This window comes from Heteronotia binoei, chromosome 21 (assembly GCF_032191835.1).
Source record: "Heteronotia binoei isolate CCM8104 ecotype False Entrance Well chromosome 21, APGP_CSIRO_Hbin_v1, whole genome shotgun sequence".
Classification (NCBI taxonomy): domain Eukaryota; kingdom Metazoa; phylum Chordata; class Lepidosauria; order Squamata; family Gekkonidae; genus Heteronotia; species Heteronotia binoei.
Window position 1 is genome coordinate 180875240 of NC_083243.1, and position 60948 is coordinate 180936187.

General features: G+C 45.3%; 1 protein-coding gene across 1 annotated transcript; it reads left to right on the top strand.

Annotated features, from left to right (window-relative positions):
• Positions 1 to 6129: 6129 nt before the first annotated feature.
• On the top strand, positions 6130 to 59063 carry LOC132589721 (cytochrome P450 27C1). The gene is made up of 9 exons (XM_060262447.1): positions 6130 to 6786; positions 15611 to 15801; positions 30042 to 30241; positions 40737 to 40946; positions 44330 to 44493; positions 48561 to 48727; positions 53537 to 53615; positions 55200 to 55403; positions 58857 to 59063. Exons 1-9 carry the CDS (start codon positions 6130 to 6132, stop codon positions 58971 to 58973), a joined length of 1989 nt encoding a protein of 662 aa, XP_060118430.1. The 3' UTR covers positions 58974 to 59063.
• The last annotated feature ends 1885 nt before the right edge of the window (positions 59064 to 60948 follow it).

Consider the following 60948-nt stretch of genomic DNA (forward strand, 5'->3'; position numbering starts at 1 on the left):
ATCCAACCGCCGCCTACAGTGCCGCCGCCTCCTGTCCTGGTCGATGACGAGGAGGAATATGAGGTCCACTAGCTCCTGGACTCCCGAATCCACTGTGGGGACCTCCAGTACCTTGTGGACTGGGAAGGCTATGGCCCCGAGGACCGTTCATGGGAACCCGCGGACAACCTACATGCCCTTGACCTTGTGCAGCAATTCCACACAGCCTACCCTGACTGGCCTGGTCCGTCTGTGGGGGGGTCCTGCGGGGGGGGGGGGATAGTGTCATGAGCCTTGATGAGGAGGAGCTGGAAGGGTTAACAGACTTGGAAGAGTTGCCAGCCAGTGGCCCATCAATCACTCTCCAGGCACCAGTGTCAGCTGTTGACGATCAATCTCCTCCAAGCTCTCCTCCTCCCATCTCAAGAGTTCGAAGCAGGCTCTGGAAAGAACTTTCAGAGCGAAGACATGAGGCACGCCAATGCTTCAGGTCTCTTTGCCCTGAGTTTTAGCAAAATCACTGCCACCCAGGGAGCAGGCTGATTGAGACTCCCATACAGCTCGCACCCAGGACCTGGTAACCTTGTGGAAGCAACAAGTCTATTCTCCGGCTTGCATCCACGCTCCTTCCTGATCCTGACCTGCTTGATTTCCTTGGCACCCTGACTTTTTGGCTTTTGGACATTGACTTCTGATTCCAGTTTGTGGTTCTGTATTGGTGACTTGGCTCCTTCTTGACTTCCTGGACTTTGACCTTGGACTAGCTTTGGACTCCTGCCTGCCTGCACCCTGAGAACGTGACAAACTCACAAGTTTGAAACAAATCCTTGTCAGGGACTTTTACGTGACACCCGCATATGCAAGCACAGCTCCAACGTGTGTCTGCACAATATCTTTGCTCATCTTCCTTACAACTGCGACCAAATTTATAGCTCAGAACTGAAAATCCCCACATACTTTAACCATTGATAGTTGGCTTATGAAACTATGGGACTTTTTTACAATGGATAAAATCACAGCCGATGTAGACGTTATCGATGCCTTAAAAGCAGCTCAGAATTTTATCACTAAACGGTATCCCATTCTAGACTAAATTGATTCTGACCCCGTTCTTTCTTTTTCAATCGACCAGCGTGCTATTCATAAACAAATTACTCCACCTTGACCAAGGTTCACTGAATGCCTTTTAATCCCCCCTATTATTTCCAAGTTAAATTATTTTATTTCTTTACTTATTTTGTATTGTATTAAGGCTCTCTGTTATTTCAGTATAACAATGTTCTATTTGTACAAATAGCCTTTTGAAATGAGAACAGAATGTTAATATATAATTCTCCTTTTCATTTTATATTAAAATAAAATAAAATTGTTTGTGGGGGAAAAAAATGTGTGTCTGCGCAGAAGATATAAGTGAATAATAGTTACATGCAAGAGCAGCCCTGTTTTCTTCTCTATAACCATTCTTGCAGAAAGACGCCAGTCATAACCTTCTGACCTTTTCAACCAATCACTGGGCAGTATCCATGGAACTTACCAGTGCAGAGAGTGAGTTTTCCCTTCCATACCAGATTCAAAGCGGAACTGTGTGAGTAATTAACAGGCCTAAGTGGATGGCCTTGATGAGAAACTGTGAATGTGCGTGCGTGGGTGGGTGGCAGTTAACACCTACAGAGAATCAGAGAACAGTGAACCTAGTTGAAAAGGACTGGAAAGTTCCTTTACAATGGCTTCTCTCTTGACAGGGATCAGCTTGACTGAGCACAATATTTGACCATCTTCTACTTGCTCGGACCATTTCCCCATCTTTGCTCTAGTCAAGTAGCATTGACAAGAGGGTAGCGCTCTTCTGGAATGTTTTGTTGGCATAGTGTTACGTCTTTTTGGCACAAGGAGATTTGGCGACTGTTGTATACCAGCCAGTCATCCGTGGGAATAATTCAAGGACAAGATGATAAGCAGACATAATTCAAGAATCAAGGATAGGTTTACGATTGTTTTTAAACCTAAGTTTACGATTGTTTTTAAACCTAAATCATTTGGACCTAAGTAGGTTGCTGATGAAATTCTGCTGAAAGGATTTACTTTAGAGGTGGTCTAATAATGTAATTTATTATGGAATCATCTATTATTAACTGGATAATCAGTTGAAGAAAAGATGTGAAAGCAATGTATTATGTTGAAATATAATTTATATTCCAGAATCCAAATCTAACATGCATGTTTTGTAGTAAGTTTATTATAGACATTGAAAGATGAGGGGTTATTTACAAGCCATTATGAATCACTTGCCTGATAAGTCACTTATACCCACTCTAAAGGTATAAAGCAATTCCCAAAGAAGAACTGTAAATCTCTTTATGATTTGTTAGCTCACTTTCAACTGAGACCTGTGGATAATTACCAGGACTTAATTAAACAATAATAATGTGTATGTCTGGGCGAGCAATAAATCATGCTAAACCATTGAGGGTTTAAAAAAAAAAAACTTCCCATGGATTTGTACCAGGAGAAACTTCTGGAAGGAAAGCTGCTTTCTTTCTAGCCACATGATACTACCTAATTTTAGGCCTACATTCACTGTTCAGCAAGAGTCTTTGAAATCAATAGGAGTTGTGGTTGAGTGATGACTTCTGGACAGCAGCTTTAGTGATTATTTTCTCACTCTTTGAACTTGCCAGATAGCAAAATATTTTTTTTAAGTTTCGCAGTTGTCATTACAAACTGTTAAGACAGGTTTTCACCCAGTCTCTCGCGATTTGTGAGTACAATTTGTTTTACTTTGCAAGCTATACAGTTTTGCTTCACAATGACAGCCATTCATGTTTGACGTTGTGGCTTTTTAAAAGAATAGTTGTGTCATTTTCAGTTTAATTAGATGTGCTGCATACAGATTTATCAACTACCACCTAGAGGGCATGTGCCAAATGAACTCAGCAGTTATGTCAGGATGATATCTGGTCTTCGGACATATTTTAAGTAAGAGTAAAAAAACATACAGTTTTAACAATATAAGATCATGGGAACTACTTGTAGTATAACAACGGTAGAATTTATGTTCTTAAAATTAAACCTGAATGTCTGAAACACATATAGGGGGTAGTCCACAGAGGAAAGAAACTTAAAATAATTAGATATTCCCACCTACTCATTAGCAAAATAAGGGAAACCAAAGCCTTTCAAAATACCTCTACAGTGGCCTCCACATGTGCTAAGCTGAAATCTGTACGTGTTCAAGAATCTCAACACAGGTTTTCTTCATCCCTTGTCTTCCTTAATATCCTCCCACAAATTCTCCCATCACCACCCCTCTCAATTGTCTCCGTAAGCCCCACGGCCACAATCCTCTCTCTCTCAGTCAACAACAACAACAACAAATTTTATTTGTATCCCACCCTCCCCGCCGGAGCAGGCTCAGGGCGGCTAACAACATAGTTCAGGGTTAAATTATACAAATGAATAAAATTGCATTAAACATTATAAGCATTTAATTAAAATCTGGTTAAGTTTTAAAATTAAATTGATTAATTTTTAAAAGTGCTAATGCTATGTCCCTTAAGCCAAACCACAGCACTGTCCCTTCTGGTGCTATGTGTTACAAGAGTCAGAAGGTACTGATAGTAAGTTACTCAGAGTTTGGTTAGTACAAAGTTTCTGACATATGCTGTGAAATTTAAAAGAACAACAGATCTGGGTGATTTCAAACTCCTGCTATGCACGACATACTCACCTGTCATCTCCACTTCATGTTATGTATTGTAAAAATTGCCATAAAATAATAACATACTCTAAAGCAGCTGAAGGTACAGAAGACAAAACATGAAGTGGTGATGATGTACAAGATCTTTTATGCAACCATAATACTAGGAGTTGAAGAGCAACCCCACTATGTCAGATCCAATGGCTTCTTGGTCCCAGTGTAATGCGGGAAGCCACTGCAATCATGTGCAAAATGCCCTGCTTTTCAGCTTCCAGGCCTAGCTAGTCATTGGAACACGTTGATGGATTCTCATCTGGCATTTCTTAAATTATGAGACTGGAGTTGTCTGAAAACAAGGCAGTAAAAGATAAATCCATTGTCCTTGAAGGTCATTTGGCTTCACTTGCACAAGCTACTGAATATCTCAACATGGCTCAAGCACAGAAAGAGGACTATACTGTCCAATTTCAGCATTCGATGAAATTGCTGAGCAGACAGGTTAAAACGGATAAAAGGAAGTACTTCTTCACCCAAAGGGTGATTAACATGTGGAATTCACTGCCACAGGAGGTGGTGGCGGCCACAAGTATAGCCACCTTCAAGACGGGGTTTAGATAAAAATATGGAGCACAGGTCCATCAGTGGATATTAGCCACAGTGTGTTTGTATATATAATTTTTTTTTTGCCACTGTGTGACACAGAGTGTTGGACTGGATGGGCCGTTGGCCTGATCCAACATGGCTTCTCTTATGTTCTTAATTTCCAATTTATTATGGTCAATTGACCAGCAATAACAATATACAAAATCTCATAGTCACAGATCACCATTTCTGACTACATAAAAGCATTCTCATATTCAAATTCCACCAATGTTAAACCTTAAAAATGGCATTATTAACCATCTCTACTGTTAGATACTTACCAAGTTCTAAAAAGGAGAGATGAATTCTAGGGAGCACTATTCCCAGTCCAATAAATCCCCAGCCCAATTCCCAGACCTGACTCAATAAAAGCAGCACTACATTATAAGATTATACTGTCCATCCTAAGAGCTGCATTATATCTCCTGCTTCATGCTTTCCCACCAACGAATCAAGTATTAATTTTAAGCAAACTTATTCTGCATACCTAGGTCATGGCCATGCCATTGCAGTTTCTGCATCAGTAATCTTAGTGACACACCTATATTGGTTAGAATTGAATTAACATGGTTATTTGTTTTCTATTTTGTATTGGCAGACTATTGTGTGCGACAGTTAAATGAACTGGAAATCACTGCTGGAAAATATCTTTATTAGCAATGCTAATTTTAATTGAAGGCTAAAACGTTAGCACGTATACTATAGAAAAAGAAAAAAAGCGTTTCACTGAAAAGTTACAGAGCAGTAATGTTGAGGGGAAAATACTGGGCAGAATTTTTTTTTTTTTTTTAAAGAACACATATAAGTGAGCCAAGAACAAAAGTTGCGTTTGGGCAAGCCTGGGAGAACAAAAATAACTGGGAGAGATGAATTCTAGGGAGATGAATTCTAGCCTGGATTCTAGATGAATTCTAGCCTGGGAGAACAACAAACAATAGCAGTCATTCATGTTTGACATTGTGGCTTTTTTAAAATAACAGTCGTGTCATTTTCAGTTTTGGGAGAACAAAAATCACTCTCTGAGAACGGAGTTGCAACATCTAAAGCTCTCAAACCGACCAGCTCCTTGTGGTAAGTCTTTTGTTGACTAGAGTTTTTCAAAAAACTCCAGATTTCTAGCCTGAACTTTAATTGGGGGAAAGCAGAGCAAAATGCTGCGGCGAAAAAACATTGTTCTCCAGATTTGAGTCTAAAATAACGGAGGATTAAGTTGCCTTACGCCGGGTGTCAGCCTCGGTGCAGCTTAGCGGTAGCATTGAGTGTTTGCGGTAGGGTTGCCAATCCCCAGGTGGGGCAGGGGATCCCCCGGTTTGGAGGCCACACACCCCCCTTCAGGGTCGTCAGAAAGTGGGGGGAGGGGAGAGAAATGTCTGCTGGGAACTCTGTTATTCCCTATGGAGATTTATTCCCTTAGAAAATCATGGAGAATTGATCCGGAGGTATCTGAGGCTCTGGGGGGGGGGTGCTGTGTTTTGGGGTAGAGGCACCAAATTTTCAGTATAGCATCTAGTGCCTCTCCCCAAAATACCCCCCAAGTTTCAAAAAGATTGGACCAGGGGCTCCAATTCTATGAGCCCCAAAAGAAGGCGCCCCTATCCTTCATTACCTCCTATGGAAGGAAGGCATTGAAAAGGTGCGCCGTCCCTTTAAATGTGAGGGCCAGAACTCCCTTTGGAGTTCAATGAGGCTTGTCACAGCCTTGATCTTGGCTCCACTCCTAATATCTCCAGGCCCCACCCCCCAAAGTCTCCTGGCCCCACCCCCAAAGTCCCCAGATATTTCTTGAATCGGACTCCCTAGTTCGCGGACGCATGGAACCAGAAAGGGACACATCAGCGCGCAGTTCCCTGTGCCAAGGCAGTTGGGAAGGAAGGCTGCCACCAAAAAAAGTGGGCACGCTTGGCTATTTCTCTGCCCCAAACGACGGATTCTATTTAAGTCTCGGCTCGGAACATCTCCCCTCCCATTGCAGCCTCGGGGAGGGAGGGAGACCTTTCATCGCGGGCTCTGTAAACCGATGCTCGGGCCATCAGAGCGCGGAGAAGCGCCCTTCGCTGAGACCCATCGGAGGCGCGCGTCGTGGCACGCTGGCTCGCAGCAGCGATTCGCTCAGCCTTTGGCGTCGTTGCTTTTCCCCAAAAGCCATGCCTCTCCTCGCCAAGATCTTGCAAGCCGGCGGCAAGCAGGTGCCCCAGCCGCCGAGGAATTGCGTCCCTGGGGCGCTTTGGCGCCGGAGGTCTCCCCAGCTGCCCAAACTTGCAGGCGACGCGTCCCCGGAGGCGCACGAGAAGGACAAAGGAAAGGAGATGGTGGCAGATGCCGAAGCAGCCCGGGCTCTCCCCGAAGCCTCCCGGCATCCCAGGCACCAACTGGTGAAGAGCCTCAAGGAAATGCCCGGACCCAAGTTCTTCTCCAATCTGCTCGAGTTTTTCTGGAAGGATGGATTTGGACGCGTGCATGAAATCCAGGTACGCTTGTCGTTCGGGGGAGGGATTTTGGGGGGGACGTGCGCCTCTTTTTTTTTTTTTTTTTAACAAAAAATCCTGCAGCTGAAAGTCCAAAAGAAACTTCCCAGGTTCTGCTGTCTCGGGTGGCTTCCTGGGTCCTCTGAAAAGGAAAGAGCCTTTCTTTTTGCAGAGTCGCAGCAGTGGGGAACGGCGAGGGTTTCAAAGGAAAGAGCATCTCGAGGACTTGGACATGCCCTGCCTTTTCTGGGCTTCCCTCTTCTCGCTTCTGGCGTCCCTAGGTGCTTTCACGCCTTTGCTTCTTCGGGCACTACGTTATAAGTGCTTATACAATCCAAGGGGCTTATACAATCCCAGCGTGCTTATACAATCCAAGGAGAAACTGCGTGCGTTGGGCGGGCGGTGGGTGGGAGTTTTCCTGCAAACCTTTTAAAAACCGCCACCGCCCGGTTTTCTGTCGTTTTGTTGACAAACCAGAAGCCTAACTGAAAATAAATATCGAAGGGGCACAATGGGGGAGTATCACTATAGACAGACAGCATCCTTATGGTTTTAAACATTGGAGGAACGTGCCCTTAAAAAAAAAGTGTTCTTTAGGATATTGTATGACATTAGTTAGGGTATAGACCCCAGGACTGAAACCCGCATCTTTCTCCTCCTTGCTAGTTTTGCTCCCTTCTCTTTCCACTCTGGAGGAAGGAAGGGCTGTGTTGTCACGGTTATATCACTCTTAGTTGTGTCTCTGGGCTTCCTTAACTTCAATGGTTACCGAGGAGGAGCCGCAGCAGCTGAACATACTTGAACATATGAAGCTGCCTTATACTGAATCAGACCCTTGGTCCTTCAAAATCAGTATTGTCTGCTCAGACTGGCAGCGGCTCTCCAGGGTCTCAAACTGAGGTTTTTCACACCTATTTTTGCCTGGACCCTTTTTAGTTGGAGATGCCAGGGACTGAACCTGGGACCTTCTGCTTCCCAAGCAGATGCTCTACCACTGAGCCACCATCCCTCCCCTGCCGGCTAAAAGTTACACGGTCGTCTCTTCGGCGGGAGGCGGGCCCTTCGAAAGGCTCCTAGTTTCTCCTTGGTCCCCACGGAGAGGGAGAAAAGATGAGGACCGCAGCTCCTGACGCTGCCTCAGATTTCTGAAGGTGACCCAATAACTAACACTAAATTGTTCAGGGTGGTGAGAACCAGAGAGGATTGTGAGGCACTCCAAAGGGATCTGTTGAGGCTGGGTGAGTGGGCGTCAACGTGGCAGATGCGGTTCAATGTGGCCAAGTGCAAAGTAATGCACATTGGGGCCAAAAATCCCAGCTACAAATACAGGTTGATGGGGTGTGAACTGGCAGAGACTGACCAAGAGAGAGATTTTGGGGTCGTGGTAGATAACTCACTGAAAATGTCAAGACAGTGTGCGATTGCAATAAAAAAGGCCAACGCCATGTTGGGAATTATTAGGCAGGGAATTGAAAACAAATCAGCCAGTATTATAATGCCCCTGTATAAATCGATGGTGCGGTCTCATTTGGAATACTGTGTGCAATTCTGGTCACCGCACCTCAAAAAGGATATTATAGCATTGGAAAAAGTCCAGAAAAGGGCAACTAGAATGATTAAGGGATTGGAACACTTTCCCTATGAAGAAAGGTTAAAACGCTTGGGGCTCTTTAGCTTGGAGAAACGTCAGCTGCGGGGTGACATGATAGAGGTTTACAAGATAATGCATGGGATGGAGAAAGTAGAGAAAGAAGTGCTTTTCTCCCTTTCTCACAAAACAAGAACTTGTGGGCATTGAATGAAGTTGCTGAGCAGTCGGGTTAAAATGGATAAAAGGAAGTACTTCTTCACCCAAAGAATGATTAACATGTGGAATTCACTGCCACAGGAGGTGGTGGCAGCTACAAGCATAGCCACCTCCAGGAGGGGGTTAGAAAAAAATATGGAGCAGAGGTCCATCAGTGGCTATTAGCCACAGTGTGTGTATATATGTGTGGATATAAATATATATATATATATATAATTTTTTTGGCCACTGTGTGACACAGAGTGTTGGACTGGATGGGCCATTGGCCTGATCCAACATGGCTTCTCTTATGTTCTTATGTGACACAGAGTGTTGGACTGGATGGGCCATTGGCCTGATCCAACATGGCTTCTCTTATGTTCTTATGTGACACAGAGTGTTGGACTGGATGGGCCATTGGCCTGATCCAGCATGGCTTCTCTTATGTTCTTAACAAGACAATCGAACACTTGAGTGCTGCTTCTGGCATCTACTCCTTTTCTCCAAGGCTTCATAGCACAGCTCTCCCTTCCTCCTCTTTATTCTCACAGTAACCCTGCCAAGAAGATTAGTCTGCAAGAGGCTGACAGGCCCAAAGGTAGGACTGAGTGAGGATTTGCACTCAGATATCCCCCATTTCCTCGACCAGCCCTCTAGCCACTACACTGGCTCCACTCTAATCACACCACACTGACTCCTCCTGTCGCCTTTCTCCATTCTTTCTTCATTTCCCTTTAGCTAGTAGCTGCTGAGTTCCAAGGGTTGCCATCATACCAGGTGATGTCATTACTTCCTTGTTGTGAAATGCTTCAGCTGCCCATTCCTAAATCTATATTAAAGCAGTAGAACAATTTTCTTCAGAGCTGTTGGCAACTCTCTGACTTCTCTCAGCCCTTTTGATGGTGGAGTGGGCAGGGTGAGCTTTAAGGAATGGAACTGAGATCCCTTCCAGATGGCTCTTGATCACTAATTTTTCAACATCTGGGTTTTTTGGTCTGCCTTTCCCCTAACACATAAGACAATGGTTGCCATGGAACAAGAGTGCTTCCACACTACATATGCACACCGCCCAAGGGCTTGGTGCATTTATTGCTTACACTTACAGCACTAATGTCTGACATCCTTTTGCCAAGATGATCAAAGGATCTATTGTTACCAAAGTACATAAGGGACTCTATATTTACTAACATATTTATTTTACCTCAGGGTGAGGGCAAATATACATGAGTCCTGGAAAGGTGAAGTAGGTGATGGCTGATTTGGCCTGTCCAAGTCCTGAAGAGGGAGGTGGCACTTGGTTTGGCCTGCCCAGCCCTTTATGAGGCACAGGAGGCAGTAAAAGAGGAAGGAATAAACTGTGGGAGAGGGAGAATGAAGCAGCCTTTACAAGTCCTTGTGCCTGTAGCTACCTATCCTATAATAGGAGATCTGAGAACCAAGGGAAGATATCCAAACGTCTTGAGCAGCAAATAATCCAGAAGGGACATGGAATATATACCAGCTGCGTAGACATTGGCACAAGGTGGATCTTCAAGGCTGTAACCTGAATGCACAAAGAATGTTTCAGGATTCAGGGAAAACTTCCAAAATGCTAAGAGAGGTATACAGATGAGGAGGAGTATGTGCTCTGGCAGTTTTGGTCTGAACGGATAGGTATGTCTTTGGTCGACAAATTCCAAATAGTTTAAATTAGATTGGTCTCACGAGGAAAGGGATTTCTTTGAGAAATATGGACATAGCAAGTATAAGAAGTTGCTGGTGTGGTGACTAAGGGATTTCAGTTGCATAAGCTTAATAGTTTGCATTAGCTCAAACGATACTCATTACTGTAGACTGAATCATATTTGCGTTTTAATGCTTCCCACAGCTTTTCAGTTACTTGTTTAAAACATTCGGTGTGTCAAACAGCATCATTTATGTGGCTAAAGGCAAACTGCACCCCTGTCTGACCACCAGATCCTTAATCATGGTCATTTTCAGTCTCAAAAGGCTGCGATTAAGAATCTGATGCCCAGATACTAGGCGTAGTACTGTTTATTCTTAATACATGAGGTATCATACATCTGTTTGGTTTCAGTTAAGGTGATGAGATTAGGTATCTTCCACTTATGAACTGGAATCTTTGGGCCTAAGTTTCTGTGTGCCTCTTCAGAAGCACTGTGAACATGAAAGAATCTATCAGAAACATCTTCGTCACAACAGCAGCCGCTTCTTAAACTGTGCAGTGTGACACACAGAATGTTTTATGCATCGTGCCATATGTGAAAGGGGGAGGGAATTGAGCAGTTTTACAATGAAGGTTCTGTTTGTCAGTAACTTGACTCCATCATTAAGCCAGGCCTTGCCGTCTATGCTTAGCACTGTGTAAGTTAAAGGGAAACAATTTTGTTGCAAAGAGCTGTAGTTATGTTCTCTGCAGTGTTGAACAGGAAAGTTGAGTCTGATTTTTCCACCTAAAAAAAAAATGCATGTCTATAAGCAAAATCTTATAAAATAGAAAAATAGAACAAAAACAGTGACTGAACCAAAGATCAGGAATGGCTGGTGCAAAATTTTAAGCACATCCTGCCAAACAGAGCTGGTACACAAAATGCCATTCTGTAGCCATAAGTCAGTGCTGGAAGCTCTACAGACAAAGATGTCAACACACCCTGCATCTTATACACCCCATAGGCTGGAAAGAATATAGAATTTGCTTTCTTGGGCAGGGGGTGGGGTAAAGTAACAGAACTTCTGGTTGAATACCATCAAGAAAAGTCTAACTGTGTTTTTAAAAACCAAAACAGAAAGCTGTTACATAGAAAAACACAAAAGGGAATAGCATTCTAAGAATGGTTGTTACATTGTGTGCGTTAGGGTATTCTGCTTATTAATTGGAGTTACCATTTAAATATTAGGTACATCAAACAATTAAATTGTTTACTGAAATTTTTTTTGGTCCCTGTAAAATCACAGTGCCTGATTACCTAGCATTAAGTGGTTAACAATTCAGTCTTCTTGTCAGAACTTAATTGTTAGATAGTGTAGAATCTGGCTTCTGTGTCCTGATGCTGGCGCAACAATTGAGAGGGTGCTAGCATTGGGGACCAGTCTTACAGCTAGCTAAACAGTGAATGTTGGAGCTGCTGCAATGAAAGTTGCCTACCGCTGTGACATAAAATTGATGAGCAAATACGATTGATTTCTATGGTAAGGAGATTGTGCTGGTAGAACTGTAAAGCATAACATCTCACAGATTTTTGTGTGTGTGAATACTTTTCTTTTGTATCATGATGTGCGCTATTTAGGAAGTTGCATTGGTGGTAGGGTTGCCAAGTCCAATTCAAGAAATATCTGGGGGACTTTGGGGGTGGAGCCAGGAGACATTGGGGATGGAGTCAGGAACAAGGGCGTGACAAGCATAATTGAACTCCAAAGGGAGTTCTGGCCATCACATTTAAAGGGACAGCACACCTTTTTAAATGTCTTCCTTCCATAGGAAATAATGAAGGATAGGGGCACCTTCTTTTGGGACACATAGAATTGGACCCCCTTGTCCAATCTTTTTGAAACTTGGAGGGTATTTTGGGGAGAGGAACCAGATGCTACGCTGCAAATTCGGGGCCTCTACCTCAAAAAACAGCCCCCCCAGAGCCTCAGATACCCGCGGATCCATTCTCCATTTTTTTCCTATGGGAATACATCTCCATAGGGAATAATAAAGTTCCCAGCAGACATTTCCCTCCCCTCCCCCCACTTTCTGATGACCCTGAAGCGGGAGGAGGGCCTCCAAACCGGGGGATCCCCTGCCCCCACCTGGGGATTGGCAACCCTAATTGGTGGTGGGACAACCTATTATTTAAACCATCACAGCTGCAGTAGCAACATGGTATTTAATCACTGAACATAACTTCTAAATCAATTCCACATATTCTCAAACAACTCGTTTCTTTTTTCTCAGCGGATCAAATTGCTGTGTGTGGGTTGTGTGTGTGATTCTTTTCCTTTTTATTTCCTGGTTCTTCTTGAATGATTTTTGGAATTATTGGCTCCACAGAATATTACAAATAGATTAATAAATAAACTCACAAAGTATTAATAAGATGCGTTTGTTTTGAGATCAATTTGTTAAATAAAGCTTAATTTAATGTATTCCTGTAAAATTATTTCATGGGAAAGGCACTTCCCCCCTTCATTCTTAATCACTAAATGTTTCTCAGGACTCTTCTTTCATAATTGTCTGTCTGTTCCCTCCAGCTGGTATTCATAGATTAGTGAACAGGGATGCATTTCTATGTGAGTAAGACTTTCTCCACCCAAAACTGTGTATTAGCCTCCAATGTATTTAAAATAATAAATCTTCTCAAAGACAGAGGCACTTAAGAGTTATTTCTGGCAATCGGTACCGGCCATAAATAGAATTTACCAAGTAACAGGAAAAAGAATATGTGATTTTACTTACTAATGTGCTCAGATAGCCACTTCAAACTATTGAAATTCTGGGCTCAGGTTCAGTTCATCTATTAATTGTAATGATGCTTCTTCCAGGTGGCACCTGGAGATCTCTCACTATTATAATGGCTCTCCAGATGACAAAGATCAGTTTGTATGGAGAAAACGGCTGCTTTGGTGGGTGGACTCTCTGGCATTTATACCTGCTGAAGTCCCTTTCCCCCAACCCTGCCCTCCCCAGATTCCACCCCCCAAATTTCCAGGTGTTTCCCAATTCAGAGCCGGCAACCTTATTCAGTAACCAGTTCAGATATACTTCATGAGGAATAATGTTAAACTGTTAACAATAGGATGTTTTGGAAGTCATTCATTCATAGGTCGCAAAGTGGAAGCAACTTAATGACTGGGGAAGGCAATGGCAAACCACCCCATAAAAAGTTTGCCGTGAAAATGTCGTGAAAGCAACATCACCCCAGAGTCGAAAATGACTGGTGCTTGCACAAGGGACGACCTTTATAGGGTTGCCAAGTCCAATTCAAGAAATATCTGGGGACTTTGGGGGTGGAGCCAGGAGACTTTGGGGGTGGAGCCAGGAGACATTGGGGCAGAGCCAAGAGCAAGGGTGTGACAAGCATAATTGAACTTAAAGGGAGTTCTGGCCATCACATTTAAAGGGACTGCACATCTTTTTAAATGCCTTCCTTCCATAGGAAATAATGAAGGATAGGGGCACCTTCTTTGGGGGCTCATAGAATTGGACCCCCTGGTCCAATATTTTTGAAACTTGGGAGGTATTTTGAGGAGAGGCACTAGATGCTATACTGAAAATTTGGTGCCTCTATCTCAAAAAACAGCCTCCCCAGAGCCCCAGATACCCGCAGATCAATTCTCCATGATTTTCTATGGGAATAAATCTCCATACGGAATAATAGAGTTCCCAGCAGACATTTCCCTCCCCCCACCCCGCTTTCTGACGACCCTGAAGCGGGGGGAGGGCCTCCAAACTGGGGGGATCCCCTGCCCCCACGTGGGGATTAAGTAACCCAATATAAATAGAGAATCACAGATAAATGACTAGCAAGGGAGCCCCTAAGGGTCTGTGATTAAACCAGCCTCCAATAATAAACTTTAAAGTAAAATTGTTTATTATTGGAGGCTGGTTTAATCACAGAACCCTTAGGGGCTCCCTTGCTAGTCTACCCACCTGGGGATTGGCAACCCTATCTTAAATATGGAGGCAGAAAAGTAAGACTTTGCGGCCTTCACCACCGCCTCATAGGCTTTCAACTGAGCTTTATAGCATGTTCTTGCTGCTTTGCTCCTTTGCAACAAGACTATCACCAGGATTGCTGTAGCCATCTGAGCAACCTCTTCGTATCTCTCACCTCCTCAGTATACCAAGGGACAGGATAAGACCAAGGGCACAGTTGTTGAGGAGCAATTTGATCAATGGTTGACCAAAGACCATTATTCCAATGGTTGGTAAGCTCATTAAGGGAACCACTGACAGATCCTGATAAATACTGCAGAACATCCTGGAATACAAATGCATCCATAAGTCTCTGTGGCAATCAAAAATTAGGGGCAATCACTCTTTCAGCTACCTCATAAGATTGTTATGATGAAGTAAGGGACCCATAAATGACATGAGTTCAATATAATAGATGATGATAACACATGACAGTAATTGTGCAGAAGGTAACTTAGCAGGTGCTAATTCTCATCTCAACATATCAAGCGATATTTCCCAACATTCTCTCTTCCGTAAATCTGTTAAAGATGCAGTAGCATAGAGAATAGAGGAGGTGAACTTGTGTTCTGTGTTGTAGGCTGGAATTAAAGCTGATGACAGAATTTGAAAAGACTAAATAAAAGCCGTTGTGAATTTTGAAAAGTGAGATATAATTTAGGCTTCCCAATCCCCAGGTCCCAGAGGGGGATCCCCCGGTTTTACAGGCTTCCCCCCTCCCCCAGCCAGCTGGCCAGCGGGGGAAACCCCACCCCCACAGCCATCATGCACCTCCATGAACGATTCCCATAGGGAATGATGGGGAATTGATCTGCGGGTATCGAAGGCTCTGGGGGGGGGCTGTTTTTTGAGATAGAGGCACCAAATTTTCAGTATAGCATCTAGTGCCTCTCCCCAAAATACCTCCCAAGTTTCAAAAAGATTGGGCCAGGGGGTCCAATTCTATGAGCCCCAAAAGAAGGTGCTCCTAGCCATTATTTCCTATGGAAGGAAGGCATTTAAAAAGATGTGCAGTCCCTTTAAATATGATGGCCAGAACTCCCTTGGAGTTCAATTATGCTTGTCACACCCTTGCTCTTGGCTCCGCCCCATGTCTCCTGGCTCCACCCCCAAAGTCTCCGGCTCCACCCCCAAAGTCCCCAGATATTTCTTGAATTGGACTTGGCAACCCTAATATAATTGGGACTCGTAAAATGCAGAATATTCTCCTGGATTTGACATTCTATTATTTTATTCTCTGTATAGTTTATTTCTAACTTCATATCACTATGATCCATGCATATTAGAATGAATAGTTGCAGAAGAATGCCTTTTTTTTTTTGGTCAGTGACAGTAAATATTTTGTTTTGTTTTATTTATAGCAAAAACATGCTCAAGAATATGGAAAAATTTTCAAGTCTCATTTTGGTCCCCAACTAGTTGTATCCATTGCAGATCGAGACATGGTGGCCCATGTTTTACAGGAAGAAGGATCTACCCCACAACGAGCTAATATGGAATCTTGGCAGGAATACAGGGATCTACGAGGAAGAGCGACGGGCCTTATATCTGCGTGAGTGCAATAATACCTTTGACTTGATTGTATTGTCAAACGATGCCTGGATTCTTGCGGCCTGCACAAGGAAGTCTGATGATACATTTTAAATTGTTTTTGGTTAAAGCATTACATGCTTGCAACATGACCATATGTATACCTGTAGGGTGAATGTTGGCAAATGCCTCTGGGGAACATTCGGAGTAATCACTTACGCAATGTGCTTATTCAAAAGAAAGTCAATCCCTTCATGAGTCACAGCCATTCTTCTACTCTCGCAGGATAAAACTGCAGAAGCTAAGGGCTTTATGTAGCAAGAGCTGGATTTTGCATTAGAAAAGGTCAGCAAAATGTTAATACTATAGCATGGGTCAAAGAGATATTTATTTTGTACTTCTAGAGGGAATGTTCCATCTACGTTTGTGTGCCTGGGGTCAATTAGGGCTATGTGTTAGATTGAAATCTACCTCACATTTCTATTCACTTAAGGCCTATCAAGGATATGCAGGCTTTGTGTGTGTGTGTCTGCACCTGAAAGTCATAGTGAGTTCTGGTGACTGACCCCTACAGAGCTCCCTGGAGAATATTGGGAGAGGTGGCTGAAAAAAAGCCTGCACTCCTCCACGGCTGGTATTCCAAAGAGATCTCCCGTCAAAGTATTTGCCAGAATCAACGCTGCTTAGCTTCCAAAATCTGACAAGATAAGGCTTCCTGCTCTGTCCAGGTCAGGGTGGGATATACAGGCTTTTTGTTTCATTTTACATTCATTTTCATTTCACAAACTTTGTTCATTTTAATTGTCTTTGCCGTTTGACTTGTTTTTATTATATTTGTTTTCATTTCTGTGGGTTTCAATAAATTCTTTCGTTTCCAATCCAGCTTGCATTATTTCCCCCCTAGGGCTTTGTACCTATCACCAAAGAGATTAGGGTTGCCAAGTCCAATTTAAGAAATATCTGGGGACTTTGGGGGTGGAGACAGGAGACATTAGGGGTGGAGCCAAGATCAAGGCTGTGACAAGCATAACTGAACTTCAAAGGGAGTTCTGGGCATCACATTTAAAGGGACCGCACACCTTTTCAATGGCTTCCTTCCATAGGAAATAATGAAGGATAGGGGCACCTTCTTTTGGGGCTCATAGAATTGGACCACCTGGTCCAAACGTTTTGAAACTTGGGGGATATTTTGGGGAGAGCACTAGATGCTGTACTGAAAATTTTGTGCCTCTACCTCAAAAAATAGTCCCCCCTGAGCCCCAGATATCCGCAGATCAATTCTTCATGATTTTCTATGGGAATAAATCTCCATAGGGAATAATAGAGTTCTCAGCAGACATTTCTCTCCCCTCCCCCCGCTTTCTGATGACCCTGAAGCGGGGGGAGGGCCTCCAAACCGGGGGATCCCCTGCCCCCACCTGGGGATTGGTAACCCTAAAAGGGATCTTCTCCCCAAATTCCAGAAAGATAGATTAAAGTCAGTTTTATTGATAATTTAAAGGCAAATGTGATGGCTATGCTATGGGGGTGTGAATGTTCTGAGACAACTGCCTTTCAGACTGAAGAATGTACAGTCCCACATTGTGGCCTCTCCTACAGATTCTTTACACTCCAATCGCACACAATCCTTTAAGGTGGGAGGGGGTGGCACAAATTTTGATTAAATGATTCTTAGTAGTATGAGCCCCATGGCGCAGAGTGGTAAAGCTGCAGTACTGCAGTCGGAGCCCTCTGCTCATGACTTGAGTTCGATCCCAGCGAAAGCTGGTTTAGGTAGCCGGCTCCAGGTTGACTCAGCCTTCCATCCTTCCAAGGTCGGTAAAATGAATCCTCAGCTTGCTGGGGGGAAAGTGTCGATGCCTGGGGAAGGCAATGGCAAACCACTCCGTAAAAAGTCTGCTGTGAAAACATTGTGAAAGCAATGTCACCCCAGAGTCGAAAACAACTGGTGCTTGCACAGGGGACTACCTTTACCTTTTTTTAACGTATGTAATCTATGTGCTCCCTCAAGGTCTCTTATTGGAAAACCTGCTAGATGAAGGCTGTACTTTTTGTGAGGTAAAGAGAAGTCACCTTTTCCTAAATATTTGAATAGACTGGGGTGGCCAAACTGTGGCTCAGAAGCCACATGTGGCTCTTTCACACATATTGTGTGGCTCTTGAAGCCCCCGCTGCCCTGTCAGCTGACTTGGAGAAGGGATTTATTTCTTTAAATCTCTTCTCCAAGCCAAGTCAGCTGGTGGCTTGGAGAATGCGTTTAAAGTAAAAGTTGCTTTCTTTCCACCTTTCTCCCCTTCCACCAACCTATCTGCCTTCATTCCCTCCAGTCTTGCGGCTCTCAAACATCTGATGTCCATGCTTGTAGCTCTCAAACATCTGACATTTATTCTATGTGGCTTTTACATTAAGCAAATCTGGCCACCCCTAGAATAGACAGACAAGACGCAGATAATGAACAACACAGATTTATTTAGCAGAAAAGAAAGGATTTTAAGGTAAATGTTTTTTGTGGATGGCTTCAACATATAAAGTCAAACTGGCTCTGTCCTTCACTCCAAAGTGTACAAACCTTTCTCCAGTGAGAGTAACAACTTTGTAGCTGAGTCTCAAATAAAGTAATTTAACCCAGAAGGGAGATTTTATTTCCCTTTCTCAAAACAGATTACCTCAGCAGGTTCGAGAAAGTTCTTTTTTTACCACAGTTCCTTTCCACAGAACTTTTACTTATGTTAGGAATTTTGACCCCTTAACAGGATGTTTATTTGTCACAGTAAAACAAGTTTTCTTCCCTAACCTGTTCGCCAACTTAATTGTTTTATAGTAAACTTTCCAAAATAATTATAGGAAACCCAACATTAAACAAATTTGATGGGGTTTTTTTTCTGGACCATAAAGAATTACATCCATAGTCTTATTTGAAAGTATGTGAACAAATATTTGCTTTCTGTAAATTATATAATAAAAATTATTATTATAAGAAACTGAACATTTAGCATTAAACAAATACCATGAAAATTATTCTGGACCATGAAGTATTATGTCTCTAGACTTATTGCCATTCACTTAGTGAAGGAGTATATGCCTAGAATAAAAGGAACTGTCTTGTCTAAGTGTTTCAGATTTTCTTTTCTTTAGACACGTGAGCTTTGTTGATACTCATAACCATATTTGGTGTACCAATTACAACAACTGAATAGCAATGGCCAACAGATAATCCTTATCTTCACACCCCTTCCAACCCTCCCAGCAATCAACACAGAACAATGGTCACATTCCACAGCCAGTTTCCTTATCACTACCCTTCCAGGAAGCCCCGCCAAACAATGGGCACATCCACAAACCTATTGCCCTTTCACCACACCCCCTCCAGCCTAGAAATAGCAGCTCTCCAGCAGCCCTGGCCCCACTCAATGCACAGCAGCCAAGAAGGTCAGAGCGCATGCTCCGGTTGCAACGCCACTGAGGATGTTCTCCGCAGCTGAGAACGAAACGTGTGGAAGGAAAACTTTCTCCAGTAGAACATGGTACTTGAGCCCGAAAGATTCTACAAACCCTAAAGATAATCTATTGTGCTAAAAAATATCTCCCCCATCAAATAACAGTGCTCATTACTGGTAGGGTAGAAGTGAAAGGCAACTGAATTCAGGATCAAATAAGATGTGGCAATAGAAGGTTAGCAAATAGATCTCCTGCATTTTAAAAAACTTTTAAAATAGTTTTTAAAAAAAAGGATTTAAATTTTTCTTTCTGTGCTCTTGAAAAAGTTTTTTTAAAAAGGATTTAAACGTTTCTTTCTGTGACCTTTTGCCCCACCAGTTCTCCTGTTTGTCACATAAGGAGCATCTGCCTCAGTAGTTTTTGCTCTGATCATTTTTTTTAGGAAACAGCTATCAGTCAAATTTTGTTGTGTCTGCTGGATATTAGTGATCTCCCATGCTTAAGTTGTTTAAGATCAAGGGCACATTTAATTTTGCCTGGTTTCCTTTATCATATCCAGTTATGCACAGTCCCTACCCCAATTTGGTTGATTGCTAGTTTCATATGTTATTCATCCCATGCTACCCCCCACTTAATATGGCCTGATTTCCAGATTATCACATCAACATTAACTGAAGATGGGACCTCCTTCATCTTTAGGGTTGCTAGGTCCTTTCTGGCCACTGCAGGGGAGGGTAGGTTGCCAGCTCCAGCTTGGGAAACTCTTGGAGATTTGGGGGTGAAGACTGGGGAGGACAGGGGTTTCTAGGGATGCCAATCCTCAGTTGGGGGCAGGGGATCCCCTGGTTTGGAGGCCTTCCCCTGCTTCAGAGTTATCAGAAAGTGTGTGGGGGGGTTGAATGTCCACTGGGTGGGGTGTGTGGTGACTGAGCTTCTGACCGGTTGCATCCCTCCTGCACTCCCACTATTCCTGTGGAAGATTAATGAAAACATAGCCAGTTTTGGAAAGAACATCAAAGTCAAGTATGGGAAGGACCAGAGCAAAGAAAGGTACTAAAAACCCTCCCTATAGACCTCCTAGAAAGGGTAATATTGACTTAGAAGAAGCTGAAGATTCTGACTTGGAGACTTCTCTGTTAGAGGAAATGGCACCGGGAGGGAGTTACCCTCCCCAAAGTAAACAGACTGAGATATTGCATGCTCTAACGGAGACAAAATTAAGAATGATATAAGGTCTCTTAGCGGAGAGGTTGGACAATTAAAAATGGAACTTGGACTTCTTAAACAGTCAGTCGAACCAATTGACAAGAAATTGGATGAACTCACTGCAGCATTGAAAACAACTGATAAGAAAGCTGAAGCTGCATATCAGATGGCAAAAAAGACAGCAGAGGATTTGAAAGACTTTAAGGATTTTGAGTCCTGGGCCAAAAATATCATACTTCAAGAGTTAAAATTGAGAGAAAGAAAGGCCAAGCTTTGTGGAATATCTGTATATTTTGGAGAGACGGAAAGCCTTACTACGGCTTTAAATAGATGGCTGAGCCAGATTCTTCTCACAGAAGGAGAAGCAGAGTCTTCCCAACAGATTGTCACCTCTGCCTTCCATCTAAACAGTTCCAAAAAGGTTCCTGACAATGTTTCCCAGACATTGTTGTTGAATTTAAATAACTACAGATGAAGAACAAACTTTTAAAAATCGCCAGGGACAAACAGGGACTGTGCCTTGAAGACATGATAGTTTTTGTATTTCCTGATATTCCAGCTGAAGTAATTAATGCAACGAGATGACTGAGAGAAACAATGAAGATTCTATGTGAGAAAGGAATTCAGTATAGATGGTTACCCCAGGCCATCTAGTGGTCAATATGGAAAATCAAACTTTTACTGCATATAATGAGGCATCAGGCAAGGAATTAATAGATGATGTAATTAAACAAGAAACTGGAAGAGTTTGAATTGGAAAATTATGTTTTCTTGAAGAGAAGTTGAGAGCAATTAATAGGAGAATATGTATATAGTTAGAAGACAGGATAAAGATATGATAAATGGGAATGGAAAATGGAAATTGAACTGTTAAAGCCAATGGATTAGCAAGGAGATGATGGGTGTGCCCTCCCAAGACCTCTGTCTGTAGAGATTTTTCTGCAGCACCCAGTTCTGGAGGTAACCCTATCCAGCTTTCTTTTGTAGGCCCGAAAGAAGATAGTTAAAATTTTTAAAAATTAAGTGTGTAAAGATGGAAGTCCGTGAAAGAAATAAAGACGTTTTGGAAACAAAAAGAAAGAATATAATTATGATTAAAATAAGAATTAGGCTAAGTGGTATGGGGATCGGGTGAGATTGGGTAAAGAAAGGAAATAAGATAAAGAGGAAGGAGTTTATTTATCTGTTGTTAGTATTCAGTTTGAATGGTAGAAGATAATAAGCAAAAAATGAAGTGTATTTATATGTATAAATATGTTGATATATGCATACTTAATAAAATATTAATTAAAAAAAAGAACGTCCACAGAGCATTCCATTATACCCTATGGAGACTTGTCCCCATAGGGCATAATAGAGAATTGATATGTGGGTATCTGGGGCTCTGGGGGGACTGTTTTGTGAGGTAGGGGCACCACATTTTCAGCATAGCAACTGATGCCTCTCTTAAAAAAAACCTCCCAAGTTTCAAAAAGATTGGACTAGAGGGTCGAATTCTGTGAGCCCCAAAAGAAGGTGCCCCCATCTTCCATTATTTCCAATGAAAGGAAGGCATTTAAAAGGTCTGCAGTCCCTTTTAAATGGGATGGCCAGAACTCCCTTCAGAGTTCAATCACAACCTTGCTCCTGGCTCCATCCCCAAAGTTCCCTGATATTCCCCGAGTCGTACCTGGCAACCCTAGACCTCAGTGGGGTGTAATGCTACAAAGTCCACTCTCCGAAGCATTCATGTTTTCCTGGGGAACTGATCTCTGCAGTCTGGAGATGAGCTGTACTTTCAGGGGATCCCCAGGTCTCACAGTGCTTCTGACAGAACCAGAAGTAAACCCTATCAGTAGAGAGCTATGGTGGTGGAACAAACCATTGCTTTCCAGTGAGTGTGCCCTATCCTGGAGTCAGTCGAGATGTGTAAAATAGGCAGGCGATTATAACCATCAAAAGAACAATGCAAGACAGAGACACAGGCAGGGCCAGCTCACCCACTAGGCAAACTAGGCAGTTGCCTAGGGTGCCAGGAGGAGGGGGCGCCAAATTGCGACCGCCTAGTTTGCCTGCCTGCCTCCCCCCCGCTGCGACCCCTCTGCCACCTGCCTTCCCTCCTTCCCTGGCGCTGCAATGCAGCTGCACTCCGTTGCCCCCTCCATCAGAGCGCCCCGAGCTGGGCCTTACCGGCTTCGATGCAGCTGGTGCATCATCTAATGCTTTGAAGCCTGCATGGGAGAAGACTTTGCTCCCCCTCACTTCCAGTTCCAAGACGGAGGAGGAAGAAGCCTTCTCCCGCATGGGCTTCAAAGCATCAGATGGTGTGCTGGCAACATCAAAGCTGGTAGGGCTCAGCCGCGGTGCAGTGCGCTGGGGGGGGGGCAGTGGACGCAGCTGCATTGCAGCACCGGGGAAGGAGGTAAGGCAGGCAGTGGAGGGGCACAGTGTGTGTGTGGGAGCCGAGCCTCGTCGTGCAGGGGGGGATGGAGCACAGAGCTGCGTTGAGGCACTGCGAGGGCTGGGGGGTCAGTGGCAGGAGGGGTAGAAGAAGAAGAAGAAGATAATGCATGGGATGGAGAAAGTAGAGAAAGAAGTACTTTTCTCCCTTTCTCACAATACAAGAACTCGTGGGCATTCGATGAAATTGCTGAGCAGACAGGTTAAAACGGATAAAAGGAAGTATTTCTTCACCCAAAGGGTGATTAACATGTGGAATTTACTGCCACAGGAGGTGGTGGCAGCCACAAGTATAGCCACCTTCAAGAGGGGTTTAGATAAAAATATGGAGCACAGGTACATCAGTGGCTATTAGCCACAGTGTGTGTATATATATAAAATTTCTTGCCACTGTGTGACACAGAGTGTTGGACTGGATGGGCCGTTGGCCTGATCCAACATGGCTTCTCTTATGTTCTTATGATATTGGATTTATATTCCGCCCTCCACTCCAAAGAGGCTCAGAGCGGCCTACAATCTCCTTTACCTTCCTCCCCCACAACAGACACCCTGTGAGGTGGGTGGGGCTGGAGAGAGCTCTCACAGCAGCTGCCCTTTCAAGGACAACCTCTGCCAGAGCTATGGCTGACCCAAGGCCATTCCAGCAGGTGCAAGTGGAGGAGTGGGGAATCAAACCCGGTTCTCCCAGATAAGAGTCCGCACACTTAACCACTACACCAAACTGGCTCTCTTCCTCCCCAACAGACACCCAGTGAGGTGGGTGGGGCTGAGAGGGCTCTCACAGCAGCTGCCCTTTCAAGGACAACCTCTTGCCAGGGCTATGGCTGACCCAATGCCATTCCAGCAGTTGCAAGTGGAGGAGTGGGGAATCAAACCCGGTTCTCCCAGATAAGAGTCCACACACTTAACCACTACACCATACTGGCTCTCCAGTATGTAATGGGTAATGGGCAGGAAGCCTGCCTAGGGTGCTATGTGTCCTTGGGCTGGCACTTAACACAGGGAGGAGCCTGTGTCATAAAGGAAAAGACATGCATAGTTTCTGTTTTTTGATGGCACATCTCTGTGGTCTTGTAGAAACATGTATTCTGTAGAGTATCGGACTCAGCGCAAGCGCCGCGCGACCTGAGGGCGCACTCAGGTCGCCGTGCGCTGCGCGGGAAAAGCCCCGCCAATCCAGACCAAGGGCGGGAAGTTTAACTGGCCAGGATTGGGCTGGCCAGCGAAGGGGATGTTCCGGGATGCATGTATAAATTAGCGGACCCGGCCGCGTCTGTTCAGTTCTGTAATGTACCAGCGAATAAAGAATAAGCTTCCACCACGACTCGTCTCCCAGTACATTACACTGGCGACGAGGATGGGATCTAGCTAGGTCCGGCCGCCCGAGGGGAACCAGACCTGGCCGGAGACGAGGAAGGTGGGGACCGCAGGACCGCACAGCCCGCCGCCACCATGGCGAACCCGAGTGTAACGACGGGCCATCTTGCGGAATTCAACCCGGAGCACCCCGAGAGATGGGAGACCTATACGGAACGAGTCGCGTGCTACCTGCGGGCGAACCTGATCGACGACGACGACCGAAAGAGAGACGTCCTGCTGAGCGTCTGTGGAGAAGAAACTTTTGAGATCGCACGCGGTCTCTCCGCTCCGGCGAAGCTGACCGAGAGGACCTACGGAGAGGTCGTGAGGCTCCTCACGGGCCACTTTTCGCCCCAACCGTCCATCGTCGCCCGCCGGTTCCTCTTCCACAAGAGGGACCAGAAGGCGGGGGAGACAGCGGCGGTCTACCTGGCGGCCCTTCGGCAGATCGCCGGAAACTGCAGTTTCGACAAGAGGGACGAAGCCCTGAGGGACCGATTTGTCTGGGGCCTCCGGGACGAGCGACTGCAGCAGAAGCTCTTCGCAAAAGAGGAGCTCACCCTACAACAAGCCTTCAACGAGGCGACGGCGTTCGAAAGGGCCACCAAGGCGTACGGCCAGCCACGTGGGGAGGCAGTCCACCAGGGAGAAACGGAGCCGGAGGACCGAGCAGAGGAAGAAGCGTTCCAGCTCCGGCGGCCTCAAAGAGCGGACACACGGGCCCCCGCGAGACAACGAGCGACGGAGAGGGCCACCGCCACCACCGGTTCCCGGTGCGCCAGCTGCGGCGACCCCCACGAGCGGAGGGACTGCCCGTACCGAAACCTGGACTGCCGCAGCTGCGGAAAGACAGGCCACATCGCCCGGGCTTGCCGGGCCAAGAACAGCCGCCGCCAACCGTCAGCGCATCACGACTCCATGGACACACACACGACGGCATCCACCAGTCTGCAGGTATTGAGCTTGCCCCTCTCGGCCCCAGACAAGGTCAAAATGTCAGTCCTAATCGAGGGCGCCCCCTGCATCATGGAAGTAGACTCGGGGTCCTCCATCTCTATCATTTTGGAGGAAACCCTCAAGAGACTATGTCCCAGCCGCCGCCTCCAAACGAGGCCAGTGGACTTCGTACTGAGGGATTTTCAGAAGAACCCAGTACACATCGTGGGGTGGGCCCGGGTGCATGTAGAAAGAGGGGGTTTTAAGGGGCCCCTAGACATCCTAGTGGTCAAGCGCCAACTGACCACACTCCTCGGGTTGGCTTGGTTCAAACCACTGGGGATCCAGCTGGTGGGGGTGGACCACGTGCAGACCAGCCATTTCGACGGGGTCTGCCGGGAGTTCCCAGAGGTTTTCGACGGGTCCTTGGGGAGCTACAAGGGCCCGCCCATCACCCTACCGATCGACCCTATGGTCAGGCCCATAAGGCTCAAAGCGAGGCGCGTTCCGTTCGCCCTCAAACAAAAAATAGAGGCAGAGCTGGACCGCCTCACAGCCCAGGGCGTCCTAGAGCCGGTAACGTATGCAGAATGGGAGACCCCCATAGTAACGCCGGTCAAGCCCAACGGGGAAGTAAGGATCTGCGCTGACTACAAGTGCACGATAAATAAGGCACTGCAAGACAACCCCTATCCAGTCCCGGTAGTCAGCCATGTCCTGGCAGCACTAGCCGGGGCGAGGGTTTTTGGGAAGCTGGACTTAGCACAAGCATACCAGCAACTGCCGGTCGACGCTAAGACAGCGGAGGCACAGACGATAGTGACCCACAGGGGTGCGTTCAGGGTTAAACGGCTGCAGTTCGGGGTTAGCGTAGCTCCGGGGATATTCCAGAGCATAATGGACTCTCTTCTCAAAGGGATCCCCGGAGTTCAACCCTTCTTTGACGACGTTTTAATCGCCGCCCCCACCGAGGGAGAGTTCGGCTGCCGCCTGCGAGAGGTCCTCAGACGGTTCCAAGCGGCGGGGCTGAAAGTCAAAAAGGAGAAATGTTTGTTGGGAGTTCCGCGGGTGGAGTTCCTGGGGTTCGCCGTGGACGCGGCTGGAATTCACCCAACGGCAGACAAGACCAGGGCCATAGTTCAAGCCCCTGCCCCCAAAAGCAAAGCAGAACTACAGAGTTTTTTAGGTTTATTGAACTTTTACCACGCATTCTTGCCCCACAAGGCCGCCGTGGCGGAGCCGTTACACCGTTTGTTAGATAAACAAGCCCCGTGGGTCTGGGGTAAACACCAAGCAGCGGCGTTCCAGGCGGTGAAAGACCTCCTGGTCTCTAACGCGGTACTTCATCACTACGATGAAAACTTACCCCTGATCCTGGCTTGCGACGCCTCTCCCTACGGAGTGGGAGCGGTCTTAGGGCACCAACTCCCGGGCGGGGGAGAGGTGCCAATCACTTACTACTCCAGGACTCTGTCCCCGGCAGAGAGGAACTACGCCCAGATCGATAAGGAGGCCCTGGCGATCGTGGCGGGGGTGCATAAGTTCAACGACTACCTCTACGGTAGGCGCTTCACCATCGCTACTGACCACAAGCCGCTCCTCGGCCTCCTAGCCCCCGATCGTCAGACCCCCCAAATTCTGTCTCAAAGGGTTTTAAGGTGGAACCTGTTCCTGAATTCTTACACGTATACGCTGATACACCGCCCCGGTAAAGCAATGGGTCACGCTGACGCCCTCAGCCGCCTCCCGCTACCCGCGACGGACCCAGATCCCGCCCCGGCACACGGAGTGATGCTCATAGAGTCGCTCCCCGAGCGCCCCCTGCATGCGAGCGAGGTGGCTCGGGCGACCGGGAGAGACCGCGTCCTCGCACGGGTCAGGGACTGGGTGGGAAGGGGGTGGCCCTCGGGCAAAGCGGAAGAAGCCTTCCGGCCGTTCGCGGCCAGGAAGGACGAGCTATCGACACACAAGGGGTGCATACTCTGGGGTAGCAGGGTGGTGGTCCCCCCCCCCTTGCGCAGACAGGTATTAGAGGATCTCCACGAGACCCACCCGGGCATCGTGAGAATGAAAGCCCTGGCACGGAGCTACGTGTGGTGGCCAGGCATGGATGAGGAAATAGAAGGGTGGGTAAGAAGGTGCCAACCATGCCAGGAGTCCAGACCCAACCCGCCGTCCGCCCCGACCCACAGGTGGGAATCGAACGGGCGGCCATGGTCCCGCCTCCATGTGGATTTCGCGGGGCCGCATCAGGGCCAGATCTTCTTTATACTGGTGGACGCATACACGAAATGGTTGGAGGTAATCCCGGTGGCCTCGACCTCCACCGCAGCAGCAGTCCGGGCGCTCAGAAGGGTCCTCTGCACACACGGGATCCCCGACACACTAGTAACGGACAATGGCACGGCATTCACCTCCCGGGAATTCCGGGAGTTCACCGACAGATACCTTATAAGGCACATAAGGTCCGCCCCATTCCATCCAGCCACCAACGGCCAGGCGGAGAGGATGGTGCGGACCACCAAGGAAGCCCTGGGCCGTATAGTACAAGGGGAATGGGACTACCGCCTCTCAGCCTTCCTGTTCCACAACAGGATCACCCCAAACCCCATAACCGGTTTCAGCCCCGCAGAACTGCTCATGGGGAGGAAACTGACCACTCGTTTAGATAGGCTACACCCGGACAGGGCGCCAGAGGTCCGCGGGACCCCCGAGGTCAGGGAGGCAGTGAGAGGGTTCTTCCCGGGCGATCCAGTGTATGCGAAAAACTTTTCAAGCGGCCCCGAGTGGTTAGCGGGAAGGGTTTTGAGGGTGACAGGCTCCCGGTCCTACGAGGTAACCACCGCCGGAGGCCAGGTGCTGAGACGGCACATCGACCAGCTGCGCCGCCGCACCCCACCCGAGGAGTCAGCAGAGGGAGAAAGCAGGGAACCGCCGGTCACGGTACCGCCAGAAGAGGCGCCGCCAATACAGGAGCTACCAACGTATGATGCCCCCGGAGCCGCGGAACCAGAACCGGAACCAGTACCCGACGCGGGCGGGCAACAGCCAGAAACGGCGCCTCCCACATCGGGATCGGGCCCCCCACCGACGGCAACCCCGAGGAGATCAACACGGGAGCGCCGAACACCAGGGTACCTAAAGGACTATGTCGTTTAAACTAGGAGGGGAGGAGTGTAGAGTATCGGACTCAGCGCAAGCGCCGCGCGACCTGAGGGCGCACTCAGGTCGCCGTGCGCTGCGCGGGAAAAGCCCCGCCAATCCAGACCAAGGGCGGGAAGTTTAACTGGCCAGGATTGGGCTGGCCAGCGAAGGGGATGTTCCGGGATGCATGTATAAATTAGCGGACCCGGCCGCGTCTGTTCAGTTCTGTAATGTACCAGCGAATAAAGAATAAGCTTCCACCACGACTCGTCTCCCAGTACATTACATATTCATTCAACCTAGACAAGTTTTATGGTATATTAATCAAATTGTATGAAACATGTTACAGGAAAAAAAATGTATTTAGCTGCAAGGATTTGTGGGGAACATTTCATTTTCCCAGTCCCACACAATTTCCTCCTCCTCTTTCCTGGCCGCTTCCATAGCCTCTTATCTTTTCCTGCTCCCTTTCCTTCTTCTAACTCACCTGCCGACACACCGATATCTGCCCCTCTGTTTTTAGGCTTTCCCTCCTTCCCTCTCCTGGCAGTCTCTTTCAGGGAAAACTCTGGCCAAATTGCATGGTGTTCCCCTGATTTTAGCTTTTCTGCCTTTTCCTTTCTTTGGGAGCCTCTCCTCAGGAAAATTCTGGCCAATTAGCATAGCGGCAGCCAGTCTCAGGCCTTGGTTGTATAGTGGCTACTGGCATTGCTTCCAGCCTGGGGCCCAGTCATGCAGTGGCTGCTGCAAGATCCTTTTTGGGGTTACTGAGTCTCTCGTGGTCACTGCCAGGCCTGTCCTCAGCAAGTCCTCTTTAACCAGAGGACATAACAGAGGATGGGTCCTTTTGTCCTCAGCAAGTCCTTTTTCACAGAGGACATAACAGAGGATGGGTCCTTTTGTCCTCAGCAAGTCCTCTTTCACCAGAGGACATAACAGAGGATGTCACGGGTCCTTTTGTAGGCTTGCTTTGATCTTCAAGCTACAAAAACCAAGACATAGCAATATAGTTTGGTTGCTTAGCAACCTCCAGCATGACCACTGGCAGTTCAATGTTACTTAAAACTACAGGCACTATTTCTGTTATTTTGAGGAATGTTAATTCCTAATTATTATTGTTGTTTTGTTTTAGAATTCAGATTTTTCTGCAACTCTGGGACCAATTTCGCACTCAGCTTACCCCGTGGTCATGTTCCTCTTCTCTGTGCAGTGTCCATCGGATTTCCCACTATCTGTGCTGGAATTACAGGAAGTGGCACGGCTTTCGCGCAGCAAATGGAAACCGCTAAAAACCAGTTTCCGTTTGCTGTGCGAAAGTCATAACACTTCCTGTAACTCCAGTGCAGATAGTGGGAAATCTGACGGATGCTGCGCAGAGAAGAGGAACGTGACCGCGGGGTAAGCTGAGTGCAAAATCAGTCTGGGACTTCTTGGGGGTTTGTAAAGAAATTACCTCAGTTTGTCCCTAGCTCCATTTTGTGACTCGGTCAGTCATTTCCTCTATGATGTGTTTTGGAAGTAGATATATCAATAGCAAACAGGCATTGTAGTGTTGCTTCTTGCTGAAATCTGTATAAATTGTAAGAGCAACAAATCATCATCACATAAATATTTGTCCTCCAGCAATATTTTTAGTGCATTGCCTCCTAATGAGTAATTCTCTTTTATGTATTGGTATTCCTGTTTAATTCTATATTGCTGGCAAAAATGAAGATCGTTTTTAATTGTTATTTCTTCCAGAGAGGGGGAACAGTGGCTAAAAATGAGACGCGTGCTAAGGCAAAAAATGGCAAAGCCCAAAGATGTAGCTGTTTTCTGTGGAGGAGTTAATGAAGTTATTGCTGATTTGATTACGAGAATCCACACCCTTAAAAATCAAGAAGAAGATGGGGAAACCGTGAGAAACATTAACAGCCTTTTTTTCAAGTATTCAATGGAAGGTGAGGTGGTGATTGTCTAATATGGTACTGCTATATTCAAGTCAACATAGAAAGTTTAGATGGTTCCTACAGAGGCGTCACTAGGGCAGGGCCAAGGGGGCCATTGCCCCCCCCCCTAGAGCATTCTCATTGGCCCCCTAGGGCTCTTTGAAGGCAGCAGGCGGCAAGCAATCACAGTCTTTATTGGCGGGAGACGCGGGGAGGCTCTTTCAAGGCAGTGGCGAAGCGAGAGAAGGCCGGGAGGGAAGAGGAAAGCGCAGCTCTCCGCAGGCAGGCATCAGAGGGCGAGCAGGCAAACCAGGGAAGGGAGGACGTTGCGAGCCAACCAGCGAGGGAAAGGAGGCTTTAGACGCGCGGGGCGCAGGAGGGAAGGGAAGGGGGCAGGCAGGCAGAGAGCGAGGGAGTCCCTCACGCAGGAGGAAAACAGGCGGCATCGGCCGCGCTCGCAGCAGCAAGAGGAGGAGCGGGTGAGGGGTAGCGCAGGAGCATTGCCGGCAGTGCGCATGAGCGCCAGTGCTGAAGACTCCGCACCGCAGGCGCTGCTGCTGGCGGCGGGGGAGGAGGGGGCAGCAGGCGACGAGGACCCGAAGCGGGCTTCTTTCTCGCTGGTTCTCGCCAGGTGCGCTGAGCTCCCCCAGCCGCCGCTCTCGGCTAGCAACTGGTCTTGCACAAGCCCGCGCCGCCGCCAGCGCCTTGGGAGGGACGGACTGATGGAAGAAGTAGTTTGCAGGACGAGCAGCGCCTCTCCTCAAGTTTCGGGACGGTTACCGTCCCCAAATCTTTCGGCTTCTCCAGGCGGAGGCTTCCTTTGTTCGAACGCGAGGGATTTAGCACCTCTGGGCAGCGCACGAGGACTGCTGCTCTTCCCTCCGAGTCCGGCACACTTGGCCCCAGGGTGCAACCGACTTGGCCCCAGGGTGCAACCCACGCACTTGGCCCCAGGGTGCAACCCACCCCAGTGACGCCACTGGGTTCCTACATACAAAAGGTATTTTGCTGCAATAAGCAATATTTAGCGTGTGTTGCTGGGAGGACTGCGCAACACTTTTGTAAGCATTTACATTTACTTTGCACTTTCAAAATGCCTTAGACTTGGCTCATGTTTTCATTCTGTCAATCACTATAATAATTGATTCGATTAGATGTTATTTCACTAACATTTCCTCGTACATTCCCTTTTTACAGTTAAAGTTTCAGATTAGGTATTATTTTCCAAACATTTCTCATAAAGAATCAATTATTTTTTTTTGGTTCCAGATGAATTTTTTAAAATGTCACTTCAGTCTGTTTTTATATAGTCTATTAAAATTGAATGTGTGCGACTGTATGCAGATTATTATAACTGCAAATCCCAGTTCTATACATATTGAGTCAATGCAGTTTACCATTAAAGTACTGGACTCAGATCTGGAGCTTACCAAGTACATGTGCATAAGTGCGACATTTTGATATATAAATATTGTGTGTGTTTTTTTCTTCTTTTTTTATGTGGAGTTTTATATGTATGTTACTGTGGTTTAAAATGCAGACCCCCTTGGGTAAGAAAGGAGGGGGGCTTGAGGGGCGATTGAAGCGTGTTATGATTGGATAGTTGCTATCCCTAGGGGGCAGCATTGACTAGATTGTGGAAATACAGAGAGAGAGAGTTGGTTGGTTGGTTGGGTTGGGAAGAGAGTTGAGTGGGTGAAGAGTGAGGTGCTGTGAGAGAAATCTATGTTCACCATCCATCTTCAGGTGCAACCCCCCACTGTCACTGTGCTTGAGCAGGTTGGCTGTAGAGATTGATTCATTAGCTACAAGCCTAAAATTGGAGGAGAGCCAGTTTGGTGTAGTGGTGAAGTGTGCGGACTCTTATCTGGGAGAACCGGGTTTGATTCCCCACTCCTCCACTTGCACCTGCTGGAATGGCCTTGGGTCAGCCATAGCTCTGGCAGAAGTTGTCCTTGAAAGGGCAGCTGCTGTGAGAGCCCTCTCCAGCCCCACCCACCTCACAGGGTGACTGTTGTGGGGGGGAAGGTAAAGGAGATTGTGAGCCACTCTGAGACTCTTCGGAGTGGAGGGCGGGATATAAATCTAATATCTTCTTCTTCTTCTTCCATCCCTGTACTAACTGAGCCTGCATGGGTTTTCCTGCTGAAATAGTCATCTGACTCAGGATGGACGGCTCCCATTCCCTTAGTTCTTTTATCGCCACCACACGATTGGTAGTGGTAATATAGCTTTGTTGTCAAATATCTTTTCTCCTCAACCGTTTGGGTTGTTTTTGTTTTCTCAAAGGACACAAAATCTCTTCAAATAGCTTCAAATACCTGGGTGTGGGCTCAAGATGACCCACATCAATGAAAATGAATTTTCCTCGTGTGTCTCGGGGGAACCATAATGCCTTTGCCCAATATGTCAGACTCCAAAAGCTTGCACAGACAGGGCTTTGAGGGTGGGATGAAAGCGGCATAAAATAAATAATAAATAAATAAATTTGCAACGAAAAGCAGCCCTTTAGGAATGAGTTCTTTCCTCTGCTATCCCTAGTATGTCTGGTGTGACTCAGAGGTCTATCAGGGAGCAAACAATGGGTCTGTTATCTGGTCCAGAGTCAACTCCATCTATGAAATCAGTTGTGTCAGTTCTGACCACAGTTCCACCTAAACAAGAGGCTTTGGTGACACTCCCCGCCCCCCCGGTGGCAGGATAAATGGTGTATGTGTTCCACGTCTCCCTAAACTTGTTCTCTTTTGGAGCAGCCAACAAAGCAGCATAAGAAGTCCAAATCAAGGGACAAGAGCAAGCCACATCCTATCAGTGCTACCACCTCTGCATTGGACTGATACTCTCACAGGACTGAGGTTTTATTGTTAACAGACAGGCATTTAGCAACACCAGTGTCGGAGATGGGTGAACAATCCTAGCCCCACAACCGACATTCCTTGAGATGGGACGTAAGTGGGAAGAGGTCCAAGCAGTACTGTATCTCCAGCCTCTTCCTATTAATGGGATATCTCCTAGTCCTACCGCTATATCTCCCTTGCCCCTCAATCACTGGTATCCCTGACCTGGCAAAATTCAAAATAGTGATACAATCACCAATTCCTTTTGTAGGAGGACATCTTCTGTTCCAGCTGCTGCTGACTAGAATCCATTATGGACTGAAGTCCAACAAGTATACAGGAAGCTGCTAAATGAGCATCTCCAGTATGCTTTGAACCTTAATGAAGGGAATACAGAGTTAGAAGCACTGGATTTTGAAGAGGTATTGTTATTTGAAGTTGAAGCTTAGATGAAGCTTTTTACGAAAACGTCCAAATATCCAGAGATGCTTGTTTAGCAGCTTTCTATATTCTTGTTGGGCTTTGGTCCATAATGGATTCTAATCAGCAGCAGCTGGAACGAAAGAAAGACCAAAAGAAATTGGTGATTGTATCACTATTTTGAACTTTACCAGTTGGACTTTCGGTTTGGACTGCCCATATGGTGCCACCCCAGCTCTGTGCTTTATTGAGATTTATATTGGACTTTTGTATTGTATATTAGTGGTACACTCTGAATGCATTAAGTGTTGTTAATTTTTTTCAATATGTGTGAGTTGTATGTTTATATGCCATGGCTTTGCCCTTTTCTTCTTCCTTACCCCTCTGTGTATCTCACTTTTGTTACCAGGCAAAAAAAGATAGGGGAAGACAACCAATTTTGGCCCTCAGATATTTGAATAAGTTTTTATATGTTAAAAGATTCAGGATGATCTCACTGTCCTCTGTTTTAGAATTGCTAACTACTGGTGTCTGGTTTGTGGTGTTGGATTTAGGTGATGCCTATTTCCACATCTCAATTCACCCCTTCTAAAGACATTGTCTTAAAACTCAAATTACTCTAGTTCTCTCTTTTTTGTGAGAAATTGGGCCTTTTAGTTAACTTTGAAAAGTCTCACCTTCAGCCTTCCCAACAAGTACAATTCATTGTAGCTCATTTAGAGTCCCTTCTTAGGAAATCACTCTTACCTGGGCAAGGTCTATTAAGTTGTCTTCTTTCAAGAGGAAGCATTTCGAATCAGTCAAAGCCATCCAACATTTTCTAGGGCTTTTAGCTTCCATCACAGCAGTTGTTCCAGATGCCTGCCAGCATATGCGTAGTCTGCAGTTGTGGTTTCTTCAGTGATATTCTCCTGAGTCCCGTGGCCCTAATTCATGTTTTTCTATACTTAGGTCTGTTATACGATCCCTGCACTGTTAGTGCCAAGGCTGCGATCTTTTTAAGGGGGTGTCCTTTGGTGTTTGGACTCTGGATCTGACATTAACTACAGATGCTTCTTTGACGGGTTAGGAGATCCATTGTGTAGACTTTCAGACTCAAGTCCTTTGGTCCCTTTTTAAAGCAATCATAGCATATAAGTTTACTCGAACTCCATACTGTGACATTGGCCCTGCCTTCTCAGATATTGTGAAAGGGAAAAGAGTAATGATTCAAACAGAGAACTCTTGTACTATGTTTTATGTGAACAAGCAGTGTGGTGCTGGCTTGACCAAAACTCTGCCTTGAGGTTCTAAGGTTATGAAACCTTTCCCATTTGCTTCAGGTGGATCTATGCGCTATCCACATTGCTGGTGTTCAAAACACCCAAGTGGAAGCTCTGAGCAGATGCTTTTTGGACATATATGAATGGTCCATCCAGGAAGAGTACATTCTTCCAATTTTCAACCTGTGGGGCAAACCCTCGGTGGATCCATTTGCCATAACTCTGTCCAAAAAGGTCCCAATTTTTTGTTCCCGAGACTCAAATTCTGTGGATGATGCCTTCCAATCCCATTGGACAGGGGCCCTGTATTACACCTTTCTCCCTTCCCTCTATTCACCAGGGTGCTAGGCAAAATGAAGGCAGACCACATGAGAGCAATATTGATTATCCCTTATTGGCACAAACAGATACGGTTCCCAGATTTGTATAGACTAGTGGTGAGTCAGGACCCAGTACATACACTTACTTGTAGTGCCAGACCTCATGATGCTGGGGTCTCAGCAGGGCTGATATGTCCCAGTAGGTATGGTAGGTGGCTGTCTAAAGTACCTGGCCTCAGAGGCAGCCGGCATCCCCTCCCCACAGCCTCCGGTGCCCCTTTCCCACTGCATTTGCCCTTGCCACATGCTGCAGGCAAGCAATAGGGTTGCCAAGTCCAATTCAAGAAATATCTGGGGGCTTTGGGGGTGGAGCCAGGAGACTTTGGGGGTGGAGCCAGGAGACATTAGGGGTGGAGCCAAGATCAAGGCTGTGACAAGCATAATTGAACTCCAAAGGGAGTTCTGGCCATCACATTTAAAGGGACCGCACACCTTTTCAATTCCTTCCTTCCATAGGAAATAATGAAGGATATGGGCACCTTCTTTTGGGGCTCATAGAATTGGACCTCCTGGTTCAATCTTTTTGAAACTTGGGGGGTATTTTGGGGAGAGGCACTAGATGTTATACTGAAAATTTGGTGCCTCTACCCCAAAAAACAGTCCCCCCAGAGCCCCAGATACCCACAGATTGATTCTTCATGATTTTCTATGGGAATAAATCTCCATAGGGAATAACAGAGTTCCCAGCAGACATTTCCCTCCCCTCCCCTCGCTTTCTGACGAACCTGAAGCGGGGGGAGGGCCTCCAAACCGGGGGATCCCCTGCCCCCACCTGGGGATTGGCAACCCTAGCAAGCAATGATGGTGGGGAAGAGGGGGCACCGGGGGGGGGGATGCAGCAGTGGGTGCACTCTGATGTGTTCAGATTCAGGCTGCGAGCGCCTCCAAGTGCACACCTCACCGACTTCTCTCAGCCCTCCCGCAGGCCTGGGAAGGCTGAGTGGGGTCATCAAGGCATGCACTTGGAGGCCCTCAGAGCCAGGCTCCAAGCAGCTCTGAGTGCATGCCGTGCTGACCCCACTCAGGTCTCTGGGAAGGCTACGTGAAGTTGACGGGTCAGTGAGGCAGCACATGCACTCAGAGCCAGGCTCTGAGTGTCTCTGAGCGCACACGTTGCCTCACAGACCCCGCTCAACCTTCCTGGGTCTGTGCTTCCAGGCAGACGCACAGACCCACAAAGGCTTAGTGGGTGCAGTGCAGTGGGTGCAGGCACTTGGAGGTGCTTGGTGCCATGCTGCCTCCCACTGCTGCACTTGCCCTTGCCACCGAAGCTGCTTGGGGGGCTTAGGGGGCCTGAAACCCTGGTGCCAGCCCTGGGTCTTGGTTCCACCATGACATTCAGAGTCTTCATTTAACAGCTTGGAGACTGGGACTTCAGAACATTCCTTTCCCAATAATATTGTTCGATTGTCTACCAGAAGGCTGTATTTTAATAAGTGAACTTGTTTTCCAATTTGGATTCTCAATAAAGATGTTTCTACCTTCACATGTCCATTGGGGTCTATTTTTGACTATTTGTCTTGGTCCAATCAGGACTCTCTGTATCTTCTATCAAAGTTCATTCAGCAGTGATTCCCTCCGTGTGGATATTGATGGACAATGTGTTTTTTTCCTAACAAATTGGTTCAACGTTTTCAGGGCTTTTTGTGTGTTATTGAGGCCCCCAAAGGGTCAAGCAGCCTCTGCCCAAACTCTGTCTAGATGGGTACTCTCTGCCATCCATCTCTGCTATAAAGAGGCTGGCGTTCTTTGCCTAGTTGGAATCCAAACCCATTCAACAAGGGCATATGGTGCTTCCACTGCCTTCCATCACTATGTCTCCTTGATAGATTTGTGCAGAGTAGCTGCTTGGGTGAGACTTTCCTCCATCACTTTGCCATTGACCTGCAAAAGAGGACAGATGCAGATGTTGGTAAAGCTATTCTTCACTCCTTTTTCCAGCGAGAGCCTCACCTTTTTTTTTTTTTAAAGATAACAAGTTTTATTATTTTTTTATACATACTACATACTACAAACAATAAGGGAAAGGATTGTGGAATTATATCTTTGAGATACTTCTGGGGTGATTTTTAGAATGTGCATAGCTTGTTGAAGACATTTAGTAAATAGTTTAAAATGAGAAATATATTTAGTTAATAAGATCAAGATAAGAATATGATTTATTAGACTTAGAGAAAAGAAGTAATACTTTATTATTGAATATTTTAAGGACCAGCATGCCTAGATTTTATAATATAAAGTTTGTAACAGAAATAAAACATATATTGTTTGTAAAAGTGTTGGAGGTCCAGAAGAAATATTAGAACTTGAGATAGAGATGTTTTACTAAATATTGAAAATGTGTGCAAAATTTATAATGACATTATTAAGACTTACTGGTGATGATTTTGAGAGAAAAGATAATTATATGTTGAACTTATAATGCTCTTGTCCTATCCTGTATCCCACAACCCTTTCCCTTATTGTTTGTAGTATGTAGAAAAAAATTAATAAAACTTGTTATCTTTAAAAAAAAATAGACATAAGTCTCTGGGTCCAAACCCTAGGTTTCACCACCATTTCCAAGCATAATGAGGCAATTTCTCTCAAAATCATCACCAGTAAGTCTTAATAATGTCATTATAAATTTTGCACACATTTTCAATATTTAGTAAAACATCTCTATCTCAAGTTCTAATATTTCTTCTGGACCTCCAACACTTTTACAAACAATATATGTTTTATTTCTGTTACAAACTTTATATTATAAAATCTAGGCATGCTGGTCCTTAAAATATTCAATAATAAAGTATTACTTCTTTTCTCTAAGTCTAATAAATCATATTCTTATCTTGATCTTATTAACTAAATATATTTCTCATTTTAAACTATTTACTAAATGTCTTCAGCAAGCTATGCACATTCTAAAAATCACCCCAGAAGTATCTCAAAGATATAATTTTTTTTCAATAAATCTGTTACATACCTATCTCCCAATAAGTTCCTCCACATTTAATTTTAGTACCTCTTATCCCAAGATTTCAATCCAACATTTACTTCTTAACCCTACAATTTTAATCAGAGCCTCTTCCCAATAATACCTCTAAGAATTCCAAATTCTTCCTTTCTACCATTCCAACAATTCTTCCCCAACAATATCTTTGTTACTCGTTCCTTTCTTATTTTTAACCACCCTTTTATATATTTTCCCCTTGCCACCAGCTAAATAATCTAAATAAATCCCTCCCCATATCACAATCTTTTCTTTCTTTCCCTTAACTGTCCAATTTTTAAACCGATGCTTGCAAATTTTAACTACTTCTCTAATTATCCATTTCTCACAAAGTCAAAGGATATATTAATTTCTTCTCCATTTCTGACAATTCAAAATTTATTTGTCTCTTTCTTTCTTTTTAAAGATCTTCCAATTTTTAGCCAGTCCTAATAACATACGTCTGTCAAAATTTTCTGGGCTGTTGTGCTTCTTTTCCTGTTCTGCAGTTGCTGTGCACCCCTGTGTTTGTTTCACTCCTACTGCTGCCACAGGCAGTTGGACTTCCATTTCCTCTCTTTCATCATCGTTTGATGTGCTGGCATCATCTTCTCCTTTCTGTTCTGTTTTTGGAATCTTTGAGGGACGCTCCTCCTCTTCCTTTCTGATAGGATGTTCTTTCTCCTTCGTAAACAAAGCTACAACCACCGACTCCATTTTAAAATGATTCTCATATTGCTGGGCTTCTTCTTCTTTTCCCATCATCACTGTCTTCTGGTCTCCTGATATTATCTGGTTTGTTGCATCCTGTGGCTCATTTATACTTTCAATATTATCGCTAGCTGTCAGGTCACTTATCAGATTGAGGCACTCATGCAAAGACTTTTGCAGAGCTTGCATCCCATTCATGAAATTGTCCCGAAAATTTCTAAAGCCACATTTATATTCCAATCCGATTCTACCTTCGACCCCATCATGTCCATTCAATAAGGAAAAAGAACTGTGAAAGTTTGTACCAATCAAAGGACCTTCTGCCAATTCTTCTCTTTTACAATATTTCCACTTTTCACTTTAATTTCAGTTTACGTCTTTAAATCAGTCCACTTTATATTCTCCAATCAAAATCCAATGTTCCACTTTATTTTTCCTCCGGTCACCAAAAAAGATTTTTGTTTTTCTTCAATCTCAAGCCGTGTTTTTAGACTTTGAAGTCTTCTAACACTGAAAGGGGGGGGGGCTGAGGGGGACTAATGACGTCACTCCTCCCCTCTTTTTCTTCACTTTTTTCCTGATCCAAAACAGTTAATGGAGTTTTCTTTCTTGCAAAAAGACAAATACTTCAGTGACTTTCTTGTAGATGTTTCATTCAGTTTAGAATATCACTATTTAATCTTCATTGCTCTTGGACTGAGCGGTTCACTTCTAGTGCCATTACAAAAATGGTGACCGCGTGGTGGAGCTGGAGGCAAAGAAGATGCTACGAATCTCGCACATGTCAGAATTCTATGCCACCATCATGCCTCTTGGTGCCAGAGATCCTTACTGGGTCTCCAGTAGAGCCCCTCTTGAAGGGGCCCCTCCATTCATGCAGCTCAGAAGAGCTGCTGGGAGACATTTGGCAAGCTGCTTCTGACCCTGAAGCTCACGTGACCTGGAAGCCCTGAGAGCCTCACCTTACCTCCACAGGTACAGCTTGAGAGTGGTCCTAATGTGAGGCTGCACCAGAAGACGGACGATGAAAACAGGGTTGCACTTACCTATAACTGTTGTTCATTAGTGTCTTCTGTGCAGACACACATTCCCTCCATCCTGCCCTTCTGTGAGCTCTCTCTATTATACTTTATGCTTGCTTTTCTCTGCTCATGGCAGCTTGGTTGGAATTGAGGGAATGGGGGTGGTCCGTCCCATGTCAGGTGACTGTTTCAGTAGGAAAACCTGGACATGCTCAGTCAGTACAGGGATGGAACATCCCAGATGTAGACTTTTAGCTAGGTGAATCAACCTCTGCAGCTAGCCTGTGTAAATGGAGTCCCAATGTGTGTCTGCACAGAAGACATTGATAAACAATAGATACAAGTATATGCAACCCTGTTTTCTTTGTGGAAGCCATTAGCCTAGCAAGTAAGAAAAGAGGCCTTTGTGGCTAGATCTATTTAAGACACATTAGAGAAAGAAGAACTGTATCTATCTGAAATCATTAAGCTTATAGACGTTAGTGAAACCATTACACTATTAGACTTTTAAATAGACTCTACGTTTAACAAAAAACAACTGTTCAGAGTAAAGGATCCTTTTTTACCGCACAGCCACCCCAACATGCTCTCCATCCTATCCTTCTACCAGATATAACTAAGCTATCCTGTTCTTTGGGTCCATCAAATTCTAAGGCTGGAGCCTTTTGTGGCAGAGGAAATAAATCGAAAACACTAAGGAAGGCAAGGAGACAGCATAACATGTCACCTTGGAGCACAACAAAGGGGTGCCTTTACAGGTGTTGCATATAAGGGGTCTCTGAAAAGAGCAAAACATTACTAAAGGGGTCAGCTATACTATGCAAATTGTTACTTAAATTATTTTGGTAACAGTAAAGTCTGTGGTTTTATGTTGGATTTTTTTCATGTGTGTGCGTATGTGCAGGAGTGACCACTATCCTGTATGAATGCCGCTTGGGGTGCCTAGAAAACCACATCCCCCAGGACACAGTGGAATATATTGAAGCATTGGAGCTGATGTTCAGCAGTTTTAAAACTACCATGTATGTGGGAGCTATTCCTAAATGGCTTCGTCCAATCATTCCAAAGCCTTGGAAAGAATTCTGTAGATCCTGGGATGGTCTCTTTAAATTCAGTAAGTCTAAATATATATTGTTCTGAAATTCTAGGTCTCTGTTGGAGAAAAGCTGGACTGTGTTAGGTTGTTGACAATAATGAAAGGGCATATGAAAAATTTCACTTACACCCCATGTAGTAAAGAAAATACAGAAGGCTTACACAGTTATTTTTTTAAAAAAGTTTGAAGGAGAGGCCATCTGCCTCCTGGTGACATCTGAGAGGAATGATTACCTATTGACTGGCCTATGAAATATCCATATTAGAAAACTGTTGACCACCAGCCAACTCAGCAAACAGGTCTTGGGAGTTTGGAATAGGATATTTTTTTTATAACTGGAAGTGAAGTCAACATCCTTTAGATAATAAAAGACCTACCATGGTGGCAATCTGAAGATTTTCATTTGTTGGATGTGGGCTATTCAGGATTGGCTTGCACTCTGTCTCTGGCATGTCATTGACTGATTCTGCTCTCCCCCACCCATCTCCGACTCCATCAGGCAAGAAGCCTACCAGACGGCACTGACCTCTGAGGGAGACAGTTCTCTGCTGAAGGTTCTCCTGGGTGCTTATTGATCACTACTTCCTCTCCTCAGGGCCTGTTTTAGGTAGTCCGGCACAGTCCGTCTCCCTCTTCTCCCCACAAACAACGCTGCTGTGAAGCAAACAGTGAACTTTGAGAGACATGTTCATGAGACAAACAGTAGCAGTTACTTCTCCTCAACTAACACAAAAGGAATGCTCATTCATGGTAGGGAGGGGCTAGTTCAACAGCAGCAGATAAACAGACTGACACTATGCAATGTATCAAGCCCTCCAGCGACCAGCGCTGGCCTCCCCGGCCTCCGCCTGCACTGGAGGCCCGCGCGCGGGGCCCTGCGGCGGTCGCGGAGGCCGGGGAAGCGTCGGAGAGGCCGGCGCTGGTCACTGGAGGGCCTCCAGCGACCAGCGCCGCCTCTCCGACGCCCCGGGGAGCCTCCGCCTGCACTGGAGGCCCGCGCGCGGGGCCCTGCGGCGGTCGCGGAGGCCGGGGAAGCGTCGGAGAGGCCGGCGCTGGTCACTGGAGGGCCTCCAGCGACCAGCGCCGGCCTCTCCGACGCCCCGGGGAGCCTCCGCCTGCACTGGAGGCCCGCGCGCGGGGCCCTGCGGCGGTCGTGGAGGCTGGGGAAGCGTCGGAGAGGCCGGCGCTGGTCGCTGGAGGCCCTCCAGCGACCAGCGCCAGCCTCTCCGACGCCCTCCCCGGTCTCCGCCTGCACAGGAGGCCCGCGCGCGGGGCCCTGCGGCGGTTGTGGAGGCCAGGGAAGCATCGGAGAGGCCGGCGCTGGTCGCTGGAGGGCCTCTAGACCCACGTTGTGTTACATGTGAATAAATACGTTGTATTCATTCATAAGAAGCTGGGACCAATTATTGGGGAATTCGTTGGATCTTTCTGAGCTCCAATTACATTGCCCCAGTTGTAAATATGCATGTTGGTACAACAAAGAGATGGCATGAGATGTGTTATCTGATCCATCTTAAAACAAACAAACAAACCTGTGTGTGAGATTCAGATCAGGGCCACAATGCTAGGGTCTTTAAAAAAGAAAAGAAACTTTTCCATCCTTGTTTACTGTGTTTCTAGTTTAAATTGTCCCACCTCTGGAACTGCTGTTTGCCTTGCAGTGGAAAAGGTATGGATAACTGGTACATTGTTACTTTCCCTACGGTACAAACACCTCAAGGGGGTCATAATGGCTAAATCCTTGTCCTCCAGCACCACATCCCCGATCCAAATCTGTACCAACGTGGATGAGTTTAATCCTGAAAAACTTTTGAGAAATCTTTTGACGCATTGTTTGACTCTCAAGAAGTTGGTTAAACGCAAACCACGATAGTTACCACTAGCTTTCAAACCAGTATTGATGTAGTGGTTGCAAAGTGGTTTGCAGACCATGATTTGGAACTTAGCACTAATCATATTTGCCCAGTTGAGATATTATGACTAACTGTGGGTGGTAGGGTTACCATCCCAGGTCCCAGCGGGAGTTACCCTGGTTTGGGGGGCTCCAACCCGCAAGTGGACAGCTGGCTGGTAGGGGGGGAAGCCATGCCTCCAAGTCCCACCACAGACACCCCCTGCTTCTTCCTCAAAGCAGGGGCAGGCGTTGCACATGTTTGCACTCCAAGCTGCAATCGCATCTTGGAGTGCAAACACGTGTGATCCCCCCTCTCCCCCAAAGCATTTAAAAGTATCTTTTACATGCTTTGGGGGAGAAAGGGGGCATACATGTGCGGATGCACTTCAAGCCGTGATTTTGCTGCTTGGATTGCACACGTGATGTGCCCCTGGAGGACGTTGCATTTCTGCAATTCAAGCTACAATCATGGCTTGGAGTGCAAACACATGCAACCCCTGTCCCCAATGTGATGACATCTTTTCTGTTTGATGTCATAACATTTGGGCTGCCCTGCCTCCTCCTGGACCACCCCCCAAAGTCCCCTTGCTGGGGACTCGGAGGGACCTGGCAACCCTAATGGGTGGAGAAAGCTTGGAAATGGAGGAAGGAATTGCCATGCAATAAGAAAGGAAGGGAAGAACCTGTAAGTGCATTCGAGAGTTCCTAACTGTTTTTAGAAGATAAGATTCAGGTGGGATAGCCATGTGGGTCTGAAGCAGCAGAACTGGTGGCACCATTAAGTCCAAGAAGCTTTTATTCACGGTATAACCTTGAATAAAACTTTGTTGGTGTTTTAAAAGAATATTCGAAAGACTGCTTTTATAGTCTTATAGTGTATTTTCTACTCTGGTTGCAAGAAATACAGTTGATGTGCTTTGCCAAAAGAATTGCTTGACAAAGGGTACTCTGTTAATAGGCATTTCCACCAAGATCATCAGCCTTTGAAGCGTTTTAGCATGCGAGGAAGTAATTCCTTACCAAAAGGTTCCCTGTCTGTTTTGTGGGCACAAAATTACAAATGATATGAGATACAAAATCGCAGTAAATTAAAAAAAATATTCATCTTTTCTGTCTTTCATTCACAAAGGTCAAACTCATGTGGACAATAAATTAAAAGTCCAAGAAGGTTTTATTCACGGTATAACCTTGAATAAAACTTTGTTGGTGTTTTAGAAGAATATTCTAGTGACTACTCTTATAGTCTTATAGTGTATTTTCTACTCTGGTTGCAAGAAATACAGTTGATGTGCTTTGCCCAAAAAATTGCTTGACAAAGGGTACTCTGTTAATAGGCATTTCCACCAAGATCATCAGCCTTTGAAGCGTTTTAGCATGCGAGGAAGTAATTCCTTACCAAAAAGGTTCCCTGTCTGTTTTGTGGGCACAAAATTACAAATGATATGAGATACAAAATCGCAGTAAATTACAAAAAAATATTCATCTTTTCTGTCTTTCATTCACAAAGGTCAAACTCATGTGGACAATAAATTAAAAGACATCAAGTCTTTTTTAGACCGAGGAAAAGAGGTTAATGGTGGACTTCTCACAACTCTGCTGAAAAGTAAAGAACTTACGGTGGAAGAAATTTATGCCAATATGACTGAAATGCTTTTGGCAGGGGTTGATACAGTAAGTGTACTATTATTAGTAGTAGTATTTATTTATTATATTTATTTATTTTTTATTTTATTCCATTTGTATCTTGCCCTTCTCACCTAGGCAGGCTCAGGGCGGCTTACATAGACATGCATGTGCATGAGTAAACACAGCAATACATTAAAACTATAAACCATAGAATAATATAAATACATAAAATATTTCTTTGCTATAATCTTAGTAGTAGCAACTGTGTCAAAAAGGTGATATATGCCTTGAAATACTTGTTTATTATGAGATGAGAGACGATTAAGAGAGCAATCCTAAACAGGTCTACTCAGCATCCTACTAAAGTCTATTAAATGGGTTTACTCCCAGGAAAGTGTTTTTAGGATTGCACCGTAAAATTCTTATGTAGGGGAGCTAGCAGGTCTGGGGAAAATGTTCTGCCCCATTTAACAGGCGCTTAATGTGTGAAAATGGGCATAGAACCTTTTCTTGGGACAGAGGTAAATAACATCATATTAAACCAGGGCTGGGGAACGTCTGGCTTGAGGGCCGTTCATGGCCCTCAAGATCACTTGGTCTGGTCCTCGGGAATTGCTGGGCTGAGCCAAGCCATGTGGCAGCCTTCCTGGGTCCTGGCTGGCTGGCAAGGATTGTGGGGCGCAACTGCACTGTGCAGCACCCTCCTCAGGTTCCTCCTGGGCTTTTTCTACAAAAAAGCCCTGCACCTAGGCATTTGCTTAGGGTGGCAGACCATGTGTGTGTGTGTGTGTGTGCCAAATTAGGCTATCCTCACATGACTTCAAACAGAAAAACAATTGTTTTCAGCCTGAATCTTTCTCCCTTGGTGGAGCACTGTTCTTTAAGTTGGCAATTTTGTATGGCCTGTGAATGATGTTATAAATATCCAAATGACCCTTGGCAGAAAAAAAGGTTCCCCATCCCTGAATTAAGCCTTTGTTAAAGGGGCAGGACGTTTTTATTCAGATTGTTGGCACCCTGTCCTCAGTTTATCCTGTGGTGGGGCAGGGTTGTCTTAATGAAACAACGTCACCCCCATCTTTAAAAAGGGTTCCAGAGGAGATCCGGGAAACTACAGGCCAGTCAGTCTGACTTCAATACCGGGAAAGTTGGTAGAAAGCATTATCAAGGACAGAATGAGTAGGCGCATTGATGAACACGAGTTATTAAGGAAGACTCAGCATGGGTTCTGTAAGGGAAGATCTTGCCTCATTAACCTGTTACAGTTCTTTGAGGTGGTGAACAAACATGTGGACAAAGGAGACCCGATAGATATTGTTTACCTTTACTTCCAGAGATCAGCATAACATCCAGTGCCTCTCCCCAAAAATACCCTCCAAGTTTCAAAAGGATTGGACCAGGGGGTCCAATTCTATGAGCCCCAAAAGAAGGTGCCCTTATCCTTCATTATTTCCTATGGAAGGAAGGAAGGTGCACAATCCCTTTAAATGGGATGGCCAGAACTTCTGTTAGAATTCAATTATGCTTCTCACAATCTTGTTCCACCCCCCAAAGTCTCCTGACTCCACCCCCAGAGTCCGCAAATATTTCTTGAATTGGACTTGGCAATCCTCGGAGAGACAGTCCTGAAGATAGGCTAGTCCATGGCCACGCAGGGCTTTAAAGATTAAAAGCATAACCTCGAATCAGATCAGGTACTCTGTTGGCCGCCAGTGCAGTTTGCAGAGCACTGGCTGAATGCAAGTCCGTGGAATCGTCACAGAGTGATTTCATATTTGTAACAGGCAATGGTATAATCTGCTCCCATACTTCACCTCTGCTTTTCCAGCTAGTATGGATCAATGATACAGAATCCATTGGTTGTCTAAGTATTACTCACAAATAGGGTTGCCAGCGTCCAAGCGGGGCCTGGAGGTCTCCTGGAGTTGTTCTCCAAATGACACATGTCAGATCCCCAGAGAAAATGGTTCCTTTGGAGTGTAGACTATACTTATTTTATTTAAAACATGTATATGCTGCCTTTCCACTCTATCAGGGTCCTCATAGGCTTGACAATCCCCAGGTCCCAGTGGGGGTTCTTCCGCTTTACTAGGCTCCTTCCTGCCCCTAGTCAGCTGGCCGGTGGGGGGAAGCCCCGCCCCTGAAGCCACCATGTGACTTTTCCCCTCCGGAGGCTCCAGTCTCCGATTGAAAGGCTTCCTCTTGGGATGGGGTGTCTGTGTTACTTGGAAGAAGTTGGCTGCAACTCGTGAGTAGAGAGGCCAATCCCTCACTTCAGAGTCGCCGGAAAGGGGGGGGGAGGGAAATGTCTGCTGAGCACTTCATTATTCCTTATGTGGTGGTCGATTCTCATAGGGTATAATGGGGAATTGATATGGAGGTTTCGGGGGCTCTGGGGGAGCTGTTTTTCGGGGTAGAGGCACCAAATTTTCAGTATAGTATCTAGTGCCTCTCCCCAAGTTTCAAAAAGAGTGGACCAGGGGGTCCAATTCTATGAGCCCCAAAAGAAGGTGCCCCTATCCTTCATTATTTCCTATGGAAGGAAGACATTTAAAAAGGTGTGCTGTCCCTTTAAATGTGATGGCCAGAACTCCCTTGGAGTTCAATTATGCTTGTCACATCCTTGTTCTTGGCTCCACCCCCAAAGTCTCCTGGCTCCACCCCCAAAGTCCCCAGATATTTCTTGGACAGCAACCCGAGGTCCTCAAGGCAATGTTTTAAGCATGTTTTATTTTAAGGTTTTTTAAAATCTTTAATTGTGTTTGTCTGTATCCTTTATAAAATTTAGATAGATAGATAGATAGATAGATAGATAGATAGATAGATAGATAGATAGATAGATAGATAGATAGATAGATAATTTTATTTGTATCCCGCCCTCCCCGCCGGAGCAGGCTCAGGGCGGCTAACAGCATTATATAAAAACAAAGTTACATCCAGCATTCAAATTTCTGACAAGTTTAAAATCAATCAATCAATTAAATTAAATTCATAAAAGTGCTATTGCTATTCGTTCTTTTGTGGTGGCGGTTATCCTTAGCAGCTTCTTTCTTCAGCGAAGGCCAGTCGGAAGAGGGAGGTCTTGCAAGCCCTGCGGAATTGTTCAAGGTCCCGCAGGGCCCGCATTTCCTCTGGGAGTTGGTTCCATAGGCTCGGGGCTACAGAGGAGAAGGCCCGGTTGCGGGTGCATTGCAGCTTCACCTCTCTTGGTCCGGGGGTGGTCAGCAAGTTTTTTCCAGTTGACCTTAGTGCTCTCTGGGGTTCATATGGGGAGAGACGGTCCCTAAGGTAGACAGGTCCTCGACCGTTTATATCTCTGCTACCTAATTTTAAATAGGAACACACATGGCCTGGCCCAAGAAGGTCTCATTTATGTCTGATCCGGCCCTCATGACAAATGAGTAACACCCTTGCCTTAGAAGAAGAAGAAGAATTGCAGATTTATACCCCGCCCTTCTCCCTGAATCAGAGACTCAGAGCGGCTTACAATCTCCTATGTCTTCTCCCCCCACAACAGACACCCTGTGAGGTGGGTGGGGCTGAGAGTGCTCTCACAGCAGCTGCCCTTTCAAGGACAACTCTTGCGATAGCTATGGCTAACCCAAGGCCATTCCAGCAGGTGCAAGTGGAGGAGTGGGGAATCAAACCCGGTTCTCCCAGATAAGAGTCCGCACACTTCACCACTACACCAAACTGGCTCTCAGACAATACAGGATCTGGGCTTGATTTAATCTATAGAAGTTATGTCTTGGAGATGGCACACTCTGCCACGAAGAATGAAAACTATGTTTTGGAACACAGTTCACCCGCTTAGAGACAAAGTGCGTGCGTGGCGTGCTGCAATGCTTCATGGGATAGAACCAAATTCTAATATTGTTGAGTTCTCATCCAAAGTACCATATATGTGAATATACATGTCTCCCATTACATGAAATTCTGCCATAGTTATTATTTTAGATTTAGGAGACTTGATTCAGTTTATTATTATTATTTTGTGAGGTGTTTAATGAAACGCTGGTTGAAAATGGCAAATGTTACTTTAGAAATGTTGTTATGGACTCTCACTGCACTAAAGCTATCGTTTCCTTTTCATTTCCCCCATATTACCTTAGACTTCCTTCACTTTATCCTGGGCAATATATCTATTAGCAAAGCATCCAGAAGTACAGCATTCTGTGTATAAAGAGATAATCAGTAAACTGGGTAAAGACAAAGTCCCTCATGCCAATGATATCCCTAACCTGCCAATGATCAGAGCCCTTCTCAAAGAAACTTTAAGGTAAGTGGTTAAAAAAAAAAGCACCCAACTTGAGAATGAAATTTTTAAAAATCTTCCTCAGTACAATGTTTAGGCTAAAAGGCAGCTATCAGGGGCTTTTCTTCTTTTGCTCCGCTTTCTCTTCTACACTGGGATTTTTTTCAATATTGCTGGGAGTGGCTGAAAATTTCATAGACCGTTTTTGCACATAGCTTACCTCGCAGTCACAATCCCGTTCCCTCCGCAGCATCTGTCGGATCTCCCACCATCTGCGCCGGAGTTACAGGAAGTGCCGCGGCTTTTGCGTAGCAAACGTCAACTGGGTTTTAGCGGTTTACGTTTGGTACGCAGAAGCCGCGGCACTTCCTGGAACTTCGGCGCAGATGGTGGGAAATCCGTCCGGACGCTGCGGAGGGAACGGGATTGTGACTGCGAGGTAAGCTGAGTGCGAAAACGGTAATACTATGTTATAAGATTCAAAACTCCAAACTTTTTTGTGTGTGTTTTTTGTGTGTGCCGGTATGCACACACACACCTGGAAGTCATGGCGACATCTGGTGACTGACCCCTACTGGGGGCTTGCAGGATATTCAGCGAGGTGGCTGAATAAAGCCTGCCCCCCCTGCTGGTATTCCAAGGAGGTCTCCCATCCAAATACTTGCCAGAGTCTACCCTGCTCAGCTTCCAGAATCTGACAAGATTGGGCTTACCTGGGTTATTCAGGTCAGGGCATTCCAAGCGTATTTTCGAGGGCAAGCTCTATGAAGCTAATTTCGGAGTCATGCGAGAGTAGATTGAAAGTTAGCCCTTTCTCTGCGCTTCTGTGTCCTTCTCTATTACATAGTTATACATTCATATACATCCATATATACGCGTGTGTTACGTGTGTAAGGTGCCATCAAGTCATAACCAATTTACGGTGACCCCAGCAAGGAACTTTCAAGGCAAGCGAGAAGCAGAGGTGGTCTGCCATTGCCTCCGTCTGCAGTCTTTGTTGGTGGTCTCCCTTTCAAGTACCAGCCCTGCTTAGCGTCTGAGATCTGACAGGACTGGGCTATACCGTGCCACCTACATGTGTATTTGTGTATCAAAGAGAGGGAGGGCTGCTAGCATAATCCTTGTCAGATTCTAGTCATTTTTGGTAGGCTTTGTTCACCACGCCGATAGGCTTTGCGCCTACAGAATCTCGGTTTGGAAACTTCCAGAGCTGCGTTTTGGGTGCAAAAAATCCTTGTTCTCAGAGGTGCAGTTTGGCTGTGCATGCCCGACGGAAAAGGAGACAGGATAGAAAAGGCGTTAAAAAAAAAAAGGAAAGCTGAAAAAACTCTGTGTGTCTCCCCCCCCCCGATATTCTTTTATTAATTTAAAAAAAGAAAAACAATAATGTATACCAGCCAACAGATAATAGTAACAAACAACACAATAAAGTAATCATATAATTGGCCTTTCAATCATCCTTAAGGAGGGTTGTCTGTGGTTTTTATCGTAACCAGAAAATAACAAATATAAGCATTTGAAAAAAAAAGAAAAACAATTGATCATTAGTCTATCATTAATCTAGCAATTTTTCCCCCTCCAATATCTTTATACAAAGTATAAACAGCGTTCAGATTTTCCTTCTTATTATGCAATATTAACGCCTTGCTTTGCTTCGTACCATTTATAAAATTTAACCCATTTTCTACTAGCTTCAGTTTTGGACTCTCCTTTTAACATATTCGAAAGTATATCCATTTCGGCAGCATGTGGTTTAGTAATAGGTTCTTTTTATCATATTTGGTGGAACTGTAAAGTTTCTAAAAAATTTTGGAAAAGAGTACACGATACACTAAAGGCAATATTACAATTAGATCTGCAGTTTAAACCGGAGGTGATGTTGTTGTCATTTGTTAAGAAAGTTGTACCCTCTGAGGATGAACATATGACGATATATATTCTTACGGCGGCAAGGATAGTTTTTGCTAAATATTGGCGACAAAGGATATGTCCCGAATTAAACGAAGTGGTTGACAAAATTTTTAAAACTCTGTGTGTCTATGGCTGCATCGACATGGTGAAGGTCCCCCGTTGTCCTGTGGCAATAGAACACCCGCATGGGAATTTTGTGCACACTTTCCTCCGTCAGCCACTGGCTGCCTTGCATTTCCCCCCTCTGTGCCACCAAAGGTCTCTTAGGGGCATTTAAAGAAATCAATTAATTGTCAAAATGGCCAGCGCATAGGAGTAGGTCAGCGCATAGGAGTAGGCCCCCAAGGTGGCCACCTGGCTACAGGGGTGGGGTGGAGGGGCGGGCGCCCACATCCTGTCTCTGCTCTCACCAGCTGGCTCAGCTCCAAGGCATTTGGAGCAGCTCCAAATGCCTCAGAGCCGAGCACACATCCCACTCATCCCACCCAGCCCCTTCCAGATCTGGAGGGAGCTGGGTGGGATGCACAGCATGGCCAGTTTTTCAGCTCTGAGGTATTTGGAGCTGCTCCAAATGCCTCGGAGTCAAGAAAACATGCCCCCACCCAGCCCCTGCTGGGTTGTCTTGGAGGTCGGCTTCCCTTGGGAGGGCAGTGTCCCAGTGGCACAGAGACTCCCCGCTGCCCCTTTCTCCTGCCTGGGACCCAGGCAGGCGAAAGGGGCAGGGGGGTGGGAATGTGTGCACTGCTAGGAGGCTGCCTTGGAAGGTGAAATGGGTGGCAAGGTGATGTGCACGTGGCTGTGTGGGGGTGGGGATTCTTGCCTGGGGCGGCAGAACCCCTAACGCCGGCCCTGGTTGCCAGTAATGTTATGTCAATCAACTGGCATAATTTGGTAATCCAGACAGTTTGCTAATGTGCTCGGACTGTGTTCTTTCTGGAAAGATTGTGCCAAGCTAGATTTGAGAGAACGTATCAAGGACAGTGTCCTGCCCAGCCCAGGCGAGGACTACGCAAGGGGGACCCCCCGGTGCCTGCCAGCCACTCCTGGCCCCCGCCGCCGCCCCGAGAGCCTCCCACACCTTCCCAAGCCCCCGCAGCGGCCCCACCCCTCACCTGGGCTGACGGAGTGCCAACAGCCGCCCAAACGATGCCTCTCAGCCAACGCGCCCGTCTCTGGGTCCGAGGAGCCTGGCCAGAGCGAGACGTCGGGGAGCAGGAGGGAGAAGCTGAGCCCAGCGCTGGGCAGAGAGGAGGAGAGCCGCCTGACCCGTGGCGGCGAGAGACGCCACACCCCAGCACGCTGCAGAGGTCCGAGACGCCCGAGGCATGCCCAGGCAGCCCAGCCCCGGATCGCCTCTCACGGGCGTCTGGGGCTTTGAAGGGGGGGAGGAGCCAGAGAGGGGCAGAACCCAGGAAGGGGGAGGACTGAGACGGGGGGATAAAGGGAGGGAAGGAGGAGATCGGGGAGGAAGCTGGCCGGTGCTTATTGAGGCTGCCTCGCGCGAGAGAGGGACAGGAGCCGCAGCACAGCCAGGAGGGGAACGGGGGCCTGCGGTGAAGTAACCTGGCTCCCACCCCTGTTTCTGAGACCTCCGGGGAACATCCCAGAGTGCCCAGGAGGGGCAACGGCGGTGCCGGGAGACCGGGAGAGGTACCCAGAGCGTGACAGACAGGAAAAACCTGGAAAGTGAATGATCAGAGGATGTAATGCTGATGCTCAGAAAACACAAACAAAACCCCAAAACACCCCACCACCCCCACTGCCTTTTGGGAGCCATGGAGAAGAAGAATTTCTGTGTAGATGCAGTCTATATTTCAAGCACCACATCAACCACCTGAAGTTTCTAGTGGTCTACTGATCACTCCATGCCTTTCTCCCCAGGTGCAACAGGTAAATTGTGGAGATGTCCATGGGCATTGTGGCCACAAAATATCATGTCAACAAAAAGTGGCACTGCCTCTGTCCCTTGGGGGAGGGACGGTGGCTCAGTGGTAGAGCATCTGCTTGGGAAGCAGAAGGTCCCAGGTTCAATCCCTGGCATCTCCAAAAAGGGTCCAGGCAAGTAGGGGTGGAAATCCTCAGCTCGAGACCCTGGAGAGCAGGGGAGGGACAGTGGCTCAGTGGTAGAGCATCTGCTTGGGAAGCAGAAGGTCCCAGGTTCAATCCCTGGCATCTCCAAAAAGGGTCCAGGCAAGTAGGGGTGAAAATCCTCAGCTTGAGACCCTGGAGAGCTGCTGCCAGTCTGAGAAGACAATACTGACTTTGATGGACCAAGGGTCTGATTCAGTACAAGGCAGCTTCATATGTCCATATGTTCCTTATTACCTTGTAGCCTGTGGGGGAATTGTATCAAATATAGCATCCCATACTCAACATATTTTTGTCATGGCCCTGACCTGGATAGCCCATATTAGCCTGATGTTGTCAGATCTCAAAAACTAAGCAGGGTCAACTCCGGTCAGTACTTGGGTGAGAGACCATCAAGGAATACCAGGGTCATGATGCAGAGTTAATAGCAAACCACTTCTATTAGTCTCTTGCCTTGAAAACCCTATGGAGTTGTCATAATAAGTCAGCTGTGACTTGGTGGCAATATATATATATCTTTGGGATGTTATCTGCTACCTCATTGTTTATTTTTGACATGATAATTTATGAAGTTAAATGGCCCCGGTCTGGACACAGATTGTGGGTGTGGTGGGAGACCCTGCTTCTTTCTGTCCTTTGCTTACGCTACTTTAGCCAGTATTAGGTGCTGCCTTCTTATAAATGACTTGTAAGTTTCCTTAAGGGAACTTTGGCCAAAGATTTTAAGACTTTTTGAAAGTTTACCCCTTTTATCATGCTCACTAACGGCTTCGTGGAATTCTACAGAAATGCAAGATTAGAAGCATTGAATATGTCATCGACTATTATTTGTAGGTTATTTCCAGTGTTACCAGGAAATGGCAGAGTAACCCAGAAAGATTTGATTGTTGGAGGATACTTGATACCTAAAGGGGTAAGCTGTACAATGACTGCATGGAAATGGTAGGAAAATGTGAAGCTCTAGATTTTCTTTCATTATAGGAAAAAACTTTGACTGGTAAAATAGTTATTCTGTGAAATATCAGTCTTTCTTGATCCTGGTCATTTGAAATAATACTTTTTCTTTTATATTCTGTAATCAAACTTCAGTACAGTGTTTCTTGCGTTGTTTTAGTGCAGGGTCTGTTTAACTTGAAAGTGTACACTTTTAATAATTAGATTTTTTCTAGGCTCATACAATGCTTTTTAAACTCCAGCAGTAACTGCAAATCTTTGTGGATATTCTGAAAAATAATGTGTAAATTATTATGATAATCTATTTGTCACATATTTGGGCATTCTCAGAATTAAAACTAGTTAATTAACATGCATGTTTGGATTTGGTAGACTGTTCTGTAACATATTTGTTTCATTATTTTCTGTAATCAAATTCAGTACAGTGTTTCTTGAGTTGCTTTAGAGCAGGGTCTGTTTAACTTGAAAGTGTACCCTTTTGATAATTATATTTTTTCTAGGCTCATACAATGCTTTTTAAACTCCAGCAGAAACTGCAAAATTTTGTGGATATTCTGAAAAATAATGTGTAAATTATTATGATAATCTATTTGTCACATATTTGGGTATTCTCAGAATTAAAACTAGTTAATTAACATGCATGTTTCGGTTTGGTAGATTGTTCTGCAACATATTTGTTTCATTATTTTCTGTAATCAAACTTCAGTACAGTGTTTCTTGAGTTGTTTTAGTGCAGGGTCTGTTTAACTTGAAAGTGTACCCTTTTAATAATTAGATTTTTTCTAGGCTCATACAATGCTTTTTAAACTCCAGCAGTAACTGCAAATCTTTGTGGATATTCTGAAAAATAATGTGTAAATTATTATGATAATCTATTTGTCACATATTTGGGCATTCTCAGAATTAAAACTAGTTAATTAACATGCATGTTTGGATTTGGTAGACTGTTCTGTAACATATTTGTTTCATTATTTTCTGTAATCAAATTCAGTACAGTGTTTCTTGAGTTGCTTTAGAGCAGGGTCTGTTTAACTTGAAAGTGTACCCTTTTGATAATTATATTTTTTCTAGGCTCATACAATGCTTTTTAAACTCCAGCAGAAACTGCAAAATTTTGTGGATATTCTGAAAAATAATGTGTAAATTATTATGATAATCTATTTGTCACATATTTGGGTATTCTCAGAATTAAAACTAGTTAATTAACATGCATGTTTGGGTTTGGTAGATTGTTCTGTAACATATTTGTTTCATTATTTTCTGTAATCAAACTTCAGTACAGTGTTTCTTGAGTTGTTTTAGTGCAGGGTCTGTTTAACTTGAAAGTGTACCCTTTTAATAATTAGATTTTTTCTAGGCTCATACAATGCTTTTTAAACTCCAGCAGTAACTGCAAATCTTTGTGGATATTCTGAAAAATAATGTGTAAATTATGTGATAATCTATTTGTCACATATTTGGGTATTCTCAGAATTAAAACTAGTTAATTAACATGCATGTTTTGGGTTTGGTAGATTGTTCTGTAACGTATTTGTTTCATCAGACCCAGTTGGCACTCTGTCATTATGCTACATCATATCAGGAAGAGAATTTTCCATTAGCACATGAATTCCAACCTGAGCGCTGGCTAAGGAAAAGTAATATGGACAGGGTAGATAATTTTGGTTCTATCCCCTTTGGTTATGGCATTCGGAGCTGCATAGGAAAGAGAATTGCGGAACTGGAAATTCACCTGGCATTAATACAGGTAAGCAGGGTGCAACTATTAGAACACACCTTCTTGCCGTTAGTAAACTTTTATTTTGTAAGAACAAATTACTTCCTCGATTCAACGAAGACTGTTTCCTGGTTAGACTGCTCACATAATTAAAAGCTTGGAATTTGTATTGTTTCTTCAGAATTAGGGCCTGTCGATATAGCACCATTAATGACAAGGCAGCATATTCTAACCGCCTCTGATATTAGTACAATACCGCTGTAACTAGTTAGTATCCTGTAGTCTCTCGACAGAGAAAATAAATTTTAAAAAAGATTGAACTCCGAGGAGCTGAGAGCGTAGCAACTGCAGTTGGAGAATCCCCACACGCCCACCAGTTATGCCCCCAGGCGAGCCATATAGAACAGCCAACAAATCACACTGCCATCGACAAACCTATGTGACGGCACTTTCCCCCATCCACCTACAAAACATAACAAGGAAAGAAAGAAAGGAAATACAGCAACCTTCTGTGTTGTGCCCTAGTAGGAGCCTGGTAATTACAACTATCCTAGGAAATGTGAGAATGGAGGGGGGGGGGTCAGCTCCCCCCCTATAAACACATTTCCTTCTGACAGGTGGGCATAAAGGAAAGGAAGGAATCATAATCACTATAATCATACCACCAAGCACTTCCATAGCTCACTTCCTAGAGGAAATGCCATAGAAATCCCATCACTTCACATGGTGGTTTGGGTCCCAGGGTCCTTGAGGAACAAATTCTTGTGAGGCAAGAGGGAGAAAGACTTTAAGATAGCAACAAGAGAACACACAGAACGTTCAGTGATGCCATCCTTGCCATCTCCCACTTAGGAAAAAGACTTAAGTGGGGGAGAGGGTGAAGGGTTCAAATCCCACAAAGGGGAAATTTGGAATAAAGCAAAAATCACCTTTTGGGCTAACAGCAAGTAAAACCAAAGGAATAGGCAACACTACACTTTACACACTGGAGAGCATTCTTCTAACACATCCAGCAGGTAGTGCACACAGGAACAAGTATTTGGAATCTTCCATTGGATCTGATTTTTCAAATAATCCTATACCAAAGGACTATAGGACTATAGAGAGAGGCCAAGCACTGTGGGGAAAGCTCAGGTATACCATGCCTGAGGTTCATGGTTCAAACCCTTCAAACCCTGCATCACGTGAGAGCCAGTTTGGTGTAGTGGTTAAGTGCATGGACTCTTATCTGGGAGAACTGGGTTTGATTCCCCACTCCTCCACTAGCAGCTGCTGGAATGGCCTTGGGTCAGCCATAGCTCTCGTAGCAGTTATCCTTGAAAGGGTGTCTGTTGTGGGGGAAGAATAAAGGAGAAGGGCAGGGTATAAATCTCTTCTTCTCCTTCTCCTCCTCCTTCTCTTCCTGGAGTTGACAACTGTGAGGAACCAGTCAGGGTCAGCTTGGGAGGGTGACCAATATAAATTTTTCCCCAGTCACCTTCCCTCAGGCACACATACAGAAATCCTGTCAGACCTCTAAGAAAATAGGCACCAGACGGTTTTAAATTCAAAAACCAAAGAAAATATTTATTGGGTAACAAAAGGCAAGGGACAGGGATAAAATAATATTGATTAGATCTGATCAGTAACAACAAATCAGTTGGCAGGCGGTTGGCAAAATAAACGATTACTCAACACAGAGAGATTGTCAGGCTGAGGTAAAATTAAATGGATAACCCTGGCAGAAGATTTTTAAACTACCAAGCTGGCAGGCGTTAAACTCTATGACAAGCAGGCAGTGCCTACTGGGCACTAGGAATGCTTTGCAATTTGGATTATATAGTCCTATACTCTGGCTACTCAAATCATAAAAATAACAAACTGATAGTCACACTATTCCACACACAGAGAGAACTCCTGACTGGTGCTATATTAATTCTCCCTCACAGTCATCCACACTAGCCTCTAAGACCCACACCACTGAGAGCTAATACCAGCCCCTCATTCCTGGTGTGTCTCAGCCCCAGCTAGTTTTCGGGTCTGAATGTTGAAAAACCCTGCTGACCACCAGAATCCAGTCCTCCCTTCTGAGTGTTTGTGTGATCTCAGTTTGCACAAGTAGTCTGCCTTGATGTGCTGGCAGAACTCCCACAGAGAGTTTCCCAGCCAGAAGGTGCCAGGTTTTGCCCCTTCTGACTTCATACTCTCTCTCAGACAGAAGCTCAGCCCAGCTGTGTCTCCACAAGGTTCTCAGCTCCTTGCCCAGTGACTTCACACCACTGACCAGCCTAAGTCTCAGTCTTCACACTCCGGACTCTCACTGAAGACTTTCCTCTTGAAGACTCAAAACTCAACTCAAAACTCTGAGGCATTCCCTGTAAGCCTCTTCATTTAGCTACATTTCAGTTACCATGGCTGCATCTCATCCAATCGTTGTAAGGCTGTTCCCAGCTTCTCAGGCTAAGTTCCTGAGTCCATCACAACAACCCTATCTCCTTCACAGCTAACCATCCACCTACCTCGATCTGCCCCTCTGACTTCAGCTTTCCATCTCTTCTCCCTCCCTGCAGCCTCTACCTAGGAAAAGTAGTCTTTCTTCACAGTGAGGACCAAAGCAGCTCACATCATTCTCCTCTCCCCCTTTTGATATGCACAACAACCCTGTGAGGTAGGCTAGGCTGAAAGTCTGTGACTGGTCCAAAAGCACCCAGTCAGCTTCCACAGCAAGAACCTGGGTCTGGTAGACCATGCTCTGAGGTGATAACTCCTATGCCACACTGGCTGTCATAAGGGGGTTGCTGCTGAACAGTAGCAAGCAGCCAGGCCTAGGGTAGTCAACCTCCAAGTGGAGGCTTAAGATCTCTTGATATCACAACTGAACTCCAGACAACAGATCCCCTGGGAAAATAAGTGCTTTAGAGGGTAGACTCTGCGGCATTATATTCAGATAAGGCTTCTCCCTTCCCCAAACTTTGGCTTCCTTAGAGTCCACCACAAAATCTCCCACCAACCTGCAGCTGGCAACCCAAGTCAGGACTGACCTCAATGAGTTCTCCCTCAAAGGCTAAAATAGGCCTGGAAAGGGCCTTTTCTTCCTGCCCTTTACTGACAGAACCAAGTATGGTTACCTAGAAACATCCACTGAGGGAACAGTGAATTGTTGGCAAAGGCAACTTCCCCAGTGACCTAGACCTTGTCTGTCCTGGAGCTGGAGGGTGGGGTTGCTTTCTGTCAAGATTGAGTGACTTGCGGCTCAACCAATGGAAGGCAAGGTAAGTCATTGGCAACATGGCTTGCCTTTTATATATATAAAAATAAGATGCTAGATTAGATGCACTTTTGGTCAGATCCAACAGGGTTCTTCTTAGGTTCTAATGTTCTATCTTAGCCACTGGGTTTTACAAGAAAGGTGATACTAGGAAAGATTCTAGGAACTAGAATATTATTGTTGCTTATCCTTCCAAAGATATGTACCTATTCTAATGAAGTTGCATTTCCCCCCAGCTACTTCAACATTTTGAAATAAAATCTTCTCCCAAAACTAAATCTGTTCGTGCGAAAACCCATGGATTATTGACTCCAGCAGATTCCATCAATGTGAAATTTGCAGACAGGAAATGAGACCAGAACCTTCAAAAAGCTTGTGCTATACTCCATAGCCTGACCTGCGAAAGAAAGGCAAAGATTCTTTTAACTATCATGGAATTTGTGAACAGCACATCCAAGTACCTACCTAGAGGTTTATTCTTCTGGTAGACTAATACCTATTCATATGGAACATTATGGAAGTACAAGCAAAATTATTATTTTTTCTATTAGAAGTCTGCATTGCTTTTGAGAAACACAATAAGGGAAACATATCAAATCTTTTTTTAAAGAGCATTTTATTATATTCCTTTTTTTTTAATGATCCATTGAGAAGAGTCAAGACATTCACCATAAATGATCTCAGTTCTATTAGTCAACCTGTGGTCATCTTTATATCTATTATTGAACCGCCTTTTTGGAATTGTATGTTGGTTGTGGTTCTATTTCAGATAATTTCATCTAAAATTAGGGAAATTGCTCTAATACAAAAACATTTTAAAGAAAATGATGAAACTGCAGCCTTGTACAGATTCAAAAGTTCAAATCCTACTACCTGAAAGCTTTTCAAACAAAGTTAAGAATATATTCTGAAACAAGTCAAGTTAGCCTGCTGGAGGTAAAATAGCAGAGTATTGTGGTACTAACAAAGTGGTGGTAGCATAAACTTTCGTGAATGAGGACATGTGCTAAAGCAGTAGGGTTGCCAATCCCCAGGTGGGGGCAGGGGATGCCCCGGTTTGGAAGCCCTCCCCCTGCTTCAGGGTCATCAAAAGGCGGGGGGGGGAGGGGAGGGAAATGTCTGCTGGGTACTCATGATTCCCTATGGAGACTTATTCCCTTAGAAAATAATGGAGAATTGATCCACGGGTATCTGGGGGCCATGTTATTTGAGGTAGAGGCACCAAATTTTCCGTGGTATCCAGTGGCGCTCCCTAAAATACTCCCTAAGTTTCAAAAAGATTGGACTAGGGGGTCCAATTCTATGAGCCCCCAAAGAAGGTGCCCCTATCCTTCATTACTTCCTACGGAAGGAAGGCATTTAAAAGATGTGCCGTCCCTTGAAATGTGATGGCCAAAACTCCCTTTGGAGTTCAATTATGCTTGTCACAGCCTTGCTCCTGGCTCCACCCCCAAAGTCTCCTGGCTCCACCCCCAAAGTCCCCAGATATTTCTTGAATTGGACTTGGCAACCCTATAAAGCAGTCTCTGGATTATAAACGTTTTATGTAACAGTAAATTTGTTATTCTTTAAGGAGCCACAAGACCCTTTGGTTTTTAAAGGCAACGTAAATTTTATGTAAAATTGAGCCGAATAGAGAATAAATGTTGTACTCATTTTTATTTACATTTAGTACACATATGACTTTATTTTCAAAAGAAAGGTTTTACTTTGCAGGTTTGTTTAATTGTAGTGGAATACAGCTGTTCATTTTTGCATAAAAGTGTATGGTTTGTATGAGCCACTGACCTCTCTCGGATAGATGTGTGAATGTCAGGGCGTCTCTGTGTACTTGAGAATTATGCACTTTGTTGTACCTGTTTATCTAAACAATTGTATATCAGCTAATGAAAACCAGAGAAGTTAGTTTGAGGATTAGAAGGCAGTGATGCTGCATTTATCAGGAAATTCTTATTTAGGAAAATGCCTTATTTTGAAGCCATTTTATGCCTTCAGGCTTGTAATAACACATTGATCATGGGCATTCCATTGCAGTTGTAGACTTTAAAATATTTAGATTACATTTTTGGTCACCTGGTACTACCAGCTTTGCACTAACTTTCCATTTATGTGAGAAGGATGATGCCTAACTTTCTCAGGAAATGTGTTCTGTGTCTCTGGGTACCATCCACAACAAAACGTCAACAGAAAATTTAAACTTGTTTTCATTAGATAGGATTACTTCTAGCACACTCCCTGAACCTGGGAGGGATGGTGGCTCAGTGGGAGAGCATCTGCTTGGGAAGCAGAAGGTCCCAGGTTCAATCCCTGGCATCTCCAAAAAAGGGT

Excerpts from the sequence above, each read along its gene's own strand:
- LOC132589721 (XM_060262447.1), top strand. The coding sequence starts at position 6,130 with ATGGAACCAGAAAGGGACACATCAGCGCGCAGTTCCCTGTGCCAAGGC. Across the intron at positions 15,802-30,041 it reads GCGACGGGCCTTATATCTGC|AGAGGGGGAACAGTGGCTAA; the intron begins GTGAGTGCAATA and ends TATTTCTTCCAG. Across the intron at positions 48,728-53,536 it reads CTTCTCAAAGAAACTTTAAG|GTTATTTCCAGTGTTACCAG; the intron begins GTAAGTGGTTAA and ends TATTATTTGTAG.